General features: G+C 32.0%; 2 protein-coding genes across 2 annotated transcripts; both read left to right on the top strand.

Annotated features, from left to right (window-relative positions):
• Positions 1–50,832: 50,832 nt before the first annotated feature.
• LOC127725965 (tigger transposable element-derived protein 1-like) lies at positions 50,833–53,178 on the top strand. Its single transcript, XM_052233271.1, has one exon. The coding sequence runs from the start codon at positions 51,287–51,289 to the stop codon at positions 53,081–53,083; it is 1,797 nt and encodes a 598-aa protein (XP_052089231.1). The 5' UTR covers positions 50,833–51,286; the 3' UTR covers positions 53,084–53,178.
• A 4,626-nt stretch (positions 53,179–57,804) lies between these two features.
• Positions 57,805–60,651, top strand: LOC127738357 (uncharacterized). Its single transcript, XM_052249567.1, has 5 exons — positions 57,805–58,288; positions 58,987–59,179; positions 59,450–59,553; positions 59,847–59,933; positions 60,580–60,651. The coding sequence occupies exons 1-5, from the start codon at positions 58,061–58,063 to the stop codon at positions 60,649–60,651; spliced, it is 684 nt and encodes a 227-aa protein (XP_052105527.1). The 5' UTR covers positions 57,805–58,060.
• Positions 60,652–72,089: the final 11,438 nt, after the last annotated feature.

The following is a 72,089-nucleotide window of genomic DNA, read 5'->3' as shown; positions in this document are numbered from 1 at the left end:
ATATTTCATTATTAGTAATATTTCACTTAAATAGCAAGAAATTTTAACACATGAGAGTACTCACAAGGTCAAAGGTGCATGTACAGCTTCCCATATTAAATAAAGAAGACTTTTTTGTTAAATAACCTGATAGTGACTTTTTTCCTTTGTAATACTGGTTATTTCAAGCATTCCTGTCAAGTTTTGTCATAATCAGTTCAATAGTTTGAGAAAAATCTAGTATAATGTAAGACGACATCTACAGCGATTCGAGCTAAATTTCTTCGAAAAATCCAAAACAAGCCGCATCATGATAGAATATAGTGTGGACCAATAAATGATCAAATATTTATCTCATCTGCCTACAAACAGTTGAATATGATACAAAAGATGACTTTAGGATGATAAATACTACTAATGGACCTCTTTGTCTTCCTTATAAGGTCTCTTTTGGTCCATTTATACCTCTCATTTCCTCAAAATTTCTACTTTATAGGCCAATAAATAAAAATTTTGGGGTAACTTTCACTTATTTATGATAGAAATGTTATAATAAATGATTAATTGAAGTATTCAAGCTGAATGAACTATCCGTATAAAAGTTTACTGTCTCCAAGGAGGTTTCAATAAGGCCTTCCGTAAAACTTAAATTTACGCCGCGTTCCAGAGAGGGACATAAAAAGCTTCTCTTTTGGTGAATAATTTGTTGTTACTGCTTTAAAAATAACTTCATTTACTTAAAACTATATATTTATTAAAGTATTTCTTAGGAAAAATTTTCTAGTATAGCAGAATATAAGAAAAAAGGAGAAAAAGCTTCCCAAAACTCTAAGTATGGCTTATTCTGTCAACTAATATTCATGGTAAAGTCCTATTTCAAGGAAATTTTCTCATAAAATGTGTTTTGGAGACTCAATGCACTCAGAATATTTCATTATTAGTAATATTTCACTTAAATAGCAAGAAATTTTAACACATGAGAGTACTCACAAGGTCAAAGGTGCATGTACAGCTTCCCATATTAGGTGTAATACCACCATTGATTTTCCCCTATTAGTCTTTGTTAAATTTGCACTTTTCAAAAAATTGTGCAGAATTTATCTTTGTTGTTACTGCTTTAAAAATAACTTCATTTACTTAAAACTATATATTTATTAAAGTATTTCTTAGGAAAAATTTTCTAGTATAGCAGAATATAAGAAAAAAGGAGAAAAAGCTTCCCAAAACTCTAAGTATGGCTTATTCTGTCAACTAATATTCATGGTAAAGTCCTATTTCAAGGAAATTTTCTCATAAAATGTGTTTTGGAGACTCAATGCACTCAGAATATTTCATTATTAGTAATATTTCACTTAAATAGCAAGAAATTTTAACACATGAGAGTACTCACAAGGTCAAAGGTGCATGTACAGCTTCCCATATTAGGTGTAATACCACCATTGATTTTCCCCTATTAGTCTTTGTTAAATTTGCACTTTTCAAAAAATTGTGCAGAATTTATCTTTGTTTCAAATAAAGAAATACTTGGCATGAGTAAAGTTTGATCCTGTCCAGTACTATAGAAAAAATTTCACATAACATTTCATTGCATATAAGAAAATAACCATCACTGGAAGTTAACCAATCAAATTTTCCCCCTTTTTTAATCTGTGTACAAGCTTTAGTAACCATGTAACCTCAAGTTTCCAAAATATTCTATAGAAACCCCAAATAAAAAAATAATGGTGCTGTGAAATACCCAAGATATATGTTTATGACCCAGAAATGTTTTACTGCAATGAAATGTAGGATCAATTACCTACAACTGTCAAATTCAAGGGAATATTTTTTTTCGACCTATTTTCGTATGCAACCGGATGTGACGTACTATGATTTGGTGGTATTACACCTAAAGAAGACTTTTTTGTTAAATAACCTGATAGTGACTTTTTTCCTTTGTAATACTGGTTATTTCAAGCATTCCTGTCAAGTTTTGTCATAATCAGTTCAATAGTTTGAGAAAAATCTAGTATAATGTAAGACGACATCTACAGCGATTCGAGCTAAATTTCTTCGAAAAATCCAAAACAAGCCGCATCATGATAGAATATAGTGTGGACCAATAAATGATCAAATATTTATCTCATCTGCCTACAAACAGTTGAATATGATACAAAAGATGACTTTAGGATGATAAATACTACTAATGGACCTCTTTGTCTTCCTTATAAGGTCTCTTTTGGTCCATTTATACCTCTCATTTCCTCAAAATTTCTACTTTATAGGCCAATAAATAAAAATTTTGGGGTAACTTTCACTTATTTATGATAGAAATGTTATAATAAATGATTAATTGAAGTATTCAAGCTGAATGAACTATCCGTATAAAAGTTTACTGTCTCCAAGGAGGTTTCAATAAGGCCTTCCGTAAAACTTAAATTTACGCCGCGTTCCAGAGAGGGACATAAAAAGCTTCTCTTTTGGTGAATAATTTGTTGTTACTGCTTTAAAAATAACTTCATTTACTTAAAACTATATATTTATTAAAGTATTTCTTAGGAAAAATTTTCTAGTATAGCAGAATATAAGAAAAAAGGAGAAAAAGCTTCCCAAAACTCTAAGTATGGCTTATTCTGTCAACTAATATTCATGGTAAAGTCCTATTTCAAGGAAATTTTCTCATAAAATGTGTTTTGGAGACTCAATGCACTCAGAATATTTCATTATTAGTAATATTTCACTTAAATAGCAAGAAATTTTAACACATGAGAGTACTCACAAGGTCAAAGGTGCATGTACAGCTTCCCATATTAGGTGTAATACCACCATTGATTTTTCCCTATTAGTCTTTGTTAAATTTGCACTTTTCAAAAAATTGTGCAGAATTTATCTTTGTTTCAAATAAAGAAATACTTGGCATGAGTAAAGTTTGATCCTGTCCAGTACTATAGAAAAAATTTCACATAACATTTCATTGCATATAAGAAAATAACCATCACTGGAAGTTAACCAATCAAATTTTCCCCCTTTTTTAATCTGTGTACAAGCTTTAGTAACCATGTAACCTCAAGTTTCCAAAATATTCTATAGAAACCCCAAATAAAAAAATAATGGTGCTGTGAAATACCCAAGATATATGTTTATGACCCAGAAATGTTTTACTGCAATGAAATGTAGGATCAATTACCTACAACTGTCAAATTCAAGGGAATATTTTTTTTCGACCTATTTTCGTATGCAACCGGATGTGACGTACTATGATTTGGTGGTATTACACCTAAAGAAGACTTTTTTGTTAAATAACCTGATAGTGACTTTTTTCCTTTGTAATACTGGTTATTTCAAGCATTCCTGTCAAGTTTTGTCATAATCAGTTCAATAGTTTGAGAAAAATCTAGTATAATGTAAGACGACATCTACAGCGATTCGAGCTAAATTTCTTCGAAAAATCCAAAACAAGCCGCATCATGATAGAATATAGTGTGGACCAATAAATGATCAAATATTTATCTCATCTGCCTACAAACAGTTGAATATGATACAAAAGATGACTTTAGGATGATAAATACTACTAATGGACCTCTTTGTCTTCCTTATAAGGTCTCTTTTGGTCCATTTATACCTCTCATTTCCTCAAAATTTCTACTTTATAGGCCAATAAATAAAAATTTTGGGGTAACTTTCACTTATTTATGATAGAAATGTTATAATAAATGATTAATTGAAGTATTCAAGCTGAATGAACTATCCGTATAAAAGTTTACTGTCTCCAAGGAGGTTTCAATAAGGCCTTCCGTAAAACTTAAATTTACGCCGCGTTCCAGAGAGGGACATAAAAAGCTTCTCTTTTGGTGAATAATTTGTTGTTACTGCTTTAAAAATAACTTCATTTACTTAAAACTATATATTTATTAAAGTATTTCTTAGGAAAAATTTTCTAGTATAGCAGAATATAAGAAAAAAGGAGAAAAAGCTTCCCAAAACTCTAAGTATGGCTTATTCTGTCAACTAATATTCATGGTAAAGTCCTATTTCAAGGAAATTTTCTCATAAAATGTGTTTTGGAGACTCAATGCACTCAGAATATTTCATTATTAGTAATATTTCACTTAAATAGCAAGAAATTTTAACACATGAGAGTACTCACAAGGTCAAAGGTGCATGTACAGCTTCCCATTAAAGAAGACTTTTTTCCTTTGTAATACTGGTTATTTCAAGCATTCCTGTCAAGTTTTGTCATAATCAGTTCAATAGTTTGAGAAAAATCTAGTATAATGTAAGACGACATCTACAGCGATTCGAGCTAAATTTCTTCGAAAAATCCAAAACAAGCCGCATCATGATAGAATATAGTGTGGACCAATAAATGATCAAATATTTATCTCATCTGCCTACAAACAGTTGAATATGATACAAAAGATGACTTTTGGATGATAAATACTACGAATGGACCTCTTTGTCTTCCTTATAAGGTCTCTTTTGGTCCATTTATACCTCTCATTTCCTCAAAATTTCTACTTTATAGGCCAATAAATAAAAATTTTGGGGTAACTTTCACTTATTTATGATAGAAATGTTATAATAAATGATTAATTGAAGTATTCAAGCTGAATGAACTATCCGTATAAAAGTTTACTGTCTCCAAGGAGGTTTCAATAAGGCCTTCCGTAAAACTTAAATTTACGCCGCGTTCCAGAGAGGGACATAAAAAGCTTCTCTTTTGGTGAATAATTTGTTGTTACTGCTTTAAAAATAACTTCATTTACTTAAAACTATATATTTATTAAAGTATTTCTTAGGAAAAATTTTCTAGTATAGCAGAATATAAGAAAAAAGGAGAAAAAGCTTCCCAAAACTCTAAGTATGGCTTATTCTGTCAACTAATATTCATGGTAAAGTCCTATTTCAAGGAAATTTTCTCATAAAATGTGTTTTGGAGACTCAATGCACTCAGAATATTTCATTATTAGTAATATTTCACTTAAATAGCAAGAAATTTTAACACATGAGAGTACTCACAAGGTCAAAGGTGCATGTACAGCTTCCCATATTAGGTGTAATACCACCATTGATTTTCCCCTATTAGTCTTTGTTAAATTTGCACTTTTCAAAAAATTGTGCAGAATTTATCTTTGTTTCAAATAAAGAAATACTTGGCATGAGTAAAGTTTGATCCTGTCCAGTACTATAGAAAAAATTTCACATAACATTTCATTGCATATAAGAAAATAACCATCACTGGAAGTTAACCAATCAAATTTTCCCCCTTTTTTAATCTGTGTACAAGCTTTAGTAACCATGTAACCTCAAGTTTCCAAAATATTCTATAGAAACCCCAAATAAAAAAATAATGGTGCTGTGAAATACCCAAGATATATGTTTATGACCCAGAAATGTTTTACTGCAATGAAATGTAGGATCAATTACCTACAACTGTCAAATTCAAGGGAATATTTTTTTTCGACCTATTTTCGTATGCAACCGGATGTGACGTACTATGATTTGGTGGTATTACACCTAAAGAAGACTTTTTTGTTAAATAACCTGATAGTGACTTTTTTCCTTTGTAATACTGGTTATTTCAAGCATTCCTGTCAAGTTTTGTCATAATCAGTTCAATAGTTTGAGAAAAATCTAGTATAATGTAAGACGACATCTACAGCGATTCGAGCTAAATTTCTTCGAAAAATCCAAAACAAGCCGCATCATGATAGAATATAGTGTGGACCAATAAATGATCAAATATTTATCTCATCTGCCTACAAACAGTTGAATATGATACAAAAGATGACTTTAGGATGATAAATACTACTAATGGACCTCTTTGTCTTCCTTATAAGGTCTCTTTTGGTCCATTTATACCTCTCATTTCCTCAAAATTTCTACTTTATAGGCCAATAAATAAAAATTTTGGGGTAACTTTCACTTATTTATGATAGAAATGTTATAATAAATGATTAATTGAAGTATTCAAGCTGAATGAACTATCCGTATAAAAGTTTACTGTCTCCAAGGAGGTTTCAATAAGGCCTTCCGTAAAACTTAAATTTACGCCGCGTTCCAGAGAGGGACATAAAAAGCTTCTCTTTTGGTGAATAATTTGTTGTTACTGCTTTAAAAATAACTTCATTTACTTAAAACTATATATTTATTAAAGTATTTCTTAGGAAAAATTTTCTAGTATAGCAGAATATAAGAAAAAAGGAGAAAAAGCTTCCCAAAACTCTAAGTATGGCTTATTCTGTCAACTAATATTCATGGTAAAGTCCTATTTCAAGGAAATTTTCTCATAAAATGTGTTTTGGAGACTCAATGCACTCAGAATATTTCATTATTAGTAATATTTCACTTAAATAGCAAGAAATTTTAACACATGAGAGTACTCACAAGGTCAAAGGTGCATGTACAGCTTCCCATTAAAGAAGACTTTTTTGTAAAATAAACTGAATGTGACTTTTTTCCTTTGTAATACTGGTTATTTCAAGCATTCCTGTCAAGTTTTGTCATAATCAGTTCAATAGTTTGAGAAAAATCTAGTATAATGTAAGACGACATCTACAGCGATTCGAGCTAAATTTCTTCGAAAAATCCAAAACAAGCCGCATCATGATAGAATATAGTGTGGACCAATAAATGATCAAATATTTATCTCATCTGCCTACAAACAGTTGAATATGATACAAAAGATGACTTTTGGATGATAAATACTACGAATGGACCTCTTTGTCTTCCTTATAAGGTCTCTTTTGGTCCATTTATACCTCTCATTTCCTCAAAATTTCTACTTTATAGGCCAATAAATAAAAATTTTGGGGTAACTTTCACTTATTTATGATAGAAATGTTATAATAAATGATTAATTGAAGTATTCAAGCTGAATGAACTATCCGTATAAAAGTTTACTGTCTCCAAGGAGGTTTCAATAAGGCCTTCCGTAAAACTTAAATTTACGCCGCGTTCCAGAGAGGGACATAAAAAGCTTCTCTTTTGGTGAATAATTTGTTGTTACTGCTTTAAAAATAACTTCATTTACTTAAAACTATATATTTATTAAAGTATTTCTTAGGAAAAATTTTCTAGTATAGCAGAATATAAGAAAAAAGGAGAAAAAGCTTCCCAAAACTCTAAGTATGGCTTATTCTGTCAACTAATATTCATGGTAAAGTCCTATTTCAAGGAAATTTTCTCATAAAATGTGTTTTGGAGACTCAATGCACTCAGAATATTTCATTATTAGTAATATTTCACTTAAATAGCAAGAAATTTTAACACATGAGAGTACTCACAAGGTCAAAGGTGCATGTACAGCTTCCCATATTAGGTGTAATACCACCATTGATTTTCCCCTATTAGTCTTTGTTAAATTTGCACTTTTCAAAAAATTGTGCAGAATTTATCTTTGTTTCAAATAAAGAAATACTTGGCATGAGTAAAGTTTGATCCTGTCCAGTACTATAGAAAAAATTTCACATAACATTTCATTGCATATAAGAAAATAACCATCACTGGAAGTTAACCAATCAAATTTTCCCCCTTTTTTAATCTGTGTACAAGCTTTAGTAACCATGTAACCTCAAGTTTCCAAAATATTCTATAGAAACCCCAAATAAAAAAATAATGGTGCTGTGAAATACCCAAGATATATGTTTATGACCCAGAAATGTTTTACTGCAATGAAATGTAGGATCAATTACCTACAACTGTCAAATTCAAGGGAATATTTTTTTTCGACCTATTTTCGTATGCAACCGGATGTGACGTACTATGATTTGGTGGTATTACACCTAAAGAAGACTTTTTTGTTAAATAACCTGATAGTGACTTTTTTCCTTTGTAATACTGGTTATTTCAAGCATTCCTGTCAAGTTTTGTCATAATCAGTTCAATAGTTTGAGAAAAATCTAGTATAATGTAAGACGACATCTACAGCGATTCGAGCTAAATTTCTTCGAAAAATCCAAAACAAGCCGCATCATGATAGAATATAGTGTGGACCAATAAATGATCAAATATTTATCTCATCTGCCTACAAACAGTTGAATATGATACAAAAGATGACTTTAGGATGATAAATACTACTAATGGACCTCTTTGTCTTCCTTATAAGGTCTCTTTTGGTCCATTTATACCTCTCATTTCCTCAAAATTTCTACTTTATAGGCCAATAAATAAAAATTTTGGGGTAACTTTCACTTATTTATGATAGAAATGTTATAATAAATGATTAATTGAAGTATTCAAGCTGAATGAACTATCCGTATAAAAGTTTACTGTCTCCAAGGAGGTTTCAATAAGGCCTTCCGTAAAACTTAAATTTACGCCGCGTTCCAGAGAGGGACATAAAAAGCTTCTCTTTTGGTGAATAATTTGTTGTTACTGCTTTAAAAATAACTTCATTTACTTAAAACTATATATTTATTAAAGTATTTCTTAGGAAAAATTTTCTAGTATAGCAGAATATAAGAAAAAAGGAGAAAAAGCTTCCCAAAACTCTAAGTATGGCTTATTCTGTCAACTAATATTCATGGTAAAGTCCTATTTCAAGGAAATTTTCTCATAAAATGTGTTTTGGAGACTCAATGCACTCAGAATATTTCATTATTAGTAATATTTCACTTAAATAGCAAGAAATTTTAACACATGAGAGTACTCACAAGGTCAAAGGTGCATGTACAGCTTCCCATTAAAGAAGACTTTTTTGTAAAATAAACTGAATGTGACTTTTTTCCTTTGTAATACTGGTTATTTCAAGCATTCCTGTCAAGTTTTGTCATAATCAGTTCAATAGTTTGAGAAAAATCTAGTATAATGTAAGACGACATCTACAGCGATTCGAGCTAAATTTCTTCGAAAAATCCAAAACAAGCCGCATCATGATAGAATATAGTGTGGACCAATAAATGATCAAATATTTATCTCATCTGCCTACAAACAGTTGAATATGATACAAAAGATGACTTTTGGATGATAAATACTACGAATGGACCTCTTTGTCTTCCTTATAAGGTCTCTTTTGGTCCATTTATACCTCTCATTTCCTCAAAATTTCTACTTTATAGGCCAATAAATAAAAATTTTGGGGTAACTTTCACTTATTTATGATAGAAATGTTATAATAAATGATTAATTGAAGTATTCAAGCTGAATGAACTATCCGTATAAAAGTTTACTGTCTCCAAGGAGGTTTCAATAAGGCCTTCCGTAAAACTTAAATTTACGCCGCGTTCCAGAGAGGGACATAAAAAGCTTCTCTTTTGGTGAATAATTTGTTGTTACTGCTTTAAAAATAACTTCATTTACTTAAAACTATATATTTATTAAAGTATTTCTTAGGAAAAATTTTCTAGTATAGCAGAATATAAGAAAAAAGGAGAAAAAGCTTCCCAAAACTCTAAGTATGGCTTATTCTGTCAACTAATATTCATGGTAAAGTCCTATTTCAAGGAAATTTTCTCATAAAATGTGTTTTGGAGACTCAATGCACTCAGAATATTTCATTATTAGTAATATTTCACTTAAATAGCAAGAAATTTTAACACATGAGAGTACTCACAAGGTCAAAGGTGCATGTACAGCTTCCCATATTAGGTGTAATACCACCATTGATTTTCCCCTATTAGTCTTTGTTAAATTTGCACTTTTCAAAAAATTGTGCAGAATTTATCTTTGTTTCAAATAAAGAAATACTTGGCATGAGTAAAGTTTGATCCTGTCCAGTACTATAGAAAAAATTTCACATAACATTTCATTGCATATAAGAAAATAACCATCACTGGAAGTTAACCAATCAAATTTTCCCCCTTTTTTAATCTGTGTACAAGCTTTAGTAACCATGTAACCTCAAGTTTCCAAAATATTCTATAGAAACCCCAAATAAAAAAATAATGGTGCTGTGAAATACCCAAGATATATGTTTATGACCCAGAAATGTTTTACTGCAATGAAATGTAGGATCAATTACCTACAACTGTCAAATTCAAGGGAATATTTTTTTTCGACCTATTTTCGTATGCAACCGGATGTGACGTACTATGATTTGGTGGTATTACACCTAAAGAAGACTTTTTTGTTAAATAACCTGATAGTGACTTTTTTCCTTTGTAATACTGGTTATTTCAAGCATTCCTGTCAAGTTTTGTCATAATCAGTTCAATAGTTTGAGAAAAATCTAGTATAATGTAAGACGACATCTACAGCGATTCGAGCTAAATTTCTTCGAAAAATCCAAAACAAGCCGCATCATGATAGAATATAGTGTGGACCAATAAATGATCAAATATTTATCTCATCTGCCTACAAACAGTTGAATATGATACAAAAGATGACTTTAGGATGATAAATACTACTAATGGACCTCTTTGTCTTCCTTATAAGGTCTCTTTTGGTCCATTTATACCTCTCATTTCCTCAAAATTTCTACTTTATAGGCCAATAAATAAAAATTTTGGGGTAACTTTCACTTATTTATGATAGAAATGTTATAATAAATGATTAATTGAAGTATTCAAGCTGAATGAACTATCCGTATAAAAGTTTACTGTCTCCAAGGAGGTTTCAATAAGGCCTTCCGTAAAACTTAAATTTACGCCGCGTTCCAGAGAGGGACATAAAAAGCTTCTCTTTTGGTGAATAATTTGTTGTTACTGCTTTAAAAATAACTTCATTTACTTAAAACTATATATTTATTAAAGTATTTCTTAGGAAAAATTTTCTAGTATAGCAGAATATAAGAAAAAAGGAGAAAAAGCTTCCCAAAACTCTAAGTATGGCTTATTCTGTCAACTAATATTCATGGTAAAGTCCTATTTCAAGGAAATTTTCTCATAAAATGTGTTTTGGAGACTCAATGCACTCAGAATATTTCATTATTAGTAATATTTCACTTAAATAGCAAGAAATTTTAACACATGAGAGTACTCACAAGGTCAAAGGTGCATGTACAGCTTCCCATTAAAGAAGACTTTTTTGTAAAATAAACTGAATGTGACTTTTTTCCTTTGTAATACTGGTTATTTCAAGCATTCCTGTCAAGTTTTGTCATAATCAGTTCAATAGTTTGAGAAAAATCTAGTATAATGTAAGACGACATCTACAGCGATTCGAGCTAAATTTCTTCGAAAAATCCAAAACAAGCCGCATCATGATAGAATATAGTGTGGACCAATAAATGATCAAATATTTATCTCATCTGCCTACAAACAGTTGAATATGATACAAAAGATGACTTTTGGATGATAAATACTACGAATGGACCTCTTTGTCTTCCTTATAAGGTCTCTTTTGGTCCATTTATACCTCTCATTTCCTCAAAATTTCTACTTTATAGGCCAATAAATAAAAATTTTGGGGTAACTTTCACTTATTTATGATAGAAATGTTATAATAAATGATTAATTGAAGTATTCAAGCTGAATGAACTATCCGTATAAAAGTTTACTGTCTCCAAGGAGGTTTCAATAAGGCCTTCCGTAAAACTTAAATTTACGCCGCGTTCCAGAGAGGGACATAAAAAGCTTCTCTTTTGGTGAATAATTTGTTGTTACTGCTTTAAAAATAACTTCATTTACTTAAAACTATATATTTATTAAAGTATTTCTTAGGAAAAATTTTCTAGTATAGCAGAATATAAGAAAAAAGGAGAAAAAGCTTCCCAAAACTCTAAGTATGGCTTATTCTGTCAACTAATATTCATGGTAAAGTCCTATTTCAAGGAAATTTTCTCATAAAATGTGTTTTGGAGACTCAATGCACTCAGAATATTTCATTATTAGTAATATTTCACTTAAATAGCAAGAAATTTTAACACATGAGAGTACTCACAAGGTCAAAGGTGCATGTACAGCTTCCCATATTAGGTGTAATACCACCATTGATTTTCCCCTATTAGTCTTTGTTAAATTTGCACTTTTCAAAAAATTGTGCAGAATTTATCTTTGTTTCAAATAAAGAAATACTTGGCATGAGTAAAGTTTGATCCTGTCCAGTACTATAGAAAAAATTTCACATAACATTTCATTGCATATAAGAAAATAACCATCACTGGAAGTTAACCAATCAAATTTTCCCCCTTTTTTAATCTGTGTACAAGCTTTAGTAACCATGTAACCTCAAGTTTCCAAAATATTCTATAGAAACCCCAAATAAAAAAATAATGGTGCTGTGAAATACCCAAGATATATGTTTATGACCCAGAAATGTTTTACTGCAATGAAATGTAGGATCAATTACCTACAACTGTCAAATTCAAGGGAATATTTTTTTTCGACCTATTTTCGTATGCAACCGGATGTGACGTACTATGATTTGGTGGTATTACACCTAAAGAAGACTTTTTTGTTAAATAACCTGATAGTGACTTTTTTCCTTTGTAATACTGGTTATTTCAAGCATTCCTGTCAAGTTTTGTCATAATCAGTTCAATAGTTTGAGAAAAATCTAGTATAATGTAAGACGACATCTACAGCGATTCGAGCTAAATTTCTTCGAAAAATCCAAAACAAGCCGCATCATGATAGAATATAGTGTGGACCAATAAATGATCAAATATTTATCTCATCTGCCTACAAACAGTTGAATATGATACAAAAGATGACTTTAGGATGATAAATACTACTAATGGACCTCTTTGTCTTCCTTATAAGGTCTCTTTTGGTCCATTTATACCTCTCATTTCCTCAAAATTTCTACTTTATAGGCCAATAAATAAAAATTTTGGGGTAACTTTCACTTATTTATGATAGAAATGTTATAATAAATGATTAATTGAAGTATTCAAGCTGAATGAACTATCCGTATAAAAGTTTACTGTCTCCAAGGAGGTTTCAATAAGGCCTTCCGTAAAACTTAAATTTACGCCGCGTTCCAGAGAGGGACATAAAAAGCTTCTCTTTTGGTGAATAATTTGTTGTTACTGCTTTAAAAATAACTTCATTTACTTAAAACTATATATTTATTAAAGTATTTCTTAGGAAAAATTTTCTAGTATAGCAGAATATAAGAAAAAAGGAGAAAAAGCTTCCCAAAACTCTAAGTATGGCTTATTCTGTCAACTAATATTCATGGTAAAGTCCTATTTCAAGGAAATTTTCTCATAAAATGTGTTTTGGAGACTCAATGCACTCAGAATATTTCATTATTAGTAATATTTCACTTAAATAGCAAGAAATTTTAACACATGAGAGTACTCACAAGGTCAAAGGTGCATGTACAGCTTCCCATTAAAGAAGACTTTTTTGTAAAATAAACTGAATGTGACTTTTTTCCTTTGTAATACTGGTTATTTCAAGCATTCCTGTCAAGTTTTGTCATAATCAGTTCAATAGTTTGAGAAAAATCTAGTATAATGTAAGACGACATCTACAGCGATTCGAGCTAAATTTCTTCGAAAAATCCAAAACAAGCCGCATCATGATAGAATATAGTGTGGACCAATAAATGATCAAATATTTATCTCATCTGCCTACAAACAGTTGAATATGATACAAAAGATGACTTTTGGATGATAAATACTACGAATGGACCTCTTTGTCTTCCTTATAAGGTCTCTTTTGGTCCATTTATACCTCTCATTTCCTCAAAATTTCTACTTTATAGGCCAATAAATAAAAATTTTGGGGTAACTTTCACTTATTTATGATAGAAATGTTATAATAAATGATTAATTGAAGTATTCAAGCTGAATGAACTATCCGTATAAAAGTTTACTGTCTCCAAGGAGGTTTCAATAAGGCCTTCCGTAAAACTTAAATTTACGCCGCGTTCCAGAGAGGGACATAAAAAGCTTCTCTTTTGGTGAATAATTTGTTGTTACTGCTTTAAAAATAACTTCATTTACTTAAAACTATATATTTATTAAAGTATTTCTTAGGAAAAATTTTCTAGTATAGCAGAATATAAGAAAAAAGGAGAAAAAGCTTCCCAAAACTCTAAGTATGGCTTATTCTGTCAACTAATATTCATGGTAAAGTCCTATTTCAAGGAAATTTTCTCATAAAATGTGTTTTGGAGACTCAATGCACTCAGAATATTTCATTATTAGTAATATTTCACTTAAATAGCAAGAAATTTTAACACATGAGAGTACTCACAAGGTCAAAGGTGCATGTACAGCTTCCCATATTAGGTGTAATACCACCATTGATTTTCCCCTATTAGTCTTTGTTAAATTTGCACTTTTCAAAAAATTGTGCAGAATTTATCTTTGTTTCAAATAAAGAAATACTTGGCATGAGTAAAGTTTGATCCTGTCCAGTACTATAGAAAAAATTTCACATAACATTTCATTGCATATAAGAAAATAACCATCACTGGAAGTTAACCAATCAAATTTTCCCCCTTTTTTAATCTGTGTACAAGCTTTAGTAACCATGTAACCTCAAGTTTCCAAAATATTCTATAGAAACCCCAAATAAAAAAATAATGGTGCTGTGAAATACCCAAGATATATGTTTATGACCCAGAAATGTTTTACTGCAATGAAATGTAGGATCAATTACCTACAACTGTCAAATTCAAGGGAATATTTTTTTTCGACCTATTTTCGTATGCAACCGGATGTGACGTACTATGATTTGGTGGTATTACACCTAAAGAAGACTTTTTTGTTAAATAACCTGATAGTGACTTTTTTCCTTTGTAATACTGGTTATTTCAAGCATTCCTGTCAAGTTTTGTCATAATCAGTTCAATAGTTTGAGAAAAATCTAGTATAATGTAAGACGACATCTACAGCGATTCGAGCTAAATTTCTTCGAAAAATCCAAAACAAGCCGCATCATGATAGAATATAGTGTGGACCAATAAATGATCAAATATTTATCTCATCTGCCTACAAACAGTTGAATATGATACAAAAGATGACTTTAGGATGATAAATACTACTAATGGACCTCTTTGTCTTCCTTATAAGGTCTCTTTTGGTCCATTTATACCTCTCATTTCCTCAAAATTTCTACTTTATAGGCCAATAAATAAAAATTTTGGGGTAACTTTCACTTATTTATGATAGAAATGTTATAATAAATGATTAATTGAAGTATTCAAGCTGAATGAACTATCCGTATAAAAGTTTACTGTCTCCAAGGAGGTTTCAATAAGGCCTTCCGTAAAACTTAAATTTACGCCGCGTTCCAGAGAGGGACATAAAAAGCTTCTCTTTTGGTGAATAATTTGTTGTTACTGCTTTAAAAATAACTTCATTTACTTAAAACTATATATTTATTAAAGTATTTCTTAGGAAAAATTTTCTAGTATAGCAGAATATAAGAAAAAAGGAGAAAAAGCTTCCCAAAACTCTAAGTATGGCTTATTCTGTCAACTAATATTCATGGTAAAGTCCTATTTCAAGGAAATTTTCTCATAAAATGTGTTTTGGAGACTCAATGCACTCAGAATATTTCATTATTAGTAATATTTCACTTAAATAGCAAGAAATTTTAACACATGAGAGTACTCACAAGGTCAAAGGTGCATGTACAGCTTCCCATATTAGGTGTAATACCACCATTGATTTTCCCCTATTAGTCTTTGTTAAATTTGCACTTTTCAAAAAATTGTGCAGAATTTATCTTTGTTTCAAATAAAGAAATACTTGGCATGAGTAAAGTTTGATCCTGTCCAGTACTATAGAAAAAATTTCACATAACATTTCATTGCATATAAGAAAATAACCATCACTGGAAGTTAACCAATCAAATTTTCCCCCTTTTTTAATCTGTGTACAAGCTTTAGTAACCATGTAACCTCAAGTTTCCAAAATATTCTATAGAAACCCCAAATAAAAAAATAATGGTGCTGTGAAATACCCAAGATATATGTTTATGACCCAGAAATGTTTTACTGCAATGAAATGTAGGATCAATTACCTACAACTGTCAAATTCAAGGGAATATTTTTTTTCGACCTATTTTCGTATGCAACCGGATGTGACGTACTATGATTTGGTGGTATTACACCTAAAGAAGACTTTTTTGTTAAATAACCTGATAGTGACTTTTTTCCTTTGTAATACTGGTTATTTCAAGCATTCCTGTCAAGTTTTGTCATAATCAGTTCAATAGTTTGAGAAAAATCTAGTATAATGTAAGACGACATCTACAGCGATTCGAGCTAAATTTCTTCGAAAAATCCAAAACAAGCCGCATCATGATAGAATATAGTGTGGACCAATAAATGATCAAATATTTATCTCATCTGCCTACAAACAGTTGAATATGATACAAAAGATGACTTTAGGATGATAAATACTACTAATGGACCTCTTTGTCTTCCTTATAAGGTCTCTTTTGGTCCATTTATACCTCTCATTTCCTCAAAATTTCTACTTTATAGGCCAATAAATAAAAATTTTGGGGTAACTTTCACTTATTTATGATAGAAATGTTATAATAAATGATTAATTGAAGTATTCAAGCTGAATGAACTATCCGTATAAAAGTTTACTGTCTCCAAGGAGGTTTCAATAAGGCCTTCCGTAAAACTTAAATTTACGCCGCGTTCCAGAGAGGGACATAAAAAGCTTCTCTTTTGGTGAATAATTTGTTGTTACTGCTTTAAAAATAACTTCATTTACTTAAAACTATATATTTATTAAAGTATTTCTTAGGAAAAATTTTCTAGTATAGCAGAATATAAGAAAAAAGGAGAAAAAGCTTCCCAAAACTCTAAGTATGGCTTATTCTGTCAACTAATATTCATGGTAAAGTCCTATTTCAAGGAAATTTTCTCATAAAATGTGTTTTGGAGACTCAATGCACTCAGAATATTTCATTATTAGTAATATTTCACTTAAATAGCAAGAAATTTTAACACATGAGAGTACTCACAAGGTCAAAGGTGCATGTACAGCTTCCCATATTAGGTGTAATACCACCATTGATTTTCCCCTATTAGTCTTTGTTAAATTTGCACTTTTCAAAAAATTGTGCAGAATTTATCTTTGTTTCAAATAAAGAAATACTTGGCATGAGTAAAGTTTGATCCTGTCCAGTACTATAGAAAAAATTTCACATAACATTTCATTGCATATAAGAAAATAACCATCACTGGAAGTTAACCAATCAAATTTTCCCCCTTTTTTAATCTGTGTACAAGCTTTAGTAACCATGTAACCTCAAGTTTCCAAAATATTCTATAGAAACCCCAAATAAAAAAATAATGGTGCTGTGAAATACCCAAGATATATGTTTATGACCCAGAAATGTTTTACTGCAATGAAATGTAGGATCAATTACCTACAACTGTCAAATTCAAGGGAATATTTTTTTTCGACCTATTTTCGTATGCAACCGGATGTGACGTACTATGATTTGGTGGTATTACACCTAAAGAAGACTTTTTTGTTAAATAACCTGATAGTGACTTTTTTCCTTTGTAATACTGGTTATTTCAAGCATTCCTGTCAAGTTTTGTCATAATCAGTTCAATAGTTTGAGAAAAATCTAGTATAATGTAAGACGACATCTACAGCGATTCGAGCTAAATTTCTTCGAAAAATCCAAAACAAGCCGCATCATGATAGAATATAGTGTGGACCAATAAATGATCAAATATTTATCTCATCTGCCTACAAACAGTTGAATATGATACAAAAGATGACTTTAGGATGATAAATACTACTAATGGACCTCTTTGTCTTCCTTATAAGGTCTCTTTTGGTCCATTTATACCTCTCATTTCCTCAAAATTTCTACTTTATAGGCCAATAAATAAAAATTTTGGGGTAACTTTCACTTATTTATGATAGAAATGTTATAATAAATGATTAATTGAAGTATTCAAGCTGAATGAACTATCCGTATAAAAGTTTACTGTCTCCAAGGAGGTTTCAATAAGGCCTTCCGTAAAACTTAAATTTACGCCGCGTTCCAGAGAGGGACATAAAAAGCTTCTCTTTTGGTGAATAATTTGTTGTTACTGCTTTAAAAATAACTTCATTTACTTAAAACTATATATTTATTAAAGTATTTCTTAGGAAAAATTTTCTAGTATAGCAGAATATAAGAAAAAAGGAGAAAAAGCTTCCCAAAACTCTAAGTATGGCTTATTCTGTCAACTAATATTCATGGTAAAGTCCTATTTCAAGGAAATTTTCTCATAAAATGTGTTTTGGAGACTCAATGCACTCAGAATATTTCATTATTAGTAATATTTCACTTAAATAGCAAGAAATTTTAACACATGAGAGTACTCACAAGGTCAAAGGTGCATGTACAGCTTCCCATATTAGGTGTAATACCACCATTGATTTTCCCCTATTAGTCTTTGTTAAATTTGCACTTTTCAAAAAATTGTGCAGAATTTATCTTTGTTTCAAATAAAGAAATACTTGGCATGAGTAAAGTTTGATCCTGTCCAGTACTATAGAAAAAATTTCACATAACATTTCATTGCATATAAGAAAATAACCATCACTGGAAGTTAACCAATCAAATTTTCCCCCTTTTTTAATCTGTGTACAAGCTTTAGTAACCATGTAACCTCAAGTTTCCAAAATATTCTATAGAAACCCCAAATAAAAAAATAATGGTGCTGTGAAATACCCAAGATATATGTTTATGACCCAGAAATGTTTTACTGCAATGAAATGTAGGATCAATTACCTACAACTGTCAAATTCAAGGGAATATTTTTTTTCGACCTATTTTCGTATGCAACCGGATGTGACGTACTATGATTTGGTGGTATTACACCTAAAGAAGACTTTTTTGTTAAATAACCTGATAGTGACTTTTTTCCTTTGTAATACTGGTTATTTCAAGCATTCCTGTCAAGTTTTGTCATAATCAGTTCAATAGTTTGAGAAAAATCTAGTATAATGTAAGACGACATCTACAGCGATTCGAGCTAAATTTCTTCGAAAAATCCAAAACAAGCCGCATCATGATAGAATATAGTGTGGACCAATAAATGATCAAATATTTATCTCATCTGCCTACAAACAGTTGAATATGATACAAAAGATGACTTTAGGATGATAAATACTACTAATGGACCTCTTTGTCTTCCTTATAAGGTCTCTTTTGGTCCATTTATACCTCTCATTTCCTCAAAATTTCTACTTTATAGGCCAATAAATAAAAATTTTGGGGTAACTTTCACTTATTTATGATAGAAATGTTATAATAAATGATTAATTGAAGTATTCAAGCTGAATGAACTATCCGTATAAAAGTTTACTGTCTCCAAGGAGGTTTCAATAAGGCCTTCCGTAAAACTTAAATTTACGCCGCGTTCCAGAGAGGGACATAAAAAGCTTCTCTTTTGGTGAATAATTTGTTGTTACTGCTTTAAAAATAACTTCATTTACTTAAAACTATATATTTATTAAAGTATTTCTTAGGAAAAATTTTCTAGTATAGCAGAATATAAGAAAAAAGGAGAAAAAGCTTCCCAAAACTCTAAGTATGGCTTATTCTGTCAACTAATATTCATGGTAAAGTCCTATTTCAAGGAAATTTTCTCATAAAATGTGTTTTGGAGACTCAATGCACTCAGAATATTTCATTATTAGTAATATTTCACTTAAATAGCAAGAAATTTTAACACATGAGAGTACTCACAAGGTCAAAGGTGCATGTACAGCTTCCCATATTAGGTGTAATACCACCATTGATTTTCCCCTATTAGTCTTTGTTAAATTTGCACTTTTCAAAAAATTGTGCAGAATTTATCTTTGTTTCAAATAAAGAAATACTTGGCATGAGTAAAGTTTGATCCTGTCCAGTACTATAGAAAAAATTTCACATAACATTTCATTGCATATAAGAAAATAACCATCACTGGAAGTTAACCAATCAAATTTTCCCCCTTTTTTAATCTGTGTACAAGCTTTAGTAACCATGTAACCTCAAGTTTCCAAAATATTCTATAGAAACCCCAAATAAAAAAATAATGGTGCTGTGAAATACCCAAGATATATGTTTATGACCCAGAAATGTTTTACTGCAATGAAATGTAGGATCAATTACCTACAACTGTCAAATTCAAGGGAATATTTTTTTTCGACCTATTTTCGTATGCAACCGGATGTGACGTACTATGATTTGGTGGTATTACACCTAAAGAAGACTTTTTTGTTAAATAACCTGATAGTGACTTTTTTCCTTTGTAATACTGGTTATTTCAAGCATTCCTGTCAAGTTTTGTCATAATCAGTTCAATAGTTTGAGAAAAATCTAGTATAATGTAAGACGACATCTACAGCGATTCGAGCTAAATTTCTTCGAAAAATCCAAAACAAGCCGCATCATGATAGAATATAGTGTGGACCAATAAATGATCAAATATTTATCTCATCTGCCTACAAACAGTTGAATATGATACAAAAGATGACTTTAGGATGATAAATACTACTAATGGACCTCTTTGTCTTCCTTATAAGGTCTCTTTTGGTCCATTTATACCTCTCATTTCCTCAAAATTTCTACTTTATAGGCCAATAAATAAAAATTTTGGGGTAACTTTCACTTATTTATGATAGAAATGTTATAATAAATGATTAATTGAAGTATTCAAGCTGAATGAACTATCCGTATAAAAGTTTACTGTCTCCAAGGAGGTTTCAATAAGGCCTTCCGTAAAACTTAAATTTACGCCGCGTTCCAGAGAGGGACATAAAAAGCTTCTCTTTTGGTGAATAATTTGTTGTTACTGCTTTAAAAATAACTTCATTTACTTAAAACTATATATTTATTAAAGTATTTCTTAGGAAAAATTTTCTAGTATAGCAGAATATAAGAAAAAAGGAGAAAAAGCTTCCCAAAACTCTAAGTATGGCTTATTCTGTCAACTAATATTCATGGTAAAGTCCTATTTCAAGGAAATTTTCTCATAAAATGTGTTTTGGAGACTCAATGCACTCAGAATATTTCATTATTAGTAATATTTCACTTAAATAGCAAGAAATTTTAACACATGAGAGTACTCACAAGGTCAAAGGTGCATGTACAGCTTCCCATATTAGGTGTAATACCACCATTGATTTTCCCCTATTAGTCTTTGTTAAATTTGCACTTTTCAAAAAATTGTGCAGAATTTATCTTTGTTTCAAATAAAGAAATACTTGGCATGAGTAAAGTTTGATCCTGTCCAGTACTATAGAAAAAATTTCACATAACATTTCATTGCATATAAGAAAATAACCATCACTGGAAGTTAACCAATCAAATTTTCCCCCTTTTTTAATCTGTGTACAAGCTTTAGTAACCATGTAACCTCAAGTTTCCAAAATATTCTATAGAAACCCCAAATAAAAAAATAATGGTGCTGTGAAATACCCAAGATATATGTTTATGACCCAGAAATGTTTTACTGCAATGAAATGTAGGATCAATTACCTACAACTGTCAAATTCAAGGGAATATTTTTTTTCGACCTATTTTCGTATGCAACCGGATGTGACGTACTATGATTTGGTGGTATTACACCTAAAGAAGACTTTTTTGTTAAATAACCTGATAGTGACTTTTTTCCTTTGTAATACTGGTTATTTCAAGCATTCCTGTCAAGTTTTGTCATAATCAGTTCAATAGTTTGAGAAAAATCTAGTATAATGTAAGACGACATCTACAGCGATTCGAGCTAAATTTCTTCGAAAAATCCAAAACAAGCCGCATCATGATAGAATATAGTGTGGACCAATAAATGATCAAATATTTATCTCATCTGCCTACAAACAGTTGAATATGATACAAAAGATGACTTTAGGATGATAAATACTACTAATGGACCTCTTTGTCTTCCTTATAAGGTCTCTTTTGGTCCATTTATACCTCTCATTTCCTCAAAATTTCTACTTTATAGGCCAATAAATAAAAATTTTGGGGTAACTTTCACTTATTTATGATAGAAATGTTATAATAAATGATTAATTGAAGTATTCAAGCTGAATGAACTATCCGTATAAAAGTTTACTGTCTCCAAGGAGGTTTCAATAAGGCCTTCCGTAAAACTTAAATTTACGCCGCGTTCCAGAGAGGGACATAAAAAGCTTCTCTTTTGGTGAATAATTTGTTGTTACTGCTTTAAAAATAACTTCATTTACTTAAAACTATATATTTATTAAAGTATTTCTTAGGAAAAATTTTCTAGTATAGCAGAATATAAGAAAAAAGGAGAAAAAGCTTCCCAAAACTCTAAGTATGGCTTATTCTGTCAACTAATATTCATGGTAAAGTCCTATTTCAAGGAAATTTTCTCATAAAATGTGTTTTGGAGACTCAATGCACTCAGAATATTTCATTATTAGTAATATTTCACTTAAATAGCAAGAAATTTTAACACATGAGAGTACTCACAAGGTCAAAGGTGCATGTACAGCTTCCCATATTAGGTGTAATACCACCATTGATTTTCCCCTATTAGTCTTTGTTAAATTTGCACTTTTCAAAAAATTGTGCAGAATTTATCTTTGTTTCAAATAAAGAAATACTTGGCATGAGTAAAGTTTGATCCTGTCCAGTACTATAGAAAAAATTTCACATAACATTTCATTGCATATAAGAAAATAACCATCACTGGAAGTTAACCAATCAAATTTTCCCCCTTTTTTAATCTGTGTACAAGCTTTAGTAACCATGTAACCTCAAGTTTCCAAAATATTCTATAGAAACCCCAAATAAAAAAATAATGGTGCTGTGAAATACCCAAGATATATGTTTATGACCCAGAAATGTTTTACTGCAATGAAATGTAGGATCAATTACCTACAACTGTCAAATTCAAGGGAATATTTTTTTTCGACCTATTTTCGTATGCAACCGGATGTGACGTACTATGATTTGGTGGTATTACACCTAAAGAAGACTTTTTTGTTAAATAACCTGATAGTGACTTTTTTCCTTTGTAATACTGGTTATTTCAAGCATTCCTGTCAAGTTTTGTCATAATCAGTTCAATAGTTTGAGAAAAATCTAGTATAATGTAAGACGACATCTACAGCGATTCGAGCTAAATTTCTTCGAAAAATCCAAAACAAGCCGCATCATGATAGAATATAGTGTGGACCAATAAATGATCAAATATTTATCTCATCTGCCTACAAACAGTTGAATATGATACAAAAGATGACTTTAGGATGATAAATACTACTAATGGACCTCTTTGTCTTCCTTATAAGGTCTCTTTTGGTCCATTTATACCTCTCATTTCCTCAAAATTTCTACTTTATAGGCCAATAAATAAAAATTTTGGGGTAACTTTCACTTATTTATGATAGAAATGTTATAATAAATGATTAATTGAAGTATTCAAGCTGAATGAACTATCCGTATAAAAGTTTACTGTCTCCAAGGAGGTTTCAATAAGGCCTTCCGTAAAACTTAAATTTACGCCGCGTTCCAGAGAGGGACATAAAAAGCTTCTCTTTTGGTGAATAATTTGTTGTTACTGCTTTAAAAATAACTTCATTTACTTAAAACTATATATTTATTAAAGTATTTCTTAGGAAAAATTTTCTAGTATAGCAGAATATAAGAAAAAAGGAGAAAAAGCTTCCCAAAACTCTAAGTATGGCTTATTCTGTCAACTAATATTCATGGTAAAGTCCTATTTCAAGGAAATTTTCTCATAAAATGTGTTTTGGAGACTCAATGCACTCAGAATATTTCATTATTAGTAATATTTCACTTAAATAGCAAGAAATTTTAACACATGAGAGTACTCACAAGGTCAAAGGTGCATGTACAGCTTCCCATATTAGGTGTAATACCACCATTGATTTTCCCCTATTAGTCTTTGTTAAATTTGCACTTTTCAAAAAATTGTGCAGAATTTATCTTTGTTTCAAATAAAGAAATACTTGGCATGAGTAAAGTTTGATCCTGTCCAGTACTATAGAAAAAATTTCACATAACATTTCATTGCATATAAGAAAATAACCATCACTGGAAGTTAACCAATCAAATTTTCCCCCTTTTTTAATCTGTGTACAAGCTTTAGTAACCATGTAACCTCAAGTTTCCAAAATATTCTATAGAAACCCCAAATAAAAAAATAATGGTGCTGTGAAATACCCAAGATATATGTTTATGACCCAGAAATGTTTTACTGCAATGAAATGTAGGATCAATTACCTACAACTGTCAAATTCAAGGGAATATTTTTTTTCGACCTATTTTCGTATGCAACCGGATGTGACGTACTATGATTTGGTGGTATTACACCTAAAGAAGACTTTTTTGTTAAATAACCTGATAGTGACTTTTTTCCTTTGTAATACTGGTTATTTCAAGCATTCCTGTCAAGTTTTGTCATAATCAGTTCAATAGTTTGAGAAAAATCTAGTATAATGTAAGACGACATCTACAGCGATTCGAGCTAAATTTCTTCGAAAAATCCAAAACAAGCCGCATCATGATAGAATATAGTGTGGACCAATAAATGATCAAATATTTATCTCATCTGCCTACAAACAGTTGAATATGATACAAAAGATGACTTTAGGATGATAAATACTACTAATGGACCTCTTTGTCTTCCTTATAAGGTCTCTTTTGGTCCATTTATACCTCTCATTTCCTCAAAATTTCTACTTTATAGGCCAATAAATAAAAATTTTGGGGTAACTTTCACTTATTTATGATAGAAATGTTATAATAAATGATTAATTGAAGTATTCAAGCTGAATGAACTATCCGTATAAAAGTTTACTGTCTCCAAGGAGGTTTCAATAAGGCCTTCCGTAAAACTTAAATTTACGCCGCGTTCCAGAGAGGGACATAAAAAGCTTCTCTTTTGGTGAATAATTTGTTGTTACTGCTTTAAAAATAACTTCATTTACTTAAAACTATATATTTATTAAAGTATTTCTTAGGAAAAATTTTCTAGTATAGCAGAATATAAGAAAAAAGGAGAAAAAGCTTCCCAAAACTCTAAGTATGGCTTATTCTGTCAACTAATATTCATGGTAAAGTCCTATTTCAAGGAAATTTTCTCATAAAATGTGTTTTGGAGACTCAATGCACTCAGAATATTTCATTATTAGTAATATTTCACTTAAATAGCAAGAAATTTTAACACATGAGAGTACTCACAAGGTCAAAGGTGCATGTACAGCTTCCCATATTAGGTGTAATACCACCATTGATTTTCCCCTATTAGTCTTTGTTAAATTTGCACTTTTCAAAAAATTGTGCAGAATTTATCTTTGTTTCAAATAAAGAAATACTTGGCATGAGTAAAGTTTGATCCTGTCCAGTACTATAGAAAAAATTTCACATAACATTTCATTGCATATAAGAAAATAACCATCACTGGAAGTTAACCAATCAAATTTTCCCCCTTTTTTAATCTGTGTACAAGCTTTAGTAACCATGTAACCTCAAGTTTCCAAAATATTCTATAGAAACCCCAAATAAAAAAATAATGGTGCTGTGAAATACCCAAGATATATGTTTATGACCCAGAAATGTTTTACTGCAATGAAATGTAGGATCAATTACCTACAACTGTCAAATTCAAGGGAATATTTTTTTTCGACCTATTTTCGTATGCAACCGGATGTGACGTACTATGATTTGGTGGTATTACACCTAAAGAAGACTTTTTTGTTAAATAACCTGATAGTGACTTTTTTCCTTTGTAATACTGGTTATTTCAAGCATTCCTGTCAAGTTTTGTCATAATCAGTTCAATAGTTTGAGAAAAATCTAGTATAATGTAAGACGACATCTACAGCGATTCGAGCTAAATTTCTTCGAAAAATCCAAAACAAGCCGCATCATGATAGAATATAGTGTGGACCAATAAATGATCAAATATTTATCTCATCTGCCTACAAACAGTTGAATATGATACAAAAGATGACTTTAGGATGATAAATACTACTAATGGACCTCTTTGTCTTCCTTATAAGGTCTCTTTTGGTCCATTTATACCTCTCATTTCCTCAAAATTTCTACTTTATAGGCCAATAAATAAAAATTTTGGGGTAACTTTCACTTATTTATGATAGAAATGTTATAATAAATGATTAATTGAAGTATTCAAGCTGAATGAACTATCCGTATAAAAGTTTACTGTCTCCAAGGAGGTTTCAATAAGGCCTTCCGTAAAACTTAAATTTACGCCGCGTTCCAGAGAGGGACATAAAAAGCTTCTCTTTTGGTGAATAATTTGTTGTTACTGCTTTAAAAATAACTTCATTTACTTAAAACTATATATTTATTAAAGTATTTCTTAGGAAAAATTTTCTAGTATAGCAGAATATAAGAAAAAAGGAGAAAAAGCTTCCCAAAACTCTAAGTATGGCTTATTCTGTCAACTAATATTCATGGTAAAGTCCTATTTCAAGGAAATTTTCTCATAAAATGTGTTTTGGAGACTCAATGCACTCAGAATATTTCATTATTAGTAATATTTCACTTAAATAGCAAGAAATTTTAACACATGAGAGTACTCACAAGGTCAAAGGTGCATGTACAGCTTCCCATATTAGGTGTAATACCACCATTGATTTTCCCCTATTAGTCTTTGTTAAATTTGCACTTTTCAAAAAATTGTGCAGAATTTATCTTTGTTTCAAATAAAGAAATACTTGGCATGAGTAAAGTTTGATCCTGTCCAGTACTATAGAAAAAATTTCACATAACATTTCATTGCATATAAGAAAATAACCATCACTGGAAGTTAACCAATCAAATTTTCCCCCTTTTTTAATCTGTGTACAAGCTTTAGTAACCATGTAACCTCAAGTTTCCAAAATATTCTATAGAAACCCCAAATAAAAAAATAATGGTGCTGTGAAATACCCAAGATATATGTTTATGACCCAGAAATGTTTTACTGCAATGAAATGTAGGATCAATTACCTACAACTGTCAAATTCAAGGGAATATTTTTTTTCGACCTATTTTCGTATGCAACCGGATGTGACGTACTATGATTTGGTGGTATTACACCTAAAGAAGACTTTTTTGTTAAATAACCTGATAGTGACTTTTTTCCTTTGTAATACTGGTTATTTCAAGCATTCCTGTCAAGTTTTGTCATAATCAGTTCAATAGTTTGAGAAAAATCTAGTATAATGTAAGACGACATCTACAGCGATTCGAGCTAAATTTCTTCGAAAAATCCAAAACAAGCCGCATCATGATAGAATATAGTGTGGACCAATAAATGATCAAATATTTATCTCATCTGCCTACAAACAGTTGAATATGATACAAAAGATGACTTTAGGATGATAAATACTACTAATGGACCTCTTTGTCTTCCTTATAAGGTCTCTTTTGGTCCATTTATACCTCTCATTTCCTCAAAATTTCTACTTTATAGGCCAATAAATAAAAATTTTGGGGTAACTTTCACTTATTTATGATAGAAATGTTATAATAAATGATTAATTGAAGTATTCAAGCTGAATGAACTATCCGTATAAAAGTTTACTGTCTCCAAGGAGGTTTCAATAAGGCCTTCCGTAAAACTTAAATTTACGCCGCGTTCCAGAGAGGGACATAAAAAGCTTCTCTTTTGGTGAATAATTTGTTGTTACTGCTTTAAAAATAACTTCATTTACTTAAAACTATATATTTATTAAAGTATTTCTTAGGAAAAATTTTCTAGTATAGCAGAATATAAGAAAAAAGGAGAAAAAGCTTCCCAAAACTCTAAGTATGGCTTATTCTGTCAACTAATATTCATGGTAAAGTCCTATTTCAAGGAAATTTTCTCATAAAATGTGTTTTGGAGACTCAATGCACTCAGAATATTTCATTATTAGTAATATTTCACTTAAATAGCAAGAAATTTTAACACATGAGAGTACTCACAAGGTCAAAGGTGCATGTACAGCTTCCCATATTAGGTGTAATACCACCATTGATTTTCCCCTATTAGTCTTTGTTAAATTTGCACTTTTCAAAAAATTGTGCAGAATTTATCTTTGTTTCAAATAAAGAAATACTTGGCATGAGTAAAGTTTGATCCTGTCCAGTACTATAGAAAAAATTTCACATAACATTTCATTGCATATAAGAAAATAACCATCACTGGAAGTTAACCAATCAAATTTTCCCCCTTTTTTAATCTGTGTACAAGCTTTAGTAACCATGTAACCTCAAGTTTCCAAAATATTCTATAGAAACCCCAAATAAAAAAATAATGGTGCTGTGAAATACCCAAGATATATGTTTATGACCCAGAAATGTTTTACTGCAATGAAATGTAGGATCAATTACCTACAACTGTCAAATTCAAGGGAATATTTTTTTTCGACCTATTTTCGTATGCAACCGGATGTGACGTACTATGATTTGGTGGTATTACACCTAACAGGGGATAGAAAAAAAAAGTTGATACAGAACTAAAATTTGAATGCAGAATATGTTTGATGAATTGAGAACTTTGTTTTGAAGGAATGGGAATGTTTTAACCCCGCCACATATTCACGTATCTTTCGCAGCGCTGCAGCCTCGTCAATGGTTGTCTTGTGTCAAATCGTTATGTGGTTTTTTTATTTATGGAAGCTGTTGTTTATTGCAAATCGTTGGTTTTGTTTTTGTATTTATTTACAACGTTTATTGATTTGGGGCGAATTATGGCTTGACATATTGCATAGGCAACTGTCTATTGTTAGAGACTCTATATTGCCCTTTAGATGTCGTTGAGTTTCGGTCTCAAAGACTTTTACCTACCACATTTATTTGTTTATATATGGTATACACCAAGGAACAAAGTAAAACAATACTTAGCAATACCGTATCGAAATGCTCTCCAATTAATAAGAAAACTCAAATACTTAATCTGCTGATACATAAAATTTGTTTAATGTAGAATATTTTATGCTTCTAGAACATGTTATGTATATTGCAAACAATTTGTACTAAACAATTTATGTTGCCTGCTTCAAGAAACCAAGTTTATAATCTGGTGCTTACACAAAGAGTAAGTGTAAATACATCTGTGAACATCATACAATTGGGTATGAAAAGTACCATTTTAGATGCAATCTATTTCTTTTTCTTCTTTTGTTGTATATATTTTTGCTGAGTAGTTCTGTATAAATATCCGTTTAATAAAATATTCAAAACGTAATCGTTTCAATGTTCTATTTCCTGTGCCTGATATAAGGAGTGTGTGGGATGTTTTATGTCAATTAATTCATGAAATTGAGAACAGGTTTTTTTATTACAGTCGGTCATTATCAGACTATATGCATTAATTTTAGATCAGAATACGTGCCTAATGGTTTTGAAGTTAGTTAATATATTACTGCTAATGGAAAGGCAACAACAGAAAGAAAGGACGGACCTTAGGGAATGCCGGAAAACATGTATCATTAAAGTAAGTGAAAATAAACAGTTTTAACTGATTAGTTGTTTAAGAGGGAAAAGAGTTTTCTTCTATTATCTTGATGTAATTGGCGCAGACAGAAATCAAACGGCCATACAAATTTAATTTCTTAGAACATATGCAAGTGTTTGGTGCAAAGAATTTCGACTAAAAATTTTGATATTTCAAACGGGTTTTCTTTAACCGTTAAGCATTGTTGATCTAAACCTTAATGTAAAAGTCCCAAAGTTAACCTTTAAATCTAGATTACGTAGAAAGGAATGATTTGGTGGGTTGGTTTTTCTCAGAAAGAAGATTCCGAGGGGGAGAGCAATCAAAAACAAGTGTCTACAGACTACTACTCCATATGGCAAAAAAAAAAGACGAACAGACAACAGTGAAAACCAAAGATTCAGCGTCAGGAACTTTATTAGAAAACGAGAAAATTTCGAGAAGTAAAGGGCAACCCAAAAACCGTATGACGAAGAAAGATATATTGGACCATGCCAAATACAAAGACTCACAGACAAACAACAGTCCACAAAACACTGCTCAGAAATTAAAGGTTAAGCAACAGCTCGAACTTAATTGAAAACCTGGGTTACAATTCGGGGTTTTCAAAACGATAAGCAGTTTCTGTTCCATTAGTGGCTCACGTCGTATAGTTCATGGGAAATATAAGTACATTGTTGCAAAAGGTTTTTTATAAGTAGCAACCATCTATCAAGAATATCACGATAAAATCACAAAGTATTATTTGTCCCATCCTAAAACAGGGCATTTATTTCTGCATTGACTATTTTAATTAATGAAAATTAATTGTATTAATTCTGTCAATTGTCCTAAAAGTTTTGCTTTAGAATACTTTTTTAAAGGCTAGATAAGTCAAAGGTGTCTAAATCCCTGCATAAGGAGGCGGACTTTAATTGGCTGTACCATAACAGATATTCGATATATTTTAGTTTTTACGTCTGATTCAAATCGTAAGCTGAGTAGGTTGATTTGCTCTAACTCTTAAGCTATTGGAAAGATGTTTCGTGGACAATTCGGCAGCTACAATAATAAAACGTTGTTTGTAAGGATACTTATTATTTTGGTATCCAGTAGAGGTAATTTGTCAAGGTGATAAGACAAGTGTTTAGCAAAATTTGGGCTTTGCAGATACATGTATCACGAGTGTAAATAAATTAAGTTTGTTTTCTTTAATTTCAACTTTAAATGCAAGTACTTTAGTAGTCATACTCAATTTAAACAATAGTAAACTGTTGTATTGTATAATGTGCATGTTAAATGCAACAGTTACAAGATAGCAGTTCATTGTTTAATACACATTGTTGCCCTTAATTATAGTAGAAACCTAGTTTAAATGAAATGTTAATTTGTTCTTTTCCACTCCATATCAAACAAACAATTAATTTTTAAGCCTAGTATCCATGATGAGTTTATATACTATGCTTTCCAGCTCTTATGAACACCATTGTAATCAACAAATTCTATATTATGATGTATGTCAAAGAAAGTAAAAAAAACTTGTGTATGTCAAAAAGAAAAAAATCCACCAATTGTTAATAAATGTTCGGGTTTGGCTATATTTTTGGTTCCTTTTGGTCATTTCAGGTCTTCAGCATTTGTATTGGATTTTGGATTTCAAATATTTTGGCCTCGAGTATCACTGAAGTGACAGTTTTGCCGAAATGCGCAACTGGTGCAGTAAAATTGGTACCTGTGTTGTTATTAGTCATTTTTGTCCTTTACGATTATCTAATACTGAATTGAAATTATTCGTCAGGAAAATAAAATTTTAAACGACGCAAAACAAAGTTTTCTTGTTTGGCTGAAGATTCGTTGTATCATACAATAGTTCCCTGTAAATTTTCAAATCACTTGACAACATAGTCTTAACTTACAATAGCGTTTTTTTCTGTAAACAGTAAAATTGAAATAACATATCACATTTATCATTTTTGAATTGATTGGTTGTTTCGCAGACACCATGTATTTTAACTTGTTGTTATAAGAATATTGATTGTATTGACAAAATGTTATTTTCTTGTTTTCACACTTTGTAATAATTTGTGCAGGTTATACTTCTTTAAAAGACTTGAACCTAACAAGTTTCTGAAACTTTAATCATTGTTGAAACGACTATCACTACAAACTGCTCAGAGTCTGAAAATACCATATTTTGTGTCGAGCACAGATTGTACTTGACAAGACTTGACATAATCTCGACAGTACTTAACTGTACTCGACTTTGGTCTCGACTTTACTTAATAAGTCTGATTAAGTACTTTTTTTAAGATAATTTTGGTATAGACTGAATATGGTCTCGACCAGTCTCCACTCAGTCTTGACCAGTCTTGACTCAGTTTTGACCTTTAAATTTAGTCTAGACTGGACTGAATCAGCCCATCTAACTCAATTATGTATTGGTCTTACAAAATTCAAGGTTATTTGGTAGTTTGGTGTATTGCTGTCAAATTCACGGATTTAATTAATAGGTAAAAAAAGCTAGAATTTTCTGTTCAGACTAAATTCAGATATTCACCTTTATTTTTTTTTTTATAAATTTTTCAAATCAACTTGGATTTTCATCAAACTAAACAGATATTTCAATTATATATTGATCTTAAAGAAAGCCAGGTTGTTTGGTAGTTTGGTTTATTTCTGTCTAATTCTACGATTTAATTTCTAGGTAAAAAAAACCTGGAATTTTCAGTTCTGATTAAATTGAGATAGTCACCTTTAATTATTTCTATAACTTTTTCATATCAACTTAGATTTTCACAAATCTTTACAGGTATCTCAATTAGAAAATCAGAACAATGTAGAAAATTTAAATGTTATATTAAACTCAACTATTACAGAAGAGGAAATTGAAAAATCTTTGAGAAAATTGAAAAATAATAAATCCTCGGGTGATGATATGATTGTAAATGAATATTTGAAACACTCATTTAGTGTTATGTCACAGGTGTTTGTGAAACTTTTTAATATCATATTTGACAGTGGTATTATTCCTGATATTTGGCTTTCTGGAAATATAATACCTTTATTTAAGAATAAAGGAGACAAACATGATCCTAGCAATTTTAGACCTATAACAGTTATAAGCTGCTTTGGAAAATTATTCACTTCTATTTTGAATTCACGATTGAATAAATTTTCTGATGATTTTTGTTTATTATGTCAAAATCAAGCTGGTTTCAGAGAAGGTTATTCAACTACAGATAACTTATTTGTTATTTACATGCTTATTAGTATCATGAAAAATAAGAAAAAGAAACTATTCTGTGCATTCGTTGATTTTGCTAAAGCCTTTGATACTGTTTGGAGAGAGGGTCTCTGGCATAAATTACTTATAAATGATATTAACGGTAAAATGTATAACGTAATTTTTAATATGTACACTGGTAATAAATCTCGCATTGTATATAATGGTGAAATGTCAGAATACTTTTCATGCAATATTGGTGTAAGACAGGGTGAAAATATGTCTCCATTTTTATTTTCTTTATATTTGAACGATCTTCAGCAGTTTATTGAAGAAAAAAATGTATGTGGTTTAAATTGTATTACTGATGAAATAGAGGATGAGTTTGATATCTACCTAAAACTTTTTGTGTTATTGTACGCAGATGATACAGTGTTATTTTCTGATAAAGCATCTGATCTACAGTTACAATTAGATATATTCCATGATTATTGCAAAACCTAGAAATTGAAAGTAAACACTAGTAAAACTAAGATTATAATTTTTTCTAGTGGTAGATTATCCCAAAATATTAATTTTATATATGATGGAAATGCATTGGAGATAGTTAATGAACTGACATACCTTGGGTTGAATTTTTCAAGAACAGGTAGCTTTATGAGTGCTAAGAAAATTTTAGTTCGAAAAGCAAATAAAGCAATGTATGAAGTATAGAAAAAGGGGAGGTTGCACAACTTGTCAGTGAAATCTCAATATGATCTATTTGATAAAATTGTGAAGCCAATCCTACTATATGGATGCGAGATTTGGAGTTTCAGTAATACTGATATTATAGAAAGAGTGCACTTAAAATTTTGTAAACTATTACTAAACCTTAAGAAGTCGACACCTAATTTTATGATTTATGGTGAACTTGGTATTTATCCCATGTCTTTGTATATACAGCTGCGTATGGTTAATTTTTGGTCAAAAATGGTAAATGGGAATGATAACAGGATTGCTAAAATATTATACAGATACATGTTCTTGAAGAATTCTGACAACCAATTTAGGTCAGATTGGTTGAAATACGTTAAAGATACATTAGATAGATGTGGATACAGCAATATATGGTTGTCACAAGGAAATTTTAATCCTAAATGGTTGGGTATTAGTTTAAAACAAAGGTTATTTGATCAGTTTCAACAGAAATGGAGAGCAGATATTGACTGTTCATCAAAAGGTTTGGCCTACAAATTGTTTAAACATAAATTTGAATATGAAGAATATCTGAATATTTTAAGTGATAAAGATAGAATAACATATTGTAGATTTAGAACGGGAAACCACAAGTTACCCATCGAAACTGGTAGATGGAATAAAATTGAACGTAACTACAGATATTGTAATTTATGTCATTGTAACGAGATTGGGGATGAATTTCATTATATTTTGCAGTGTAGTTCTTTGACAAACTTTCGAGCACAATATTTGGATACTTTTTTCTTGCACAGAAGTAATATACTAAAGTTTGGAAAACTATTTCAGTTAAAATTAAAAAATAAGTTAAAAAAGCAGTGCAAATTTATCAGGGTTATAACTTTTCAAGCAAGTCTTCCTGGTTAATCACCACTCTTCGCCACTACTGTGTTATTTTGTTTTATTTTATTTTTTCTTCTCATCTTGTCATGTGTGTTTATGTTATGTTATAACTTTTGATGAACTTCTTTGTACCATTGTAACTATATGGTGTTTGAAAAATAAAGAATCTTGAAATCTTGAATCTTGAATTTAGTCTGAACGGAAAATTCTAGATTTTTTTACCTATTAATTAAATCCTTAAATTTGACAGCAAAACACCAAACTACCAAATAACCTGGAATTTTGTAAGATATATATATATAATTGAGTTAGATGGGCTGATTCAGACCAGTCTAGACTAAATTTAAAGCTAGGTCAAGACTGAGTCGATACTGGTCGAGACTTGTCAAGACTGAGTCGAGACTAGTCGAGACAGGTCAAGACTGAGTCGAGACTGGTCGAGACAGGTCAAGACTGAGTCGAAACAGCTCAAGACTGAGTCGAGACCATATTCAGACTATACCAAAATTATCAAGTACTTAATCAGACTTATTAAGTAAAGCCGAGTACAGTTTAGTACTGTCGAGATTATGTCGAGTCTTGTCAAGTAAAATCTGTGCTCGACATTACTGGTCGAGCACAAAATATGGTCTTTTCAGACTCTGAGCAGTTTGTAGTGTATGCCCTACTCATCTTTCATAGTAGTTTAAGGGAAAAGGACGATGTAAATCTCCCTTCTTTATATTAGATACCAAAACTTCACAAAAATTCTAACAAAGAACGATATACAGAAGGCTTGTCTAGATGATACATTAAACAACATATTTCTTACATTATTAGTACCAATCTGTGTACAGTTACAAATGACCTTAAAACAAATTGTCATGAGGTAAAAAACAACCAGTGTTGTCAAGATTGGTTATAAACAACCATTTTTGTAAATCAGATGTGGATTCTTAAAAGTTCTAACGACCTACTTCACCGTCTTTACTCTCAATGTAGCAAAGTATCAAAACTTTAGATTTTTTTCTACAATCCACCACTATATCTCACGGTCAACGGAACGGTCGATTTCATTTCCTAATTAAGTAGTGCATTGTATTCAAAAATAGAAATCTTAGATACAAATTTCTTGTTTAAAGTCACTGATACTTGCAATAAATACACGGTCAATGATATCATCATAATGCTGACATTTTTTATCGACAACATAATTGTTTTCGAATGTGATGGACTGGGATAAATCTTTCACTGCTGTTCTCGTACTTTGAACAACAAATTTATTTATTTTGTAAAAAATATCTCCGTACTCCTAACAACACACTTACTATATTTAAATTTACCTGTGTACGTTGTTTTATTTAACGCCATTTTGTCCAATGTTATAGTTGTCATTTTGACATTGTATTATAGATCAAATTTATTCGTTCAGTGTATGTTTACTTGGTTTTTTTTAATATAACTTTTTTGATTGAGTTTTGCCATTTCAATTGATATTTTATAGTGTGTTTTTCTATGTTGTAATGTTACACTACCATTTCAGGTTAGGGTGAAGGTTGGAGCCTGTTAAAACGTTTAAACCCGCTGCATTTGTTTGCACCTGTCCTACGTCAGGACATGTTTCAGTGGTTGTTGTTTGCTGATGTGGTTCTTAAGTGTTTCTCGTTTCACGTTTTTTATATAGATTAGACCGTTGGTTTTCCGTTTGAATTGTTTTAAACTTGTCATTTTGGGGTCCTTCATAGCTTGCTGTTCGATGTGAGCCAAGGCTCCGTGTTGAAAACCGTACTTTGACCTAAAATTGTTTACTTTCTACACATTGTGACTTGGATGGATAGTTGTCTCATTGGCACTCATACCACATCTTCTTATTTCTATGAACATCTACGAAAGGTGATATATCATGGTCCTAAGTTCAGAGAACCCCAACATATCAATTGGAACCATAACTTCAAAATAATTATGGATTCCATTGAGGACTTCGCCATAGCATGGGCTAAACGAGAAGTTGAACTGGACACTTTGTCGGAATGGGTCATCAAAACAATTAGGTCTCTGATAAAACATCGAATTCATAAGTTGAAACACCGTGTGAATGATCGACCAAAGTCCGTTTCAGAGACGAAGAAGCTGTGAAATGCCTATCATCTCTTTACGATAAATATGTTGTTGTTCCAGCGGACAAAGCTTCAAATAATATTGTCTTTGTATGTAAATCGTACTTCTACGGGTGTCTTGTAAAAGAATAAGGAATAAATGAGCACTCAGGTAATCCCACATACAAAAACATATTATTCAACAAGGATGAGATTTTGGCGAATCAAAAGTCCTTCATGGTTTCAATGAACATTACAGTGAACACCAAATCTGAGGACTAACCTTGTTTGTATTGGATACCTAAGCTTCACAAAATTCCGTAAAAACAACGATACAATGGCGGCTCATCTGCATGTTCTACAAAGGGAATGTCTATTAGATTGACAAAAATTCTGTCCGAAGTGAAAGAGGGTCTACAGAAATACTGTGAAACTGTTTACCCGCGCAGTGTTATTAACCATATGTGGATTCTAAAAAACTCTAAAGAACTTCTGGATCATTTTAAATCTCGATCTTTCTCTGAAATTAATTCTATCAAAACTTTTGATTTTTTAACCCTGTATACCATCATTCTTCATGTGAAATTGAAAAATCGTCTAAAAAAAAATAATCCACAATGATTTTCAACATAAAAATGGTAGCATACGCTATACATTTATTACTTTGGGATACAATACGGTATATTTTGTTAATAGTGAACAAAAAGGTAAAATATGCTACACAGAGGAACAAGTGATCAGTATGCTGGAGTTTCTTATTGAAAACATATTTGTTGAATTTAGAGGTAGATTTGTTTACCAAATTGTCGGCATTCCTATGGGAGCGAACTGTGCGCCTCTCCTTGCCGACCTCTACTTATTTTCATATGAGTCGGAGTTCCTTCAGACACTTGTCAAAAACAAAAAAAAAACAAGAAGATCAAAGAAGCCAGATCATTTAATTTCACATTCAGATATATTGATGATGTTCTTTCCATTAACAATCCATACTTTTCTGATTTGGTTCCATTATTATATCCTCCAGAACTAGAAATTAAAGAAACAACAGATACGGCTTCCCTGCCTCATTTGTAGACTTACACCTCGGATTTGACATAAGCGTTCATCTCAGTACCAGAATCTATGACAAACGAGACGATTTTAATTTTTCAATTTTCAATTTTCCCCACCTTAGTAGCAATATACCAACTTCACATGCATATGCGATATACATTTCCAAAACTTATTCGGTATTCAAGAGCTTGCAGCTGCTACTCAGACTTTATAAAACGTCACCAGTGTCTGAGCCGAAAGTTGATGAACCAAGGTTATGTCAAAGAACATAATTTCTAAAAAAAAGTTCATATGAAGATGCCAAGACCTTGTTGATAAATATTCCATATCAACTCCACAAATAATACATGATGGTCTTGAAGTATAGATTATAGGTACTGACGTTGTTTATTGTCTTAATTACGTGTTATAGTGTTCTTTTATTTGTCTTTGTAAATTATTAACATTTATTGCTTAGTCCGTTTTTAATAATATCCTTTTGGCGTGGCTCGGTACTTATACATCCCGCCATTGTGTCATTGTGCTATGGTCATTGTTGGTATTCTTGTCTCTTATTTTTGCTCATGTGCTTTGTCTATATGCCATTTTGTTTTTCTTTGTTGACATATTTAGATATAAGAAGATTTGGTATGAGTGCCAATGAGACAACTTTCCATCCAAGTCAAAATTTATAAAAGTAAACCATTATAGGTCAAAGTACGATCTTCAACACGGAGCCTTGGCTCACACCGAACAGCAAGCTATAAAGGGCCCTAAAAATTACTAGTGTAAAACCATTCAAACGGGAAAACCAACGGTCTTATCTATATAAAAAACGAGAAACACGTATGAACCACATCAACAAACGACAACTACTGAACATGAGATTCCTGACTTAGGACAGGTGCAAACAATTGCAGCGGGTTTAAACGTTTTAATGGTACCAAACCTTCACCCTTATCTGAAACAATAGTGTAACATCACAACATAAAAAGACACACTATAAAATATCAATTGAAATGGCTTAACTCAATCAAAAGACATATTAGACAGCAGTGAACATACACTGAACAAATAAATTGGATCTATGATACAATGTAAATACAAAATAAATAAACTAAGGGAAGAATAGTTAAAGTTACATGTTATACCGCTGTGAAATGTTAAACAATTTATGAAAAACAATATGCTTGAACAAAAATATCAGCCATTTGCAAATACTTTAAACACAGGTAAATGAAAATAATTTTGTTGTTAGGTATACGTGTACAGTTCAAATAGAGAAAGGATATATTTTTACAAAATAAATAATTTTGATGTTCATAGTGCGAAGAAGTGAAAATTTATAGTAATACCAAACACTTATCAAAGCTGGTGTATAGACCAGATATAACCCTGAATAACATAATAACACAAAAGCATTACAATTAGTAACAACAGGTCAAATAAACAAGAAAGTACGAATTGAGAGTACTCGCAGTTACTGACAGCTAGTTAAAAGCCAAAAACAATTTATAATAAAAAATCATGCATCAGAAACTAAAATCAACTAAAACACATCCCAGGGATTAAGTATTTTAACGTCATGGACATTCAAAGAAGACATGACTTGTGCAATGCCAAAAAAAAATGTTTCGACAGGCAGTAGTATAGTTGGAGGAGTTAACCTCTTTATAGATCAAAATGAACGTGGGTGTGTCTTTATACATCCCGTTTAAAAAGAATACAAATTTAGTTATGTTTTAATTTGCTAATAACAAAATCGATATTAGTGCCAATGTAAACTATATTCAAAGATCTAATTACAACATTGGTAAGATAACCTTTACTAATAAGTTTGGTTAAAGGTTCGATGAGTTTACACGGATCACATAGTGGTTTCCGCGCTTTAAGTACAATATTACCGTAAAATTTAGGATGTGAAATACCGTTTTTAATCAGTTTTCTACAGGTACAGCCAAATTTGTTAATCAAATCTTTGTATCTATGAAAGAATTTAGTAAACGTTTTACGTAATTTATGGTAACGAAATCCCTGACTTAATAATTTCTCTGCATTGTAAACATATAATGTTGTTGTCTATTTAATGGTTCATTGGATGTATAAAGTTTTTACTAATAATCTCATGTCCCGGGATTGAGGAACATATAGGGACATATGCCTATGTTACTTAAAATATAAAGAATTTACCTCTGTCATGTCAAGGTAAGAATGGGCCAATGAAATTGAATTCTGTTGAAATTTCAAAAACTCTAAAATGAGAGCTGGCGAGTTGACTGTCAAATTAGTCACCTTCTGCTTTTCATGCATGTAATACTTTAGCGGGGGTGTCTCGCTGTGTTGAAGAGCCTTTGGTGGCCTTCGACTGTTTTCTTCTGATTGGTCGGGTTGTTGTCTCTTTGACACATTCCCCGTTTCCATTCTCAATGTTATTGTGTAAAAAAGTTGAATATATCAAGGGGTCGAAGGGAAACTGTCTGTGCCATGCATAGCAAAAATTAATGTCATATGAAACTTCAAGTTTAAAAAAAAAGCTGAATATATTTTATATACTTGAATGGGTAAGATTTACTATAAAACAAGTGTACGTGATTCAAATTCGATAGAGCATGTTTGGGACATCTTAGGCAGTCGAACCTCCTCTACAAAACTTTCCTTAGTTTGAAGCAGCATTGCACCGGAAATGGCAGCTACTACAGCAGGAAATCCGATGACTGACAGAAGGGATGAGACGCAGGGTTGAGGCCGTCATCTAAGCACGTGGTAGTTTCACTCGATATTAAACTCTGAACCATGGATATCGTTAAGTGACTTAAAGTTGAAGTTTTCGAAATGATTGTTTTAACTGGGCTTGTAATTTTGTGATAATCTATCCATTAAATTATTATTTCTGTTGATATTTGTTGTGTTTTCTTGAAGCTAATGTACTGTCCTAACAGGCCAAATTTGTATATTTGCGATTATATGGTCCGTAATCTCATGACACTAATCGTATCATTCACATTACAAAAAAAAAAGACTGGACAACATGAACCCCACCAAAATCAAAAGGTGATCCAGAAAGGTTAGCAGATCATACACCACTAGTGGCACCCGTCATTTTGTTGATGGAAAGTACAAATTCGATGATAAGTCTCTCTTTTGGTGATGTCTTAATTGAAGAAAAAGAGGATGGGAATGTAATACTTATGTGTAATATCAGGTATCATGAACTTCCAAAATCATCGATTGATGAGATTTGAGTATTAGTAAATTACTTGCGCCTTAATGTATCTCAAATGGATCAAAATTATTATATTGGATCGGTTTCAATAAAATTGAATCTTTTATTTCTCTCCTTTGAGTATATTCACGTATTGTTGGTTGAATAACCTTGTTGAATGACTTCTTGTCAAGGATCGTTAGCTTTCATATTAAAAAAGACAGGCATAAGTAATTGTATGTTCAGACGGTAGCTGTCATTTAACATTTATTTGTCATGAGTGTAATGTTATGTCTGTTGTACAACAAAACTATTGCAAAGTCATTAACCTTTTCATTGTAAGACTTATCTTTCATATAGATGATATCTTGTCACATCATTTGATCATTATCTCAAAGCCAACATTTGGAAAATGTATTAAAACTTGACAATACAAATCCATTTAGTTTTGACAAAACGTTATAAAATATCATATGGGTATGACAGTTAACGTTATAAGAGAAGCATATATATAAATATATCCGCACTTAATTTAAAAATGAAATATATAGTTTTTAAGCGTTTGATAACGTTTCTGGATTAACGCTCATCAAGAATATTCAAAGTTAAAGTTTTTGGCAGTCAAAGAAGTAAAAAATACAACAGTCCAAAATTTATCCAAAAGAATAACCAGATTTTTCTACCGATTAGCTAAAATATTCCTGCATATTATTCTGAGAGTTGACTAGTTGACCCTTAATTAAGATGTTATCAAACATTTAAGCACATTATATCTTTTTCAGTTTTTTTTTTTTTTTTTTATTATCCATGTCAACATAGTTCGTACGTTTTCTACTGCCTTATGACTGATTCAAGAATCATATGAGTAAAGAGACACGATCCTTATAATTCAATAGAAGGTAACTAACAATTATAACATTAACGGTACCCATTTGATTGCACCAGATGAGTTTCTAAAACATAAAAAAAACATCTAGAAGGAAAAACCGGTTTTATCATCACAATGCTGGACTTTTTATCGGCAATATTTTTTTTTTCAGTTTGGTGTAATGATATTTCAGCAAACAGTATGTATTCCAGTGGGTACTAATTGTGAACCACTTCTGTTCGACTCGGTTTATTTTACTCGAATGAAGCAGAATTCATACAGAACCTTCGAATGAATGATACGGACAATAAACACTAAGGTTTTTTTTCCAACGCAGAGATGTCTTTAACCAGATATGGTACAATGCTTTTTTATATTTTTTTAAATGCTGTTCAACTTCAAAACTACCTTCATTTGAGGCCTTCAACTGTGTTGATTCAAACGCCCTTGATAAATCTAGTGTAGATAAAACGAATGACTGTTTTATTCAACTACAAGCCTTACATATTTGGTGCGTTTTTCCTACCTCTACAACTTCCTGTAAAAAAATTTTGCCAAATTTTATACTATCTTAATGCAAATAGTATGTATTATTCTGTGTATTTTTATTAGAAAATATAGCCAGTTGGTTAGTGAAAAGACACTTAGTGTCGAAATGAGCATCTAGTAAAGAGACATTTCGTATCGAGATGAGCAACTGGTACTGTAACATTGATACCGTTAATGTTTATAGAACAACAAGAAAATGTGGTATGATGAGACAGTACTCCACCAGAGTTCAAATGACATAGAAGTTTACAACTATAGGTCACCGTACGGCCTCCAAAAATGAGCAAAACTCATGCCGAATAGTAAGCTATAAAATGCCCCGAAATGACATATATAAAACTATTCAAACGAGAAAACTAACGGCCTGATTTATGAAAAAAATATATATGATATACAGCAACAAACGACAACCACTGAATAACAGGCTGCTGATTTAGAACAGGCACATCCAGAATGTAGCGAGGTTAAACATGCTTGTTGGCGCAAAACCCTCCCCCTAACCTGTGACAGTGGTGTATCAGTACAACATAAGAACAGACTATACAAATCAGTTGAAAGGGGCTTAACTCATCAGATCGATACAAAGCAGAAACATTTATAAAAAACACAGACCGGACGTGGCAGGATATTTATGCATCCCTTAAAACAAAAAAGACGCAAAGTGCAGATCTGAGAGTACTTGCAGTTACTGACAAACTATATTTAATAAGTTGAAAAGGGCTTACCTCATCAGATCGATACACAACAAATAATAGCCGTTACACAAAAACAAAAGTACAGATCTTAGAGTACTCACAATTACTGAAAGCTGTATACAAGACTAATACTATGGCTCATATGACTACGTTAAAATATTTATTTCAAAACGAAAATGATTTAAACAACAAAATCTCATAAAACATAGATTTTCAAGTTTAAAAAATGTGTTTCAGGAGTAATACAACCATTGTTTTCCCCCTATTAGTCTTTGTTAAATTGGCACTTTTCAAAACATTGTGCAGAATTTATCTTTGTTTCAAATAAAGAAATACTTGGCATGAGTAAAGTTTTATCCTGTCCAGTACTACAGACAAAATTTCACATAACATTTCTTTGAATATAAGATAATAACTATCACTGGAAGTTAACCAATTAAATTTTCACCCCTTTTTTCCGGTTTACAAGCTTTAGTAACCATGTAAACTCAAGTTTCCAAAATATTTAATAGAAACACTAATTAAAAATAGAATGGTGCTTTGAAACACCCAAGATGTATGTTTATGACTCAGAAATTTTTAACAGCAATGAAATGTATGATTAATTTCCTACAACAGTCAAATTCAAGGGAATATTTTTTTCGACCCTTTTTCGTATAAAACCGGATGTGACGTACTACGATTTGGTGTTATTACATCTTCACAGCTGCTGGTCATCCGAGCAGATAGACTTGTTGCAAACCACTTAACAAATGGATCAGAAACAGCTGTGTGAAAAACACTTGAGGGCAATTGTTAAAAAAAAAATAATCCATTCTATAATTAGATGGGTGGCTATTTTTACCAGTTCGCACAATATACAGCGGTTTTAATTATTTCAGGTGTCAAGTGAAGAATAAAACTAGTGTTATTCTTAACCTGAAATTTCATATAATCTGAAATATTGTTGTAAAAAAGGAGCAACATAATCAAAGTAATCCAATTGACCTGCTTACATTAATATTGCAAAAGCTATACAATATTTTAAATATAATTAAGTAAAACCAATATATCAAATGAAAGAAAGTTTTCGCCTCTTCGGGCTCAAATTATCCTTGCTTTGAAATACTGAATCGTGACTTGCCTTATCCCCAGTAGACTTTCATATTTGCTTGAACAAAATTTCAAAACAGTTCGCGCTAAGGTGTCATACATGTATATGATTGTCTAGAAACAAAACAACACACATGAATAAGCCCAGTGATATTTTTCAAATTTTTTTTCTACTTAGAAAGAATTCCATACGAGTTCACTACTAGTAAGACAAAAAATTTTAACTTGCCTTCGATAGTTGTTATAACACAATCTGGAATTTTATTGTAAAATCAGAGCAAAATATGCATCAGCGCCTGCATATGGAGAATATATATCCCAATTGATACGACATTCCTGAGCTTCCGCTTCTATCACGATTGCCTTGATAGAGGGTTCTTGTTACCAAGAAAACTATTGAACCAAGGGTTTCGGAGGGTAAACTTGAGTCATTCCTTTCAAAAGTTTACGGATGCCATCATGAGTTTGTTGACTGTTGTGGAATATTTATATCACATATGACCACGGATAAGTTCTAATGGTGATATCCACAATCCCTTCCGCTTTTCCTCGATTGTTATAGCATCGAATGAGACTAACTAACGTTTTTGTACTTAACATCAGCAACATTACAGGTGCGATAAGTGGAGAAGGCTCTATTTACCCTTCCGAAACACATATGATCATCTCTAGATTTTTATGGGGTTCGTTTTGCTCAGTCTTGAGTTTTCTATGTAGTGTTTTTTTTTTTTTACTGCTCTTTTTTTCGACTTTAATTTTATTGCCCGAGCGTCGTCAGTTTCTCTTCGACTTGTGATTTTTTAATGTCTTCCGCATCTTATTTGTTAAAACTGGATTGCAAAGTAAATAACAAAAATGAATATATTCTTTCCACGAAATAAACGAAATTAAATCCTCCACGAAAATTTCTGCTTTTACAGTATATGTTATGTAACAGTTACAAGAAATGCAGTAGTCATTAATTCAGAGAGTTAACATTTTAAATTCCTGTAGATGTTATACATATTATTTAATTAAAGTGGTACATAACATTACAGGGAGGTAACTCTGTACAAATCAGCTGAACGTTTTAATCACGTTCTATTGTCAAGGAAATATTATATTAAGCTTCTCAATGATCAAAATTAGTGTTTGTGAAACTGCTATATATCCAATGAAATTTTTCCGATGAAATGTGTGGTTCAAGTTTTTTTAATTTTTTATATTTTTGTCAAAGGGTCAAAGAATATATTTTTTGTCAAAATTTTATGAAAATTAAACGAGCCAAATTAATTTTAGTCAAGGTGTTTGGTACCACCTTAACAAACATTAAGCTTATTTTCTTAGGATTCGCAGTAGCATACTTGAGTTATCAATAAAACAATTTTTCGCAATTTTTTACGATAAAATTCCATACATTTGATAATCGCCAATATCAAAAGAGAGTTGACTTTAAATTGTTGCGACATTTTGTGTGATTTGGTGAATGAAAGACATCCTCAGACATAAAAAAAAATGTCTATGTTTTAACCAAAAAAAAACTATAACTCTGGAACGACTTATCTTAATTTCATTAAAATACAAAAGTAGCTTGTCTTCATTAATCTGGCATTGTGAAAGCAAATGAAGGATTCAAAATACCCTGCTTTATAAGATTATATGGTATATTATTAAGAAAAATAACAAAAATATTGAACCCCAAGGAAAAAATCAAAACGGAAAGTCCCTTATCAAATGGCAAAATCAAAAGTTCAAACATAACAAACGAATGGAAAACAACTGTCATATTCCTGACTTGGTACAGGCATTTCCTAATGTAGAAAATGGTGGATTAAACCTGGTTTTATAGCTAGCTAAACCTCTCACTTGTATGACAGTCGCATAGAATTTTATTATATTGACAATAATGTGTGAGCAAAACAAACAGACACAATAGGTAAAAATGTCAAAAACATAAAGTAGATTCAGAATCGTTTTTGAAGGGAAAGAAGAAAACAAATAATGCATTGCCAATAATAGAAAACGATAATCATTTCTCGCTCGGTACCTATAAGGTGTAACACCACTAATTCGGGCCCGGTCAGAAAGTACATACCAGAAAGTAGTACATATTTAACACAAAATAGTTCCTACGCATAGGTGTAACTTTCAAAATATGTAGAATATTTAGGTAATTTTGGTATCAAATGAAAGCTGAATGACTGGTGATCATTGTAGAACACGTACTTTTTGACTTAAAATGTTGAATAATAAAAAGATTGAATGAAATTTAAAAAAGAGGGTACATTTTGCCTGTTTGTCAGATCTGAAGTACCCGTTTTGGTACATCCGAAGTTCCGGGAACCAGTTCTTTCTTATATGCCATTAAAGGTATGTTGATTTTTTCAGTACAAGACACAATAAAGTGTTGCTTTGACATGCAATGATTGTCACTTTATTTAAGAATTGAATGCTTCTTTTTGTAAATTCATTGGGATGTAAAAGCGTTGACTGAAGTACATTTTGTATGAATTAAACGCGGAAGCGCTTCATTCTAAAAATGTACGCACGGTCAACGCTTTTACAACCCTATGAAATTACTAAAAGAAGCATTCAATACTTATAATTACATTTTTTTGCAATGATCATGAAACCACGATTACTATCAAGTTTTTCTTTTATTTACCTGTGCTCTTTATTGTGGAAACGTGTGTCATCATGTATGTTTCAATTCCTGCAATTCATTTTGAAATGAGGAATGACGCGAGATTGCTGTTAGCCAATCAAAATAACGTATAATAATGAAACATACATCTAATGTAATTATTTGAACTTAAAACAAAAGAGCTGTGCCTGATTCACGGCCGACACTCGGCTAACCGAGAGATTGGTCGGTTAATCTATATTGAGTATGCGGCTATATGGGCGGTTGGTCTGTTAATCGGGTCGGTTATACGTCTGTTAAGAGTAAAACGCACAATTTAAATGTTCAACTCTGTTAAATATACAGATTTTTGGCATATTATAAGAACCAAATAAAAAAAAGAAAAGTGTCTGACAAAATGATATCTATCATAGAACATTTTCCACCTGTAAAAACATTTCATAGTTTGCGCAAACTTCAGTAAAACTAAAAGGCGTCGCGCAAGTATGTGGTATTTATGCTTATACGCATAGCAATTGTTTTAATAAAAGGCGAAACAAACAATTTTAGATATCATTTAAAGGACACAAAATAGTACTTTGGTTCTAAAAAACAAATTGACATTAGTAAATATTTCATAATTGTAATATAACGTGAGTAATACCACGTTTTAGTGACTATTAGGGGAATAAAGTCTGTTAATGGGTTGGACAATTAAAATTGTGTCAGTTAAGAGTTATTTAGCCACGACAATAGTTTTGCTACCTTTATAATTTCCCATTAAAAAAGTTAAGAATGAGATGTATTTGAGTAAAAAAAAATGACAATACGGTGCAACAGTATCCTTGTAGTAAAAGCATTTTTATTTTGACTTTCTTTGCATTTTATTGAAAGGTGTGTCACTGCAATATAGCGTGATATGGATTGGCCGCTGGAATATGCATGAATTTATTATCAACGTTTTCAATCAGCCTTGATTTTTGTGTCTGTTCAAAGAAGCACGTTCAAAAATCCGACTGAAAGTGTCTGTCTTATACAACACCGGGTACATATAACGTGTTGTCGTTCTCATATGGACATGATATTTGCCACTGGACGTGAAACCCTAATTCGTCAGCATCATCCAATTGGTTCTTTTGTTCTATTACTTATTCATATGTTGTTTACAAAACATTCTAAAGAAGTAAATGGAAAGAAGCGAATGCAGCTACATTTGATTATCTTAAGTTTTAATTCATTTTATTCCGTTTAGTTCCTTTCTACATAAGTGCAGAGGAGAACTGCAGTTGTGCGCTTGTAAAATTCTAGCATTTGTCACCAATTTGAGTACATCGAAATCCGTTACTGTTTCAACCACTCCCTCCCCCTGAAATTTTGTTTGCACTTTACAATATTTACTGAGCTATCAGATTCAGCGGTTGACAGGAGGCCAATGTTTATCAGACTCCAGTCTCAAATAAAATAAAGTGATATACAGTAAAAAAAAATTGCAAAGCATCTATATAGATATCGTTGTCTATACTATTAATTTAAAAATAAGGAGATGTGGAATAAATGCCAAAATTGCTTTAACAATCATTTTGGAGGGTCTAAATAGTAAAAAGGGGTGTTTCATGTCTGTATTCTTAAACAATTGTTATTTTTCTCTCTTTTTTAGCAATGCATCACTCTCTACTGTCCTTATCTTTTCTTCTATATTCTGCGTCTCCATCCAGATTCTCTTGTATACCATGAGGGTCCGGATTAGGGGTGTTGTTTATTTCTGTATTCTTTAACTTGTTATGTCACTTTTCTCTACATTTTATTTATTTTTCTCAATATTCTTTCTCTATTCTTTATATTTTAGCATCCCAATATATTTTACTTACTGATGTTTAGTTACATTACGACGTTTATCTCTGATATAAAAAAGCAGATGTGGTATGATTGCCAATGAGACAACTCTCCACAAGAGACCAAAATGACACAGAAATTAACAAATATAGGTCACCGTACGGTCTTCAACAATGAGCAAAGCCCATACCGCATATAGTCGGAAAGCTGACCCCGGTTTGACCCCATTTCTTAAAGCAACAATGGAAGTCATGTGATTACCATATATGGGCATTTTTTTACCAAAAAAAGTGAAGCCCGTTTTTTGGAATTTGTAGTTTTTTGCATGAATTAAAACTAATTTGCTTTTAAGTGAACATTCTTGAGTATATAAGAAATATATTGATCCACTCAATTATGGATTAAACTATTTTTTTCTCTCAAAATGTGTCTTCAAAGTCTAGGTGTTGACCAAAAAAATCGGTCACTGGAAATTAAAATCGTAATTTTCTTTCTTAACTTCTCGGGAAGCTATGCTGAATTTAAATTATGTTATGTAACATAACTTTGACTATGATATGTCAAATTTGTGCCACTTAATACACTGTAATACGCAAATGTGCCACTTCGATGTGTCGATATTTCTGACGAAGCGGGGCCGATAGTAATTTACGAGTTACGTCCCTTTGTTTGACACTCTCATGATCAAACTATTATTATATTAAGCACCATATGCTGTTATTTACATGAGGATATTATTAAAATAATTTTATTGAATATATTTTGATACTAAAGACATGTGCAAAAAAATTAGCGAAACACATTTTATCACTTTTCAGAACTCAGTCTCAGTGAAATACTCAAATAGGCCCTATGTCAGTATGTGCCATAATATTATTATTCCAAGAGTTAATTTAATATTTATATTTTGGTAAGTATTTATACTGCTGTAACCAAATTATTTCAACACAGAAATAAATTTCTACTTTAATCATACAAGGGGTAGCCAAAGTATTCATGAATAATGGATCAAGACAGGATTAAAATGATCAAATACAGGAACTCCTTTTCATTACTGATAACTGATCCTACCTTTTTCATTTAAACTTAAACGAGACCATAATGAAAGTATTCTGTATGTAAATTCTTCATTATTTGAAATAAAAGGAAATTAGTTTGCAATTCTTGTATGAACAAACTAAATATAACAATAAATTTTGTCTCACTGATTCCACGCAGATTCTAATGAATGGACTCAAATTATAAAAAAAAAACCACTAAACCAATAAATAAATGGTTCTAATCATGAACTTGAAAATAGATAAGAACAAAAAAGACTGGGTCTAATATTTTTCTTCTTCTATTTATTTTTTTTTTTAACAATTATGCATTTTTATATTTATATAAAAGTATTTCAGAGCAGATTCTGAGTGCTAAGTCAACAATATTATGTTTTAGATCACAAGTCATAAGTCAGTATGAACATGCTTTGAATAAGAGTGATTAAAATGCTAGTCTGAAAGAGATTGTTTTAAGTTCATATTTAGGACAAGACTTTTTCATTTAGGGGAAATTCGCCTAATTGCGGACAGCGCCGATATGCGGACGGAAAACGAATATCTCACTTTTCAATGAAATTATGAAAAATTGAAATAAAATAGATATAAAAAATAAGGTGTTTTGTTTTCTATTGACACTATATTTTGTTGCAATAAGGATATCACGTTTATTACTTTCGATTTACTTTTATGTCATGTGATTGAAAGTGCATGCTATAAATAGCTTATGTCAACAAGTTTGAAACCCGGGAATTTTGAAAAAGATCTAAAGTCAACGTGTCAGTCTATACACAGTTATTCATGTAAGTATGGTAATTTATGTGTTGAAAAGCAATAGGCATTGTGTATTATATGCAAGGAAACATTTCTTTTAATTATTTTTACTGATTTGTCTAAATTTTGATTACAAAATAGGAAAAAGTAAGTGTCCGCATTTACAAATTACACTACCAAAAATAATATGATAGCCGAAATGCGGACACAAGATATTTTGAACACGTGTAGTGGTGCAATGTCAATACTATGATGTGGAAAATAAGCAAAATTCTCTTAGAATCTCCTAGTATTAATGCGAATCCTATACATTTATATCAATAAAGTGTTGATTTGGGTTTATTTGTTTTCCTTTCATTTTGCATATTACGAAATTCAATATAATGCGTTTACCAGTCTGATTTTCACTCCAGTTGCACCCATCTTCACTAGGTCAAAAACCGAAAAACATCTTTCTCAAAGCCGGGTTTTGAAGTCAATCTATTTCTCTCTCTTTACAGAATGTCTACATGTTTAGGACTTTTTGCAAGAGCAAATGGAATGAAATCAAATGTACCTAAAACCGTCGCCAAAATGAAATTGCAACAATGTCTCGTAGACGAGTGGCTATTTGACAATGATGCTGTTTGCTGTTTATTTATGAAATTATTATGTTTATCAAAACATGTATATGTATCAACACTACTATGTGAAATTATTGAAAGTGATAAGGAAAATGAATTCAGCAGCATTGTGTTTATTGCTAAAAAATTAAGTAAAAGAGGTAAAGAGTTGGACATTCTTACTGCAGAAGAGGCAGACGAACTCATTGATATCACGGATATTCTTTTGAAGAAATGATTTAATAAAACTTTTTTAAAATATGATAGAAATAAAATAACCATACATCGGTTTTAAAGATCTCTTTAGATTTTCTGCGAGCGTCCAACAGTAATGATATTGTACATCCAGTCGTCTGTCTGTCTGTCCGTCTGTCTAATGAAAAAAAAAATCCGGCAAATCGGAAAACAAACGTTAACTAGAAAACTGACAACGTCATGAAAGGCATCACCTGTCATTTTCAAAAAACGAAAAATCGGAAATGCTCCACATGAAAATCGGAATGGAGCTTCCTCCATTGGTATTAAATGTCATGTGTATCCATCTAGGCACATTTAAGATAAATTGGTGAATGAATCTCAGATTTTTGTCTCTTGTCTTGAAATTAAATCTATTACCGACTATCAGAAAGACAGACGAAAAGAAATCTATCGTACTTGCTGTCATTTTAAACAATGTAAATTGCTATCTATATCTGTATATACCTATCTTCTATATAAAAATAAGGAGATGAGGTATGATTGCCAATGAGACAACTATCCACCAAAGTTAAAATAAAGTGGATGTAAATAATTATAGGCAACCGTACAGTCTTCAACAATGAGAAAAACCCATACCGTATAGTAAATAGTCGGTTCCTATAACATTGAGCAAAATATTAATAAATCTTCTGATATTTTTTTCAGAATGTTAAGAGCAAAAAATAAATCACATATATTGAAATATAACCTGAAATCGCTCGAGAATGCTGTCGAGACCGTTAAGACAGGCCAAATGTCCGTGAGAAAGGCAGCGGAGCATTTCAACGTGCCTAAGTCAACCGTTGGGGATAGAGTTACCGGAAAAAGAAATATACAAGTTGGCAGGGGCCGCAAACCAGCCCTGCCCCTAGAATTGGAAAATTCAATAGTTAAATCTGTAAAACGGGCATCACAGTTAGGAGTTGGTATATCACGCAGGCAACTTCTTGTGAGAACTGGGACATTAGTTAAAAGGCTAAAGATCAAAACGCCTTTCAAAAACTCTATACCAGGAAAAGATTGGTGGCAGAATTTGAAAGAACGCCACAATGACCTAGTTATTAGAAAGCCTGAAAAAACAGGCTCCCTTAGATGCAGGATGATGAACAGACAGAAAGTAGAAGAGTATTTTCAGGAATTGGAGAAAATTCTGATTGAAAAGGATATTACAAATAAACCTAAAGTTATTTGGAACATGGACGAGACGGGTAAATCATTTGAGCATGACCCAGTTAAAGTATTGGCAGAGAAGGGTGCTAGAAATGTCCCAGGTCGCACTAGTGCTATGAGTACGCACGTAACAATCGTAGCTTGTGTGAACGCGGAGGGGCAGAAAATGAGTCCACTGTTAATTGTACAGGGCAAAACAGAGAGGTCTGTATTTGGATTTAATACCACAGAGGCCCCGAGTGGCACTATGTGGGATTATCAAGACAGTGGTTGGATGAACGACAGAATCGGTGAGAAATGGTTTAAGGACATTTTCCTGAAACAATGTGGAGGGGATCGACCCCAGCTGTTGATCCTCGACGGACACTCGTCACATGAATCACTGGCTTTGATCCAAGAAGGAATCAAGGAAGACATAGTAATTTTGTCTTTGCCACCACATACCACTCATTATTTACAACCACTGGATCGATCAGTATTTGGCCCATTCAATAAACAATATGATAGAGCCTGCTCGGAGTTCTTGCAGGAGAATATGCTCCACAAAATTGACAAATGGACATTCCCAAGTTTGTTTAAAACTGCATGGAATGAGGCTCTAAGCAAAGAAAACATCAAAAGTGGATTCAGAGCATGTGGTATATATCCCTTTAACACTCATGCCATACCGTCGGAGGCCTATCTCCCTAGTGAAGCATCGGAAAACAAAGATAAAGCCCCTACATCTGACCAATCATCTGACAAATCCAACGCCAACTGTAGTACCACAGCACAAGTGTATAGCGCAACAGCAATTCCAACGGCATCTGGCGATGAAATGGTATCAATTGAAAATAAAGGGCAAGCGTCAACCATGTCAGAAGCGGGTGATTTCATACAACCAGAAATTGATGACCCCGAAGCTTTACTTCAACTTATCTTGGATAACAAGATACATTTAGTCGGTACCGTGGATGATGATGGTACGATGGAATTGTCTGAGAGTTGGAACACCGAAGTACATTCGTTGTTTCTCCCATTTGAATCAAATGCCCAAGAAAATAACAAAGTCGCCCCAGAGACTAAAACAAAAAAGTCTAAAAACGTTTCAAAACAATCACACCGTCTTCTAACAAGTGAAGAAGTAGTAAAGGAAAAACTCTTAATGCAGCAAAAGAAAGAGGAAAGAGAAAAGAAAAAGGCAGAAAATAAACTTAAAAAAGTTGAGAGAGAAATGAAGAAAGCTGAAGTGGAGTCAAAAAAGGCTACTAAATGTAAAAGTAGAAAGGACAAAAAAGTGAAAACAGAAAATTAAGTGAGGTCTATTAATACAATTTTAAATTATTTGTATGGACATAAAAGCGAAATCAATCAGCGTTGTATGGACAAAATAAATTATCCCTGTGTTGACCGTTTGATACTTTTTTGGTCATATCAATTTTGGGTTTCTCTATGGACAATAAAAGACAGCACTGTATAATATATCATTGTCTCTGACTTGGTACAGACATTTTCAAAGACAAATAATGCATCGATATTTATATATATATATATAAAAGTACGTCTGAACCAGTGACAACTCTACGACGAATTATATACATATTTTGGCAAACCATTGCACAACAATCTTAAAGTCATCGTCCCATAATTTATCCGAAGTCCGTGTCTAACTCCACGTAAAACATGAAAGAGAAAAGACATCATAGTATGAGAAACAGCCTGAGGTACGACATATGTTCTTAATACACCATTTGAATATTTTTGATCTAAAAACGGCAAGTGAAAAAAATCAAAAAAACTGAAAATGAAAAACAAAAACCAAAAAAATTAGAAATAAAGATACAACAATCACAGTAATCTGAAAAAAAATTGAAATAATGAGCAATGAGGAGTAGCTCTACAACTTTCAATCCACAATCCATTGTACTCGCAGTACATGTCTTTATGAACGATATGTCTCTCCCTTCTGCAGCACTTGAGTACATTCTTCCATATTTGGTTCTGTAATTTTCTCATGTGAACGACATATACCTCACGTTTTCTTCCCTGCTTGGACAGATGAATATTGGTAATTAGGGCCCCGCCGAAGGCGGGTCGCCCTATATAGTGATCAGCCTGTCCGTCCGTAACAAATCGTGTCCGCTCTATATCTGGAGAACCGCTATGATTTCATACTTTATACTTGACATGTATATTAACCTACACCAGAGGATGTGTCATAATGTTTGTACAACTTCCTAGGTCAAAGGTCAAGGTTAAAAACTTTGGTTTCAGTTGACAACCCCATGTCCTATGGTAAAGATCGTGTCCCCTCTATATCTAAAGAACCGTTATGATTTCAAACTTTATACTTGACATGTATATTAACCAACATCAGATGGTATGTGATAATGTATGTACAACTTCCTTGGTCAAAGGTCAAGGTTAAAAACTTTGGTTTCAGATGACAACCCCATGTCCTTTGGTAAAGATACAATTTTTTTACCACACGTTATTCACAGTGGGGCCCACAGAGATGGCTCCCATCTCAACGATGTCTAGTTAATCATACTATGCACCTATCGTTAACCTGTTGTGTTTTAGACATTTTATTTAAGGCACCGAACTTGGTATGCATATTCTGCATACATTGGTATCCTGTCGCCAGCCGGTTAAAATCCGATGCCATTTTTGGTCAGATATAACGGGTATTATGTAGAAAAGTATATATATGTGTGACGAAATGCAACGAACACCAATAACGTATCATCATAAGTGACCATAATTTCCAGCACTACTTTTTTATTATGACCCGCCGTCTTTAGGCGGGTGCCCTATAGTTATCACTCTGTCTGTCTATCAATCCGTCCGTCTATACTTTCTATGCCGTAGGACTAAACTCAAGTTTGCTTTGGTAAATTGTAAAAGAATTTTAACACAACATTTAGTACCATTAGGAGATGCTCTCTTTCATTGTATTTTAATTTTCATTTTGAATATATTGGACTTAGGCCAGCCGGGCCCTTCATTGAGGAGTGCCACGGGTCAGTGTTCATAATACTGTCTTTTTTCATAATTCCCTGAAATTTCAAATATAAAAATCTAACACAAAGGCGCTTTATGCTATAGGACTACCTGATTTTTAAGTGATTGGGAATTGTAACGAATGCCAAGCGATTTGAAATTGACAATTATCACAAATATATCACGTATATATGTGCGTGCATGCATCCTGAAAAACAATATCACAATGGAATTTGTCAGTACAAAAACGTTTCTGCTTCTTATATCATTTTATAATTGCCGTGATATGAGATATTTAATGAACTTTTTTAATCTCATTTTTCTCACCTTTCCACGTGTATTACCGGTTCATGTGCGAAAACCATTCCCAGGCATGCTCTAAGATGCACTGAAATGGTATTAATGAAAGGTAATACTATATATATATACATAGTAGGCCCTAACTACGTTTTGAATAGCAAGAACAGATTGAAAATAAGTGTCCGCAATTTGACGATAAAGTGTCCGTATTTTAACTCCCTCTGTCCGCATTTATACGACTGGACATTTCCGCGGGTTTTAAGTGTTTCCAATCTACCAATCAAGAGAGGAGACCTGAAAACGCGGGAAATAGTTCATTTGATACCCCTCTATCTTCTCCTGTCAAGTGCAACCACCAGTATGTCCGCATTTGGCCTCTACGGTATCCAAACTTCCGGATTTGAAAAAGTGTCCGCAATTAGGCGAATTTCCCCTACCTTTGGCAGTTTTGGCTTTTGCAGGATTACTTCATCACAAATTTTTTTATAATATTGTAAACGATGAATGAGTTTTGGTTAAGGTTGTGTAAAGACAGTATACGATTTCCTTACCTTGTTTTAGTTAAGTCAAACAATTCACTGACTTATAGAGAATAATTAATCCAGTCAAATATTCACAGCTCGCCATTGCTTTTTCAAACAAACACACTAAATGTGTGTACATTGTGTAAAGATGCAAGTTGACATCGATGTGTAAGATAAAAAAACTACAATGTCAAAAAATGTCTTTCGTTTGGAATTTAGTTCGAACGGGGTTTCCTAAGGGGTGATAGAACGTTAGACTTGATTTTTGTTTTAACTTTGAGATACTTATTATTAATTTTTTATATAGTTTGTATATTCTTTGTTTATCTAGGAAAAAAAAGAAGAAAAAAATAACAGACAATTTCGCATAATTCTTAAACGACGATCAAAGGCATTACGTTATTTTTAAAAGACGGACAATTTATAACATGTTTAAGTATTATTTTCTTTGATAATAAGAACCATGCTTGAAAAATCGAAAGAAATCTATTTCTGACCCTAATGGCAAGTAAGAAACAGAAAAAAGAAAAAATTCCAAATTGGCGCCAAATTATTTTTTCCGCGAAATTAACGCAATTTCAGAATGGCGGGTTTTAATATCAGTCCCATTGTTGTCTTAAGAAAGTAGCAACAACGGTCGTTTCTAAGGGCTTGCTTTCCGACTGCATAGTCAGCTATAAAAGGCCCCGAAATGACAATGTAAAACAATTCAAACGAGAAAACTAACGGACATAGCCAGAAATTAGTAGTACTTTTGCTAATCAATATTCATAATATGTAAATGAGAATTGTACCACGTGATAATAGTTTGAACTGGACTGGCTTGATATCATTAAAATCTTTAAAACACGGTTATTATAAGTTGCCCGTCACAGAGTCCTTGTTTATAATCACTCTGATATTTCCGTAAAGTTGTCAGGCGGTCAAAATCAAAACAATGAACGCGAATTTAGTGAATTTTTCGTGTTTTCGTGAGTTTATTCTTCTTGAAATAGAGGCATTTTAACTTTACGTGGGAACCTAGAGTTCAACGACTACACATTCAAGGTTTGGACTTGCTTATTCTTTAGACATTCAAGTTTCAAGTTTCACCCCGGCAACCTGTATTTCTAATGACCTTGTTAGCCAATTTTCAACACGAAGTTTGCAAATTTGACGTTTCAGCCATTTTAGCCTGTATTTTATACTGCAATGTTAAAAGCCTCTCGCTTCGATTTTTAAAATAGCTCAGGAACCTTGATTTTTGCAACGCCAGTCATTATATTTCGTTTAAATGGTGTATATTGTTGTATATATTTATTTTCTGCCCCGGCAACCTGTCTATCACTTAAATCAAAGCTAAAACAGACATTTTTTTCTAAATTCCCTATCATTTCAATATAATTTCCGTGACCCGTATCCGATTTCTTTAGTATAATATTCAAATAAGCAAAGTGGCGTTGATTTCTGGATATGACTTATTTATATATGTAGGACTCAAATCTATGGCGGGTTCCAAATCTATGGCGGATTCCTAATCTATGGTAAATATGACGTAATGCCGTCTCAAATCTATGGCAGTTTTTGTTTTCTCCAAATCTATGGCAGATTTTGAAATTGCCTATTTTTCCGGGAAAAAGAGTTACATATAACGTCACAATCAAATAACGCCATATGACGTCGTCGCCGCCGCCGAATTTGAAGATGGCGGAACCCATGAACACCATTCCAGATAAAGGTTTTGTATTAGCAAAGGAAAAGAAGAAACCAGTTTCAAAGGACCCTAATCCAGAAGCGTTTTGGAGGGACTATGCAAAGGTAGTGTCCATTTGCAAATTAAAAGCAGAAAATCCAAAATGGGGATCCGCAAAAATAATCAAGTTTTGCAATGAACAGTTGAACGATAGAATGGTTAGAAAATATTTGGAAAATTATTTTTATGATTTGACTTCGAATCATTTGTATAAAAAAAGTGTTGACCTAGCTACTCCTCATAGGAAATGTCTTTCAAAGGAGGATTTAATTAATCTAGTAAAAAAGAATCATGCATTAGATCACAGAAAATCTCACAGCATTTATGAATCTATTCGAAGATTTGTTTTCCCAGTCGTTAGGGAAAACGTGAAGCTTTTATTTGATCTTTACGTGGACTGTGAACAATGTAAAAGTGCTATATCTCTACCAAAAACAGAAAGAACAAGACGCCCAATACCAGCAACTTAATCCAAATTCAAGATGGCAAATTGACCTAAAAAAGATGCCACCTCATAAAGGATATCAGTACATATGTAATATCGTTGATTGTTTTTCAAGATTTGCATTTGGCCAAGCATGCATGTAAAACTAAAAGTGCTACTGAAATAAGCAAAGTTGTACTCAGTTACATTTATCTATATGGAGCTCCACGTATTCTACAGTCAGACAATGGAAAAGAATTCCGGAACTCGCATCTTAAAGAAGTTGTAATACAATTTGACACAGTCCAAATGCATGGTAGACCATACCACCCACAAAGTCAGGGCAGAGTGGAACGTTTTAATCGCACACTGACTGAGTATTTTAGAATTAAAATGTCAGAACGTTCAGACTGGTCCGATCAACTTCCTGAATTTTATTACGCATATAACAACAGGCTAAACAAGGCCACACGTCCAAAGACTCCATATCAGCTATTTTTTAGTCGACCAAATTTTGCTGTGCCGCTTGATGATCAGGTATTTACTTTACTTCGTTAATTTTATATAAATTATTATTTCGGAAATTAAAAATTGAGTCTTTGTGTTATAAAAAAATCTTAGTAATTAGGTCATTTATAGTAGTATTCTTACTTTATGTTACAGCTATTCTGTGTCAATAAGTCGTCTAGGACCGTAGGATGTGTCAATAAGCTGGCTACGGCAGTATGCTGTGTCAATTAGCCGTCTAGATCCGTAGGCTATGTCAATGTGCCGTCTAGGGCCGTAGGCTGTCAATGTGCCGTTTAGGGCTGTTGGCTGTGTCAATGTGCATTCAAGTACCATAGAATGTGTCATGTGCACTATAGCGCCTTAGTTTGCAAATGTACTATTTTTAGCCGTAGGCTGTGTCAATGTTATGTCTCTTACCGTGACAATGTGCCGTCTAGTGACTTAAGTTGTAAGAATATGCAGTCTAGTCTGTGTAAATAAGCTATCCTGAGACGTGTCTTAAGAAAAATTTGATTAGGGTTATTATTCATATCAGTATTTGTTTTTTAACTTGCAGTTGAGATAGATTTTTACATTATAAATTTATTTAAAAATTATAACTTGCCGAATGTCAGGAAATAAAGACAAACCAACAAAACAACGGTTTTTTTCACACCAAAGAAATTGAAAATTATTTTTTATTATAAAAAGAGCATCTTCTTTTCAACATACCTTTGTATTTATAGGTACCTTATGCTTCTCTTACTAAAGAAGAACGAGACTTTTTAGAGCACGCCGAATTAGATGTTGATGAAAATGAGTCAGAGGAAGAACTCCCAGAAGTATCTGTTGATGTGCTACACTCATCCTTAACTGAGGCTTCAGGTGGAAACCAATTCGCCAGTACAAATCATAATGAAGAGGAACTCACTTTACATGGTAAGATTTAAACACATATGCATGAACTTTTTACTTAAAGCTATCGTCCTGAACATGCATGAAATATTTGCCACTGGACGTTAAGCAACCAACAAACAATCAATCATTATTTAAAACTAATAAAAGTACACAAATTTAAATTATAAATTTAATTCTAAAAATGAATACAATTACTTGTTTTACATGTGATAAAAATAAATGCAAATTTAACATATGCTTAGCTATATTTAACTGTAAATTAATTAATTAGTTTTTGTTTTTATTTTGCAGACCATGGCGTAAATGAAGAACATGGCAATTTACCTCCAGATTGTACCCAGGAAAATGATTTTGTAGTGCCCGAACCATCATTTTCACAAACTGTTATTTTGCAAGTAAGTATGTTAAGCCTTGTGCATTACTTTGTTTATAATTTTCAACACACGCCAAAAAAAGAAGAAGAAAGAAAACCAACACATTAGATCTTAAGAGTACGTACTTGTTCCTAACCAATACATAAATATCTTTTTTTTAAAATAGAAAAAACTATTGTTGTATGAGTTTCCGTATAACCTACAGATTAGACGAATATTTTTACATGTGTATTAATGTATTATTTGTTCAGTGAAATATTAAGTGATAAATTGTGCACAAAATAACACGAAATATTCTGTTTATTTTTTTGTAGGAAAATGTTAGTCCATACTACAAACAAATGTATCAGAGAAAGTTTTATAATGAGCAAAATAAAGAAAATGTACCAGTTCATCCACAGGTATGTGATTTTGTTGGGATTTGTCTTTAAATGTCCTATATTTTAAACTTTGTGCCTTAGTAGTTTGTTGCTCGTTATGTAAGCGTAATATGTAATAATTTTGTTTACATACTGTTGTATAGAATAGGTTTGTAACTGTATGATGTACTTTTTAAAATATTGTCCTATATAACATAAAATTTGATGCATTTGATAGAAATCTTTAAAAGTGTTGCGACTGCACGTATACATGTACATGTATAAGACTTTTAATAATGCTGAACCATTCAAATGCAAAATGTAAAAGTTGAATTTTAGTTTGCTTTGTACGGTTATTACTAGTATATCAACTTTATTTTAAAACTGCTACACTTTGCATATATTTTTTTAACCTAAAAATAAGTAAACCGCGTTGGTTTTCCCGTTTGATGGTTTTACACTAGTCATTTTTGGGGCCCTTTATAGCTTGCTGTTCGGTGTGAAAAACCGTACTGTAACCTATAATAGTTTAATTTTACAAATTGTGACTTGGATGGAGAGTTGCCTCATTGGCACTCATACCACATCTTCGTATATCTATCTAGATGTACTATTATTAATTTAGATTTGATTTCACTCAGCCAACATATACTTTTTGTTTATACTTATAGACTATTTTTTTTTGTAGAATGTAAATCAAAAACAGTTACCGGTATTTAACACTGGACTCACCGATTTTTATAAACAAATTCACCGGTAAACAATTTCAGCTTTTCCACTAGAGCAGTTTTCCGATGGTTTGAGGGAAGACATTACCTACTATCCGGAAGAGGGACAAAATGTGATGTACAGACCGAATCCTGCGATGAACAAAGGCACCGCAGTTTTCAGTACAGGATATTTCAGGAAAGGGGTCATAGACTCAATTTCAGCGTCTACTGCTGGAAAAGTGTATAAAGTGACAGATCAAATTACAGGATACAAATTTGATTTATATCGTCATCAAATTAAAAAGATGTGATCAGGAGAAAATAAATAGCATGTGAAGAGTCAAAGTGTTTATTTTTTTTACAAACAGAAACTGCTTTCTTGTTGTTTAATGACTTACTATTTGGTTAATGTGTCGGTTAAACATGACCATGCACAGAGTAGAAAATGCTTATGTTTACGGGACACATCATTTCAAGATCATGAAGTCTTTATTAAGCTTTTTAAATTGATCATTTATAAATTTGGTTACTGTCATGATGTGGTTTATAATTTATACAATATACAAAAGAAGTTGTGGTATGACATGTATGATTGCTATGAGACAAATCACCACAAGAGACCAAACACAGAAATTAACAACTATAGGTCACTGTTCCGCCTTCAACAAAGAGCAATGCCCATACTGCATAGTCAGCTATAACATGTTTATTTCACTAGTGTTTATACACACTCTTACGTTGTCATTTATCTCCATTTGTTTTAGACAAGTCATTGGTCGTATATACTGCATTGTTTTCCATTTGCACGACATTTGCCATAGATTTTAAATCAACAAAAATCCGCCATAGATTTGGAAATTACAAAATTTGCCATAGATTTGGGTTGTAAAAAATCTGCCATAGATTTGGGATGGCATGACGTCATAATTAGAAAATTTAAAAAACTTGCCATAGATTAGGAGTGTAAATTTTTTGCCATAGATTTGGGATGGCATGACGTCATATTTACCATAGATTAGGAATCCGCCATAGATTTGGAACCCACCATAGATTTGAGTCCTACATATATAAAAAAAAAATGAACGAAAAACAAAAACATAAAGAAACGACAACCACTGATTTACAGGCTCCTGACTTGGGACAGGCACATACATACATAATGTGGCGGGGTTAAACATGTTAGCGGGATCCCAACCCTCCCCTAACCTGGGACAGTGGTATAACAGTACAACATAAGAACGAACTATAAAATTTAAAAACAGATGTATATACTGGTTACCAATGTAGATGACAAATTGGTGTCATTCATAACAACGAAACAGAATTCACATGATATATGCGACCATTCTTAAATGAAATTAATATTACTTTAATATTACACTTTTTGAAACCATTTTTATCAATTTCCAATTTCCATTGTCTAAATTTATGTTTCATTGTTCATGTGTTGTTTCCGTATATTTTAGCCACTCGTCTTGAACCTTCCCATTTGATCCGATAACTCCCCATAAAGCAATCAAATTATATTTTCATTGCCATTCATAACTCTTAACAGACCAAATAACAGACCGGGTTTTATACATCCGACCCATTAACAGACCAGGTTTTTAATAAAAATACAGATTTTCGTGTAGATTTTTCACACAATGATATTAATATGGTTAACAAACATAATGCCTGTCTTTTTTCGATGTTCAAAATATTGCATGCAAGTAAATTCAGCCAAGTTGTCATTTTGTGTACATTTTGTGTGTGTAAAATGTGTATAAATGTATTGATGAGTAACCCGCCTTTTCATTTTATTGATTGTTTATCGAAGCTAGAAAAAAAATAATTACACCACTGGATTCAGTGCATGGAATTGTTTTGTCAGACATGAATAATTACTATACTATATAATAAAATATTTATTTTCGCGAACCATTTAGGTCACAGAAATTCCAAAAAATGGCATCAGTAAGGAGAGTTGTACAAATGATGTGAATACACAGAACCCGGATCCAAATTATCTTTTACTAAAAGTATTCATCATTTTCTGTTTTGTATGTACTAACAACATTTCATTTTTCTACAATTTCGATTAAAATATTATAAAATCTGCAGTTCAATAGGTCACATGCCCCAAATAAACATTCCCCGATTGGTCGAACTACTGTGGCCTCGGTGTAAAGCAACGCAAGCCTCGATGTAAAGATCACGCTTCCAAAAATAGAGGTATGTCCCAACTTAACATTCCCCGATTGGTTGAATTGTTGCTCGATGTAAAGCAACGGAAGCCTTGATGCAATGAAGAAAAGGGGATGACAGGATAAACGTAATCGTTATAAATTTTAACTTCATGGTTCTTATGCAAGCAAATTTAATAAACAATGATTTTATACAGTTGTGTTATTGTTTTCACCTTACATAGGGCTTTATTTCTGATCTTATTTCTGTGTACACAATTCTGAATCTACATATTTCACCTATATCAATATTAGGTAATCCGTTTGGACGATTCCATATACTATTATGTTTTAGGTTTTTTTTAGCTTCAGTGTTGAGTTGGTGTATAGTATTGAGGGCTGTCTGCGAGAAATAAATCCTTTTTTCTGATAGATTAACTAAATTCAAAACCAATATAAAAATAGTTAACACATATATTTTATTTAACTAAGTAAATTGATCGGAAATTGTGAATGATACATAAACCTAAAATTCGTTTTGGTCTATCGCAGTGATGACATTTGCGCGGGAATTTAGTCCATTGATATCGTAATATAATTTACTTTGGATTATAATTATCTTTAGATGTAATGTTACAGGATTTAATGTGAAATTATTTGTCTCTTATTTTATAGTACACGAGTTTGACGTCAGGTTTGTACACATGAAGTCTCTAGTCTAAAAAAAAGCCAGTGACAGAACGATAAACAGCTAGATAAGCAACTGTCTAGGGCCAAGTAATGGAGGTGAAAAAGCCAGTATTACGCAGAACGATAAACAGTTACATAGACGGATCCAGGGGTGGGGAAAATTTGGTTGATTTTATAGGGAAGCAGGGGCGGATCCAGCCATTTTATAAAAGGGGGGTTCCCAACTCAGGACAAAGGGTGGGGGGGGGGGGATGTTCCAACTATGTGTCCCCATTCAAATGCATTGATCGTCCAAAAAAAGGGGGGTTCCAACCCTTGGAACCCTCCCCGGATCCGCCACTGGGGAAGCATGACGGGAGTGGGCAACCCATAGGTCAGTCAGCGGCCACACCCTTTTATGAAAAGTTATGGATCCGCCACTGAGATTTATATAAGCAGGTTTTCTTTATGTAGATACCTTAAAATATCACCAACTGTGACTGAGTACACAATTTGATTCATATTAGCTCATTAGCTGGGCTCACTCGCTAAAAAGGTTCATTGCGGGCCTGCTCACTGGCTAACATTTTACGATATTCATGACTCATGTAGAAAAGCCGATAATCTATACATGTGTGTGTGAGGAGTAGTAATCAAGCTTGCTTTCGTCTGTAAAAACTGTCTTAGGCCAAGTTAGGAAGGTGAAAAAGCCAGAAATAGAACGATAAACAGATGATCAGGTTTTCTTCATATAGATCCCTTAAAATATCCCCCACTGAGGACACAATTTGATTCATTTTAGCTCATTAGCTGCGCTCACTCGCCATAATAGGTTCATTGTGGCTTACTGGCTAATATGTAGAAAAGCTGATAACCTATACATACATGTACATGTATATGGTCAGATCATATGTTTTCGTACGTCATATGAATTTGTACTATGCATGCCTTTTCAATGGAAATTGTGACAACAGTATGCATTCTTAATAGCACGAAAAACGATGAGAAGAGGATACATATGTCAACCAAAATTTTTCAGCAACGTCAAAATATGTGAGGACACCCTATCAAGATCTATCAAGCTTGCGTTCATGTTGCGTTAAAACTGTTTTTGGAAGGTGAAAAATACCAACAATCTAACAATAAATAGATAATCGATATTGTAAAATATCAATGTGTTGAAAAGCCAATGATCTACATATATACTTAAATATGTCAACCATAAAATAAAACTGATTTATTTACACCACAACTGTTGAAAAAACCTTTATGTTTATATAACTTATCTCATTCTAGTCCATTCAACTGACAGAATCGGTGTGCATTTCATGAACTCTTTAATAACAAGAATCATCATGGACTATTCTTTATAGCAATATCTGTTAGCCATTTAGGGGTCTTTTGCATTCAAAGTTTAGTTTTAGTGGGTTTATTTTGTGAAAAAGAACTCAATTTCCAGATCAAAGTTAACATTTTCTATATATTTTGCTGTGTCAAAATGACCTAATAAATATAAAGGACAGTACCCATATAGACCTAAAAATGGTATATCACATTCTACACATGACATTTTAGAAGAAAAGATTGCCATTGGAGTATATAAATTTTGAATCTGTGTTTATATAATTAAAATACGATAATAAAATTCATGTCTTTTTCAGGACTTCTGATCCAACCATGTAGTATGGCATGTTTGTGAGATATGGTTTTGGTGGATAGGATGTTCATGAAGGACCTGTAGTACAAAGTATATCACTGGATTGAGCTCTTTGTCTAAGTGTATTATTAAAGTGCTTTGCTTTGAGCTCAGTTCATTGTTATGCAATTCATTCTTTGTGAAATAAAGATTTGACAGACAACTCTCATGTACAAGGATTTGTCAGGGTAGTATCCATTCTATGTACAATGTAAGTAATAAGGAGATAAAAGCATTTTATTATGATTTGAACCAAACATTTTTTGTCCATTAACCAAATTTAAAAAAAAAGAACAAATTTACCCGACAATGCTACACTCGCTACTAGCAATATGATGCTAGGTTGTTTTAATACATCTGTACTGCCTACTGATGACTCGGTCCTGAGTGTAAATGGTCATTCAGTATGTTAAAAAAAAAAGACCAAAATTTATAAGGCCTATCTGGCCTAATTGATTTCTAAAACTATAGTTCATTGTACATGTTCAACATTTTTCATTCATTTGTTTATTTCTTAATTTGTGTGAATTAACATTGTTACAGTAAATGTTAATTACTACACTTTCATACCACAACAAATACTGTATTGGTATCACTTATATTTGTATCCATGTAACAAAAAAAAATGAAAAGAGAATAATTTTGCAATACCTTTTTCATATTGAATACTATAACTTTTTTGATATTTAGACATATTAAGTAGATTTTCATAATACCCACTTGACATGCTTGAAATTCTATCAGATTACTTTTAGAGCAGTTATAGGTCTTTGAAGCATGCTCACAAAGGTTTTTTTGTTGATATCATTTTCATATTGGTCAAAACTTTTTTTCTGCTTCGGCCAGCTTTGGAGGAGATGTTATCAAAGAATTGATAAAAACAACACAGAAGTTTACTTTCTAGCTCATCTAGCCCCAAGCATCATGTCAGGCATTGTCATTACTAAAAACCAATAAATGTCTTCTAATCTGAGAAACAATTTCGACATTTTAACAAAATATTTTACTAATGATACTGAAAATCCACCACAAAGTAATATAAATAGAACTATACAAATAGTGAGCAAATACATATAAAAAAGATGTGGTATGATTGCCAATGAGACAATTCTCCACAACAGACCAAAATGACACAGAAATTAACAACTACGGGTCACCGTACAGCCTTCAACAATGAGCAAAGCCCATAACGCATAGTCATTTATGTTATTTATGTACAGAAAATAAACGAAAAACAAATATTATGTAACACATAGACAAACGACAACCACTGAATTACAGCCTCCTGATATCATGTTCTCAGATATAATCTCCCATTTAAAAAAAAATCACATGAAAAAATGAACCTATTATGTGTTGCTCTCCTAGCTACAAAACGTATCCAAAATCAAAGATTTCGAAAATATTCTATCATAATCATTTGGTAATTAATGCAATTAGTGTCTCTTCCAAGCCCGTCTTGAACATAAAATTTAAATATTAAATAAACAACACTCCTCATGCTCAGGTTGGTTGTCATCGTGCAACACAGTTAAAAACACCATACAGGAAAAACATAGAACTCCTTTTGTCATATAAAACACTGTCAAACATCCAAACATACTATCCACATTCATCTGTGTCCACACTTGTATATATATAATATATATATATCATTTATACATTTCACAGCATTGACCTATTATTGGGATCTTTAAACATTTTTATTTATGTAAAAGGATATAAATTGTGCATTCGTGTGTGTATGTGTAAAGTTAAAACACCATTAATCTTAAATAAGTCTTTGTTAAGAAATTAAGGCTTAATTGCATCATAGTTAAGCAAATAGAATGTCGGGCTTTTAAGGTGTGACGATATTTTAGGGACAAATACATCCTTTAAATCTGAATAGAGAATGGAAACGGGAAATGTGTCAAAGAGACAACAACCAGACCAAAGGGCAGAAAACAGTCCAAGGCCACCAATAGGTCTTGAACGCAGCAAGAAAATCCCGCACTCAGAGGAGGGCTTCAGCTGGCTCCTATACAATAATGTCATTATTTTTTCAGTTCAGATTTTAATATCAGCGTGCTATGAAAATACAGGTGATTTTACATAGAAAACACAATTAAAAAAATTAAAACAATTAAAACAAAAGAAATGTTTATTGTAAAGGTAATAATTATATACTGCGTTTGGAGAATCACTAAAAAAAATTATAAATACAAAATATTAAATCAACTTGAGCATATTAAATCTAATAACACAGCACTGGTAAACTCAGATTTTATAGTAAAACTTGCTTATCATTTGACTTAAAAGCTTACCTACGATTTTATATACCAAAATATGAGAGATCACTTCTCACAAAAATAAGAATAAGTGCACATTCACTTCTTATTGAAACGGGGTGATACAGTTTACCAAAAACTTTAGCAACTGCAAGATTCTGCAAATTTTGCTGAGATAAAGCAGAAGATGGTGTGCACTTCCTTTTATAATGTCCCCTATATAAAAACCTTCGAGAGAAGTTTAGTATTTTCAAAAATTTGGTTAAAGATGATGTTATCAAATCAGTAATATATTTAATTAATCCAAATAAGTTGGCTAATGTCAAACAAATTTGTAAATATATGAGACAAGCCTTTGAAGTTCATAACAATGCTTAGTGTCAGTTGGTCTACGATAAGTAATGGAAGTACTATACAAAAAATAGACTTGTAGTTATATATATATACAGCATATTATTAAATTTCTCTTGTTATGCATTATGTTTTATTTACATTATTTGTCATGTTGTATATGTCATGTATGTTGTACACTTGGATTACGCAATGTGATATTTTATTATATGTGCTTTATCCAATAAAATATTTGCTTTGATTTGAAATAACCAACTGAACCTGCCACTAGTCTAAATGCCACATGTTAAGATAGTCGGTAAGATAAATTCGTTACACAGTGTGCTAGTGACCTAATACGATATATATCGTATTAGGTCGAACATAGCTCTCACCCCATATGGAATTTACTGACCTCATATATATCGTATTAGGTCCCTAGCTACTGTGTAACTAATAGAGATTTACAATAAATGTATGACTCCGAATATGAGTCAGAGTTAGACAGTTTTAATGACGGGGGCGATCTCAAAATGATAAAATTATTCTAAACATTGTTCTTTAATCATTATAGTATTACTTGAAAAGTTGTTTTCGGCGATAACAAAACAATGACTACCACAAACTTTAACTATGGTTTTATGTGTGTGACGAGGAAGCCTTCAACAAGTTTCAATAACTTTGTAACATTTCAATTCGCCAATTAAATGTTAAACGGAAACTCGGTATTCTGCAATGAGTCTGTTAATTGAGCCTTCCACAATTTCTTTTTTTTTGGTGTTCCGGCTTTCTGGATACCTGCTGTCTGGTGTATGTCGTGTATGGCTGATGAAATAATTCAACATTTTCTCTTGACGAGGATCAGGAGCCACCTTCTCCTGTATGAGCAGTAGAGGAACGTGAACTTAAAAAAGGATACTGGGCCTGACGATATGGAGAAATAAATGCAGGCGATGCTACAGCGAAAGCTGAAGAAATTGCCACAGATAATGCCACAGCCAGAATTGCTGATAATTTATATGATGCTCTTGTAAATCTTGAAGCTACAAGAACCCCCTCCCCCCAAAAAAAAAACCACACACACAAAAACGAAAAAACAACCAAGGAATATTTAATGCAATTGATTCGTGTGCCTATCCCAAGTCAGGAGCCTATAGCTTAGTTGTTGTCGTTGGTTCATGCCTCGACTCATATTTGATATTTTGTAAATTATTTTGTTATGTATAATTAGGCCGTTAGTTTTTTCGTTTGAATTGTTTCTTACACTTTTCACGTCGGGCCTTTTATAGACGACTTTTAATACAGTATCGGGTTTTGTCATTGTTGAAGGCCTTAATTACGGTTGCCTATAATTTCTTACATCCACTTCATATTTGAACTCCGGTGGATAGTTGCCTCATTAGCAATCATACATCTCTTCGTTTTTATATTATATACCCGACTTTTAAACTCGTGTTTTCCTGAACCGAGTCCTGAACAGGCATGACATATTTGTCACTGGGCGTTAAAAATTAGCAACAAACAATCAATCAATTTAAACTTGTGTTAAATAAGAAGAAAAACCATTTGATATTTATTCATTTATTGGGGTGGGGGACAGGAGGATTTCATATATGAATATGGTTGCCTGGTAAGAGCTGAAAAATAGGCATAATTAGCGACAGATTAAAAAAGTTAATAATGCCCTCTTCCCTTCCCCATCCTTCATCTATAAATTTAAACTGACCACCACGGAAAAGCCCAACTTAGTGTTGAAAGTAGCGTTTAACACCAATCAATCAAAATCCCTTCCCTAGAATATCAAATAGTCGTCCCTGAACTGTTATTGTCCGTGTAGTTCTTATATTTATCTAGCTTATCGTCCTACAGGGATGTCCTACTAAGACTGTCATACCATAAAAACGTTTATAACACAGCTCACATTCTAATATATCTGCATTCATAAATTTATTAATGTCATTTAGACTAAACGACGCCATGTTTGTTATGTGCCTCTGCCGTCTAAACTACCTATCAAAAAAGCAGAGGTGGAAGATAGCCAGAAGATCTTCCCTATTCAAAAAAAAAGAAGTGGACCTCTTCTGGCTCACTACCGAAGAACAAAAAAACACGCCCCCGGTGTTAATGAAATTGACAACTTTGTGAAATGTGGAAGGCACTCGAAGGGGGTTTTGGTTTAACAAAAAATGAAAATGTATTTTATAATCATTAGAGAAACAGATTCTTACATAGTTTCTCGTGAATTATCGGATTTATCCAATCTCGATAGTTAAATTATAAATTTTAAAGTCCTCGCCAAGGCTCAGACTTTAAAATTGATGATTTAACTATCTTGATTGGATAAATCCGATAATCCACTGGTATCAATGTAAGAATCTATATATATATATATATATAGGTGGCACATTCTCTTCGGACATTATCACGGTATTTCAATTCATGACATCGTTCTGAACATGCATGAAATATTTGCCACTGTACATTAAGCAACTAATAATCAATCAATGCAATCAATTCATGACGAAATAGACCAAGTTGCCTTAATTTCCCTTCACAAGGTTTCATAGTACACACTGTTTTATGTACAAAGCAATTAAAATTGAGAATGGAAATGGTGAATGTGTCAAAGAGACAACAAACCGACCATAGAACAGACAACAGCAGAAGGTCACCAACAGGTCTTCAATGCAGCGAGAAATTCCCGCACCCGGAGGCGTCCTTCAGCTGACCCATAAACAAATATATATACTAGTTCAGTGATAACGAACGCCATACTAAACTCCAAATTGTACACAAGAAACTAAAATTAAAAATAATACAAGACTAACAAAGGCTATAGGCTCCTGACTTGGGACAGGCGCAAAAATGCGGCGGGGTTAAACATGTTTATGAGATCTCAACCCTCCCCCTATACCTCTAGCCAATGTAGAAAAGTAAACGCATAACAATACGCACATTAAAATTCAGTTCAAGAGAAGTCCGAGTCTGATGTCAGAAGATGTAACCAAAGAAAATAAACAAAATGACAATAATACATAAATAACAACAGACTACTAGCAGTTAACTGACATGCCAGCTCCAGACTTCAATTAAAGCAATTGCATGGATGATAAATTATCACAATTTTAAGATGGCGTTGTTCTCTAATCAAGGTATAAAGAACCATATTTGTTACACTTTATTTAAACGAAAGAAACTTGCAATCGTCAAAAACATTTTTTTTGATCCAAAGAATTTAATAGCAGGATATTTAAAAATCAATGTGAAAACTAATTACAAACTATTTGATTTAATTTGGAGCACAGCATTTTATTTCAAAATAGCCAGTGGCAGTTTTTGTTTTAATATCTTGATTACGATACAATGGAATCTTACCCTTGTGGTCATTCATGCGTAGTTACTTAGTACATGGAAAAAGTATGTACTATGACAATTAGAAGGCAAATTCAAGCAATTTGATTGGACGAGAAGTTGTAAGTATGTGCTAACTCAGACTCCGAGTCTGACAGTTATTGTAAATCTCTAATAGTATCGGTGCGTTTTGTTAAGATAATATATCGTTCGTTGGAAAAATATCGAAAAAAACATGTTTTGAATTGTAGGTTTCCCATACATTTTGCAAACATATATGTAAATACATTCATTATATTATTTTTTTAACTTTTAACGGATTTCATGGATTTGTATAGCAAAAAAGAACAGCTGTGAACAAGGTTTCCAGTTGAATGAAATAATTTAATTTCTCTGCATAAGTAGTTCAATGTCCGTATTCTTGGTACAATGTTGTTATTACTGGTGCATTAAGGTTAATGCACCCTTTTGTTGTTTCAATGCTAAACATATGAAAATTTTTTAACAAACCCACAGGCTTTTCTCTTGAACTCTTATATTTGACAATTATGTACTTAACAGATAGTGGATAACTGCATGCGGTGCTATCAATGATTTCCCTAAAGCAAGTTTTTTAAATAAAGAAATAAGCTAAAACAAGTACAAATCAAATCAAATCAAATCAAATATTTTATTATTCCAATCATGGTCCCACAGGGGACATTTACAATTAACAATTATAAATAGATATGACAATATAAGCAACAAACATGAGACATTGTACAGCATATAATGTGACAGATATTATAATAGACATATGAAAATAACATTAATATAACAATACATTATAAGTACATTTGAATATTTTTTCCCTTTATTATTTCTATGTACAGAAGTGCACTTCGTGTTTACATCAGCACAATTATCATTTAAGATTTATAAGGTTAAGATATATATAGTTTGTTCATCTGCAGGAGACACCAAGGGACGATGCTTATGGATATGCTAATGTAATAGCTCGTGTCAAA

Source organism: Mytilus californianus, unplaced genomic scaffold (assembly GCF_021869535.1).
Source record: "Mytilus californianus isolate M0D057914Y unplaced genomic scaffold, xbMytCali1.0.p SCAF_1, whole genome shotgun sequence".
Classification (NCBI taxonomy): Eukaryota; Metazoa; Mollusca; class Bivalvia; order Mytilida; family Mytilidae; genus Mytilus; species Mytilus californianus.
The sequence above is the reverse complement of the archived record's forward strand: the minus strand, read 5'-3'. Positions and strand labels throughout refer to the sequence as shown.

What these genes read in the sequence shown, in the direction of transcription:
- LOC127738357 (XM_052249567.1), top strand. Translation starts at nt 58,061, where the DNA reads ATGCATGGTAGACCATACCACCCACAAAGTCAGGGCAGAGTGGAACGT. An exon ending in CACAAACTGTTATTTTGCAA is followed by an intron (nt 59,554 to 59,846) that starts GTAAGTATGTTA and finishes ATTTTTTTGTAG; the next exon opens with GAAAATGTTAGTCCATACTA. An exon ending in ATGTACCAGTTCATCCACAG is followed by an intron (nt 59,934 to 60,579) that starts GTATGTGATTTT and finishes TTTTTTTTGTAG; the next exon opens with AATGTAAATCAAAAACAGTT.
- LOC127725965 (XM_052233271.1), top strand. Translation starts at nt 51,287, where the DNA reads ATGTTAAGAGCAAAAAATAAATCACATATATTGAAATATAACCTGAAA.